This window comes from Symphalangus syndactylus, chromosome X (assembly GCF_028878055.3).
Source record: "Symphalangus syndactylus isolate Jambi chromosome X, NHGRI_mSymSyn1-v2.1_pri, whole genome shotgun sequence".
NCBI lineage: Eukaryota > Metazoa > Chordata > Mammalia > Primates > Hylobatidae > Symphalangus > Symphalangus syndactylus.
This window is the reverse complement of record NC_072447.2, coordinates 59,556,868-59,628,956: the sequence shown is the minus strand read 5'-3', so window position 1 is coordinate 59,628,956 and position 72,089 is coordinate 59,556,868. Positions and strand designations below refer to the sequence as shown.

The 72,089-nt window shown below is 42.2% G+C and overlaps 1 long non-coding RNA gene across 3 annotated transcripts; it reads left to right on the top strand.

Moving 5' to 3' along the window:
* The first annotated feature begins 27,225 nt into the window (after positions 1-27,225).
* Positions 27,226-62,621, top strand: LOC129475535 (uncharacterized). 3 transcript variants are annotated; one of them, XR_010119574.1, is made up of 4 exons: positions 27,226-27,438; positions 29,289-29,386; positions 58,620-58,709; positions 62,552-62,621. It is a non-coding gene; the product is annotated as an uncharacterized lncRNA (long non-coding RNA). The 3 variants fall into 3 exon arrangements; XR_010119573.1 differs by lacking the exons at positions 58,620-58,709; positions 62,552-62,621 and adding an exon at positions 31,282-33,118 and having other exon boundaries at positions 27,232-27,438; XR_008654819.2 differs by lacking the exons at positions 58,620-58,709; positions 62,552-62,621 and adding an exon at positions 30,532-33,118 and having other exon boundaries at positions 27,232-27,438.
* The last annotated feature ends 9,468 nt before the right edge of the window (positions 62,622-72,089 follow it).

Genomic DNA, 72,089 nt, shown 5'->3' with positions numbered 1-72,089 from the left:
CAGGCTTCTTGGAATGTGCTGTGAATGGGAAGATACGCTTTAAGTGAAATATTCACCACAGAAATATTTACCAATAGAAAGTAGAGATGCTAATAAGAACTGGTATTTATGTAATACTATACAATTTATAAATTTCACATACATTATATATTCTCCAACTCTGGGAGGTAGAAAAGGTATATGTAATTATTATCCATAGTTCACAGATGGATGGATGGAGAGAAAGATAGTCAGTGATAGGATTTTACTTTTTCATTGTCTATGTAGACATTTAAATTTCAGTTTAGTGCGAATCCCAGCTGTATCCTTCCTAATTGCCAGAGAATTTTTCTCAATTGTTCTAATATAGGTGATAGCACATCTTATGTATGTAGTAACCAGGTTTTACCTCTATCAGGTGTGGCATCCAAACCAGGGACTTGGCAAATGCACACATCCCCAAATAGTTGTCAGTCTTAGAGTATTCAGACCATTTCCAGGTTAATATCTATTTTGGATGAGTGTTTTGATCATGGGAACAGTTGGAAAGGAGGCTGCTAGCCATTCAAATATGAACTTACCTTCACCAATTCATCCATTCCTCCACTTATCAAATACGTTTTGAGCATAGGGTATGCCAAACATTATCTGGGCCATAGGAAGATAAGAGTGAATTAGAAGTGGTCCTAGCCTGCAAGAAGCTAAACAAAATTTCCAAATCATAAAACCAGTTAAAAAGTACTTGTGGGAAGCCGGGCATGGTGGCTCACACCTGTAATCCCAGCACTTTGGGAGGCTGAGGCAGGCGGATCACCTGAGATCAGGAGTTCGAGACCAGCCTGGCCAACATGGTGAAACCCCATCTCTATCAAATACATAAAAAATTAGCTGGGTGTGGTGGCACGTGCCTGTAATCCCAGCTGCTCGGGAGGCTGAGGCAGGAGAATCACTTGAACCTAGGAGGCGGAGGTGGCAGTGAGCCGAGATTGAGCCACTGCACTCCAGTCTGGGCAACAGAGCAAGACTCCATTTCAAAACAAACAAACAAACAAACAAAACAACAACAACAACAACAACAAATTAGCCTGGAATGATGGCTGGTGCCTGTAATCCCAGCTACTCGGGAGGCTGAGGCAGGAGAATTGCTTGAACCCAGGAGGCAGAGGTTGCAGTGAGCCAAGATCATGCCATTGCACTCCAGCCTTTGTTTGGAAACTGATTCATAGAAGAAATTAAGAGGCCGGGCACGATGGCTAATGCCTGTAGTCCCAGCATTTTGGGAGGCCAAAGCAGGTGGATCACTTCAGCCCAGGAGTTTGAGACCAGCCTGGGCAACATGGCAAAACCACATCTCTACAAAAATACAAAAATTAGCCAGGCGTGGTGATGTCCGCCTGTAGGCCCAGCTACTTGGGAAGCTGAGGTGGGAGTATTGCTTGAGCTCGGGAGGTAGAGGTTGCAGTGAGCCGCGATTGTGCCACTGCACTCCAGCCTGGGTGACAGAGTGAGACCCTGTCTCAAGAGAAAAAAGAAGCTAACAATCAGTCTGAATGCTTTGAGTTCTCTCATAATTTGGGTGATCCCTGAATCTTTTCTATTCACAATAAACTTCCCATCTGTTTTCTTGAAGCATGTGATATTTGTCTTGATTACACAGATGAAAACATTTTGCCTAGTAGCCTGGTCTGGGTCCATCTGCCCATCTCTCACATTTGGCTGTGAGCTATGAAGGGCTAGGGCTTCACAGTCAACTATGCTCCCCTCCCTACCCTTGCACAAAAGATGCTTACAATAAATGCTCACTTTATTGAATTAAACAGAGGATGTTTTAAAATTAGAAATGTGTGTGCTTTCCTATTTCAAGAACTGCTTGGAATTGCCTTAAGATGTTTCTCCTCTACTGGGCAGCAATAAGCAGAAAGCCCTAGGAAGGGTTCTTTTCCATCCTCCAAAGGGGAAATGTTGTTTTAAAGGGTGCCTCCCCATGTTTCAAGCCTCTCTTGGGCCTACCCCAAAATGTCTTTGTGCTAAGTTAATGAAGAACAGGTGACTTATTTAACCCACATTTTCCTAAACTATTTCCTCATATTTTCTCTTGTATGTAAATATTTTCTCTTGAATCCAAATAGAGAATTTTCACTGAAATGATGAACCTACTGTAAAGTTTTTTTTAGCAAGATCTCTGTGCAGGTCTTGTTTGATTAGTTATGAGCATTAAACACACACACACACACACACACACTAGCAACTACTGCAAAAATGTCCATATGCATCATTCCATCGCACTACTCAAATATATAGAAGAAAATTAGTTAAATAAAAACACACGACAGTGAATGTGTCTGCTGGGAGTACTTCCTTGTGTTTTACATTATCACACCTAAACATTAAGTCAGCCCCTTAACTTGATTTTAATGTATTTAAGCAATAACCATCAAGGCACAGGGCACTTTCTGGGAATTAATGAGCAGCAAGAAGAGTTGATGGCCTAAAGTTGAACCAAGGACTGTTAACCCCAGCTGGCTATTAATTCCCCGGGAAATGCCCGGCACTGAGGTTGGTATTACTATTTATAAGCCCTTTATACATGAAGAAAGGAATTACATATATCCCCCCTGCCGTGCCTTCATTTCGGAGAGTGCTGTGGGAAAGCAGGGAGCTGAATCACGCTGTTGTTGCTGCATCAAGCCTTTTCTGCTAAATTAAAAGTAATTACCAAAATGAAGGCTTTGGTCTACAACCAGACATATGTAAGAGCCTCTACACTACTCTTCTCTTCCTCATTCCCACCATTGGCAAATTAAAGGAAAGTAGTAATGGCATCACCTTCCTGGGACATTTTTAATGAGGTCTAGCACACATGCGGTAAAGCACATGAATCTTAAGCATACAGCTTGATATAATTTTTAGGTACATACCAGATCAAGGTTTAGAACATTCCCAGTACCCCCAAAGCCTTCCTCATTTCCTCTCCCAGGTGGTACTCTAACAAAGGTGATCACAATTCTGCCCTGAGTTTCACAGAATACTTTTGCCTTTTCTGAATGTTGTATAAATTGATTCATACAGTGTGTAGTCTTTGTGTGTGTGTGTGTGTGTGTGTGTGTGTGTGTGTGTGTGTGTGTTTTCCGAGATGGAGTTTCGCTCTTGTTGCCCAGGCTGGAGTGCAATAGCATGATCTCAGCTCACCACAACCTCCACCTCCCAGGTTCAAGCAATTCTCCTGCCTCAGCCTCCGGAGTAGCTGGGATTACAAGCATGCACCACCGCCGGGCTAATTTTTTGTATTTTTACTAGAGACGGGGTTTCTCCATGTTGGTCAGGCTGGTCTCAAATTCCCGATTTCAGGTGATCCGCCTGCCTCGACCTCCCAAAGTGCTGGGATTACGGGCGTGAGCCACCGCACCCTCCCTCCTATGAGAAGCTTTTATACCTTAAATCCTGAATGTCTAGAATCTATTTGTCCCGAGAAGGTAAACACATATTTATGGGCCCTGGCACACTAAAATCCAACAGCACCGTATGTTTAGAACATGATCAATTCCACCTGTGGTAAGGCAACTGCTTTTGAAGGCTGTTCTGAGGACAGGCTAATCAGAATTGTGTACAAACAAACATTTACACAAGTGTAGTTGAGGCATCTTCCCTAACTCTTTTTCCCACTACCCTATCATGAAAGGAATTCTTATCAAGTACCTACTATATTAGATTATTAGTCCTAACAACACTCCATAAATGTAGGCATTGTTTTCTCCAGTTTACCAAGGAGGGAAACTAGAATGCTAGTGAATTTGCCCAAGGTCACGATAGTAAGTGCCAAGGTTGGGACTCATTACCTGTCTGACTCCAGAATTCAAGTGCTTTCATCACGTCCACAGCCAGGCAAGATGGGGGAGCCACAGGTAGTCAGTGACTGGGGAGAAGAGAAGGAGCAAAGCAGGATATTCACTCAGTCTCCAGTGTGAAGCCTTTTGCTCAGGGTTACACTTGAGCCTTTAGCCCGTGGATTATTGGAGTGACTTTTTGTACAGCAACTTTGCTTTAGTCTGCATTTGCTGTGTGGGGTATGTCTAAACACCTGAGCACTCTCTCAAACACCCTTGTAATATTGACACCTAACATCAGGGTACTACTGATACCCTCATTTTGCAGATGAGGAAATTGAGGTACAAAGGGGTTAAGTAGCTTGCTTGACGTCATACAACCGGAAGGGAGGGGGTCTGAATCTGAATTTGAACCTGAGGATTCAAATCCCAGGTGGGTGTAGTCTACAACTTGTAAATACTGGTGAGCCCTTCTGTAAGCAAATTTGCATTTGTTCTGTATTTTGGTTCATTCATCCAATTCAGATGCAAATTACTGAAAGACGGAATGTGTCTTCTGTTCCATATTATTGCTTTAAAACTTACTCTGGGTTATATATTTAGTGTGTGCTCAGTAAATATCAGCTGACTCATATATCAACATATTCATAAAATCCTCCAGTTTTCATTTGGGAGGATGGGGCACATTATGGATAATAGATAAAAGTGATGCTACTTCCTCAAATAAAAGACCGAATGATGCTAAGCAAAGATTTAGTTTTAATGATTAAATCACATTTGTTCGTTGTTATTTTGATTATCTATTACTGTTTAATGAATCACTCAAACTTAATAGCAGAAAGCAACAATGATTTCATTATGCTTACGGATTCTGTAGGTCAGTAATTAAGGCAGGGGGCAGCAGGTGTGGCTTATCTCTCTTCCACAATGTCTGAGGACTCAGCTGTGAAGATTCAGAAGGCTGGGAGTGGCTTAATTGGCTAAGCCTGGAATCATTTACAGGCTTCCTCACTCACATGTCAGGTATCTAGTCTGGGATGTCTTGGAGACTGAGATCAGCTGGGACTGATGATTGGAACACCTATACATGACTTCTTTATTTGATTTGGGCTTCCTCACAGCACGGTATCTCAAAATAGTCTGACATCTCATGTGGTGGCTCAGAGCTCCAAGAGATAATGTTCTAAGCAAGCAAAGTAGAAGCTGCATCACCTTTTCTGATCTAGCCTTGGAAGTCACATAGCGCTACTTCTGCTGGACTCTATTGGTTAAACCAGCTAAGAGTCTGCTAAGATTCAAAGGGAGGGGACATAGACCCCTGCTTGTCCATGGGTGTGTCAAAGAATTTGCTTTAAAACCACCACAGTTATATTTTCACTAATGACCCTTATTGAATTACATAAAATATGTCACTAATGGCCTCTATTAAATTACATGAAATCTGCACTGTCCCAGAAAGGCAAGACCGTGTTGGCTTCAATACCGCAACGATGGAAATTGAACCTGTTGAGTTGGGCCTGTTAACTGTAATACTCTGGTGTCCAACAAATTTTATTCTGCACTTATCAGACATCTTGGATCTCCAGGGAATTCCCCCAAATTAAACACTTCCATTAATGCAGGTGAGATGCCTTTTCTTTTTTTCCCCACTTAAGTGAGGAAACCTTCCACTGCCAGCTTCCCCTACTCTTCACCCCTTCTTCTTCATCCCTTCCTGTGCAGTGCCATAACTTGAGATTTTCTACCCACTTCTTCCCTGACAAAGCTGAAGTAGAACATTTCTTGTTTCCTGTGTGAAAAATTAGTAAGTCTTATTCAATGCATTTCTTACTGGCTAGAAAGCTGTGCTCCAGCTGAGGACATAAATGTGGAGACATTTCCTGGGGCAGAGTAATCAATAATGCAGATAACCTTGTGGTGAATATGACTCCAGTTATCTACTAAACAGTTGAGAAGAGTATTTGCATTTGCTCTCTAGTAGATTCGTCATTTTGTGGTGATTAGTCATTCTGTATGTTTAGTTGTTCTAATTTAGAGTCATAGTGATCCAGAATATCAGAAGGCCCTGGGAGTTCATATGTTGGTTCAATCCATGCAATTTACAGATGAAGATACTGAGGCCAGGGAGTTCACCACGGAGCTTTCTTCAAATAGCTGGAGAGGGACAGAATACAGAACAGAGCCCAGGTCTCCTTACTGCCAGTCCAGGCTCTTTTCACCACACCACCTGCATCCTCACCATCCATTTGTAGCCCTGTGCAGTCCCCTTCACACCTACTTAAGAGTGCTACCCACGGAGGCATTTAGGACCAGAAGGGCTAAGAGATGCATCTCTTTTAGCTTTCACCATTTCCCTTTCCTTCACTAGATTGAGGGTAGGACTTTCAGAAGGAAGATTAAATGGCTCATACGAGCTGGAAGGGCTTTTGACTTTGGATGATATTTTTCTGGGGTTTTAACAGAGTATGTAGTGCATTCTTGCATGGAGGCACATCTAGAACTGGGGATTACTTTCTGCTTAGGAGATGTCCCTACTTTGAAAGGGCTAAGAGGTACCAGGGCAAGCTTCAGAAGGCAGGAAAAAGAAAGCTCACAGCTTTAGGTTTGCCTGAAACTCAAAGGTAAAAGGTGAAGATATAGCAACCTCATGTACTCAGATTTTCCCAAAGCAGTCTTGATTGTTATTCTTTTGGGTAATTGTTTAACCATGTGTCAGATGGTGGGTCTTCTCAGCAAACTAATAGAAGGAATCTTCTGCCACCCAATAAAGGGCATTTGTGAGAAATCTACAGCAAAGATCATTCTTAATGGCAAAATACTAAACATTTTTCCCCTAAGATCAAGAACAAGGAAAAGATATCTGCTCTCATCGTTTTGATTCAACACTGTTTAATAACTCCTAGCCAGTGAAATAAAGCAAGAAAAAGAAACGTAAAAATGTAAAAAGTGGAAAGAAAAATTAAAACTTTACAGACAAAATGACTGTACATAGAAAATCCTAAATAATCTACAAAAAAAAAAAATCCTGGTAAAATAAGTGAGTTCAGCAAGGCTGTATGGTACAAGGTCAATATACAAAAATAAACTGGACTTCTCTATTCAGGCATACATCATTTTATTGTACTTTGCTTTATTTTGCTTTGCAGATATTGCATTTTTTTCCAAATTGAAGGTTTGTGGCAACCTTGTATCGAGCAAGTCTATGAGTATCATTTTTCCAACAACATGTGCTTGTCTTGGTAGCATTTTTTAGCAATAAAGTATTTTCAATTAAGGTATGAACATTTTTATACGTAATGCTATTGCACACTTAATAGATTACAGTATAGTGTAAACATAACTTTTATATGCACTGAGAAACCAAAAATTCCATGTGACTTGCTTTATTGTGATATTTGCTTTATTGCAGTGGTCTGGAACTGAACCTGCAATATTTCCGAGGTATGCCTGTGCTAACAAAAGACAATTGGAAAATGAAAAACAATATCACTAGAATAGCTTAAGATGCCATCATACACCTAGAAATAAATCTAAGCCTATGGATGCTTATGGTACCTCCTAATTTAGTATGCCATGAATTTCAACAATATCATTAATAAAATACCTACACCAACCCAGTGATTTCTGTCAATTCCACGCTTCCAATTGTACTTTCACTTTCGCTGTTTACCAAATGCCTTCAATTAACCACCCAATTTGCACCTATCTTGTACAAAGTAGAATAAAATGTATTCTGCAATAACATATTTTATTTTACCAAACATTTTAAAACTACATTTTGTTACTTAAAATAATTATTTTAAAATTGTGTGCTTTAGCATTTGGGGAAATAGTTTATTAAGTTCTCAAGTAGCAAAAACATGGGGCATTATAAACAATGACTTCTGGCTGGGTGCAGTGGCTCATGCTTGTAATCCCATCACTTTAGGAGGCCCAGGCAGGAGGATCACTTGAACCCAGGAGTTCAAGACCAGCCTGGGCAACACAGTGAGATCTTGTCTCTAAAAAATATATTAAAAAAAATTAGGCTGGGTGCAGTGGCTCACGCCTGTAATCCCAGAACTTTGGGAGGCTGAGGTGGGCAGATCACTTGAGCCCAGGAGTTTGAGACCAGCCTGGGCAACATGTTAAGACTCTGTCTCTACTAAAAATACAAAAATTAGCCAGGCCCAGTGGTGGTGCATGGCTGTAGTCCCAGCTACTCTGGAGGCCAAGGTGGGAGGATCACCTGAGCCCGGGAGGTGGAGGTTGCAGTGAGCCGAGATCATGCCACTGCACCCCAGCCTAGGCTACAGGGCAAGACCCTGTCTCAAAAAAAAAAAAAAAAAAGCCAGGTTTGGTGGTTCACACATGTAGTTCCAGCTACTCAGGAGGTTGAGGTGGGAGGATCACTTGAACCCAGGAGGTTGAGGCTACAGTGAACCATGATTGCACCACTGCACTCTTGCCTGGGCAACAGAGTGAGACCCTGAATCAATCCAACAAACAAACAAAAAACCCAATTCTACCAATTTCCATGGCTAAGTTGTTCAAGTGAAGCCAAAGAATAGATCAATGATTTTAAAACTGATTTTCTCTGTTCAAATAAATATGAAAGTAAAATAATATATTAGAGAGTTGAGCTGAAAGTAGGGGAGCTATAGGAAATTGCAAATTAGAAAATGTCCTGGAAGATAGTAGTAAAGCTCTCCTCAAAAGCTGGACAAACATGGTATAACAAGCAGTGTACTTTACCAAAGTCCAGAAAATATAAATCTTACAGAGATCTACGTGAAGTGAAAATTGCATTCCTAAAGAAAGTGAGAATCTCCTAACTTTTGTGTAGATCCAACACAGATCTAAGTCCAGTTTAGGACCATTTTAGATCATACTTTCAGAAAATCTAGAAAGATGTAGTAAACCTAATCACACCAGAATGTGGGGACACATGCACAGAGTAGATTCATGAGTTAAATTTTTGGCTTCGTTTTAGTCCTGAATTCAGAAGCCTCCCCTTCCTCTCCCCACTTACAGGGACAAAAGGAACTTGGGACAAAATCTGTACATCTTTAACAGGAGAGAGAGGACTTTTGCACCCTCCGGAGCTCCCAATCAATATAAAAAGCATGCAACAGCTATAGATTTGACCTGATTATAGCAATGTGTTCCAACCAAAATTTCCTTTGAAAGATACTCAGAATTTTACAAGGGAACAGATATTAGAAGTCCATCTAAATCATTGACAATTATATTGCAGTTAGGTAGGGGAATGTCCTTGTTTTTGGAAACATACCCTGAAGGAGTAAAGGACATGTGAACATTAACTTACTTTAAAATGGTTCAGAAAACATTGTATCTTTCATAGTCATTGTTGTAAATTACCTGTGAAAATCACCTTTTAGTGGTTTCTAAACCTGAACTGGGCCTTTACATATGAGATTTCAGATGATATGTCTTATATAGAGCCACCACTTATTACATCTTCCCATAGAACCCATTATTCTCACTGAAGCTCCAAAGTTTGTCTCTTCAATTAAGCAAAGTTGAGCAAACATTTTATCAGAAAGAATTTTGGAGTTGCCTGTCCGTATGGCCAAACAGCCTCAGGAAACGTGATTGCTTCCCTAAACTGAAAGGAATGAGAAGAATGGATGGAGAAGCGCGTTCTTGTTTAAAGAAGTGTTGTTAGAGGATAAATCCTTAATGTTACATGTGTTTGAAAGGTGGTAGATAGAAGGGGGGAGTGTCTAAGAAGGGATAGCAGTAAAGGCAAGAAGATGAGAACATGTGGAAATAATAATTTTAAAAATCGGCATTGCTGAAGCCAGATTGGAGAGTGAAAACTAATTTCTCCTTCCTTTTGTTATAGCAAATAAAGGAAGTGGCACTGAAAATAATTCTTGTAACATCAAAATGGCAAAACACAGGATGAAAAGAAGGAATATGTCCAAACCTGGTGAGAAAATGAGCTCAAAGACTGATACAATGTCTTAAAAAATAGCAGATGAAAATTACCCATAATTTATTTGAATTGGAATCTTACATGCAGTGTAGCTTAATTTCTTTCTCTTTGATGAAATCTGTTTATTCTTGCTGGTACTTTCTTTAGAAGATGTAATCATTTATCAAACTATAGTTTCACAGAGTGAAAAAGAACATAGGGACAGTTATGTTTCTCATTGCAAACTCTGTGGTCTTCTATGACCTGGCCTTAAATGTCATTTATCAGCATTTATACACTGTATTGGTCAAAGCAGTCCCAAGAGGATGCAGATTCAAGGGTAGGGGACACAGATCCTACCTCTCAAAGGGAGGTCTGTAAAAGAACTTGGGGCCATGTTTCAAATTGTCACACTGCATGATTGATTCTTGTACCTCAGCACTTCCTTTGAACCTACTGTGTCTGCAGTCATCACACATTTGGAGTTACTCAAAGGTGAGTTTGTTGTCACGTTTTCTGTAAACATTCTACACTCAGTCATTGTATTAGTTTCAAACATAGTAGCTTAAAACAACACAAATTTATTATTTTACAATTCTGGAGGTCAGAAGTCTGAAATGAATCATACAGGGCTAAAGTCAAGGCAATGGCAGAACTGCTTTCCTTCTGAAGGCTCCAGAGGAGAATCCATTTTCTTGTGTTTTCTGTTTTCTAGCGACCACCTACACTTCTTGATTCATGACTCCTTTCTCCATCTTCACAGTCAGTTTTCAATCTTAAATATCATGTCATCTTTAAATGTTTCTCTCTCTCTCTTTCTCTCTCTCTCTCTCTCTCCCATCTCTGCTTCTGTCATCACATCTCTCTGATTCTGAGCTTCTAGCCTTCCTCTTATAAGAACCCTTGTGATTACATTAGGCCCACTCAGGTGATCCAGGAAAATCTTCCCCATCTTAATATCCTCCATTTATTCACATGTACAAAGTCCCTTTGCCATGTCATGCCATGAAAGTATGGATTGTTATAGTTTGCGGACATCTTTGTGGACATCTTTGGGGGTTGTTATTGTGCCTACCACAGCCATGTTGTAGGAAGCCATGAATCAAATGGGTTTAGACTCTACGGTTACTGCGTACCACTTTGTAATGTGGATCTTAGGATTTCTTAGACAAAAAGAAACCCTTAAAGAAACCAGATGCAATATCTGTTTCTTTCAGCTTCTGAAATTGTTATTAAAAGTTGGAGATTATCATCCATTCCATGACTACTGGCTTAATTTTGTCCTTGGAGTGGCTTGGTGCAAATTCTAATCACCAGGCTTGTGAAAGATTCCTAATTAGAATTCCTAATTTCTCACAGCAAAATTCTATGACAATTATCTCTTCCAGTCCTCAGCCTAGTGCCTATCAAAGAGTAAATTTTCAAATAATGTGTGCTGAATGAATTGAATACCTGTATTACTGGTGAAAATATTGGATATGCATTCTCTCTTGATCAAGTGGTACCCTTGTGCTGCAAATAATAATCCATAACATGCTTTATTAAGGAAGTGTTTGCTTTCTGATCACAATCAACCGGTTAGTAAAATTATTAGACGGTGTTTGTTAATGCTGGCAAATGAATAAAAGAGATTTACAGACAACTGGCATTAATCTGCACTAATTTCCTTCTGAAGTAAGACTTTTTGCACTTTTGCATCACAGATAATAAAACTTGCTGCATAGAAAAGTATTTTTCCCAATAATGTGTTTATAAAAGAAGATGAGATATAAATAAGTCAGCTAATTACATATAGTAGTCCTCAATGGTGTCAGTAGGCTCTTAGAAATGGCAACTTTAAGCAAAAAGAGTTGTAAGGAACCAATTTTCCTGTAGGCTAATTGATCTAATTAGGCGTTAAGTTCCTATGGTGACAAAAACATCACCAAACTTCTAAATAAAGACCCCAAAACATTTCTACTATTAAACATTGAAATTAATGTGAGCCCTACATACATTTAAGAAACATAATAAAAATAAGTAAGACAATTATTTACCCAATTTGTGGCAAATGAGCAGCAATGGCAGTCATGGTGGTGGTGGGCTAAATCAAGGAATAAGTGTTTGCAAAGTGAACGTAATAAGGAGCACCTCACACCACCATGCAGTTCAGAATCAATCACAACTAGCGAGGGGCTCTCTGAGTGCCTTCATCCTGCAGCGTTTATTGTTGTGCATGTGTATGATTATCGTAGACTTTACAAATTTCTATTTTACGATCATTTGTATTCACTCATTAATTCATCTTCCAACCTCCTGATTCCAGTTCAGAGTGGTAGGTGGCCACAGCCTATCCCAGCAGCTCAGGTTGCCTGGCAGGAATCCACCCTGGACAGGATGCCATCCCACTGCAGGGCCCACTCATACACACACCCATACTCACGCAGACTGGGACCATGTAGACACGCCCATTCACCTAATATGCACAGCTTTGGGATATGGGAGTAAACCAGAGTACCTGAGGAAAACTCCCACACACGGGGAGAACATGCAGACTCCACACAGACAGTGGCCCGGTGGCCCTGGCCAGGAATTGATATTTTTTCTCATCAAAGTTATAATAAAATCATGTTGAACGAAACAATGTTGAATAAAATAACTTATTCAAGGACCTGCTATAGTTCTGATGTTTACCTTCAATTTCTCCTCACTGAAACCCTTGTTCAGGTCTGGTTAAAGTAAATACGTCTACTCTGATTTTGTCTGTATCTTCATCTTCTTTCCAATGAGTGACTATGGTGGCTAATTCCTGTCTCAACTCTCACTGAGCTAGATTGCATTACTAATTATTTTTTTCTTTGTTTCTTTTTCTTTTTTTTTTTTTGAGACAGAGTCTCGCTCTGTCACCCAGGCTGGAGTGCAGTGGTGCCATCTCAGCTCACTGCAACCTCTGTCTCCCAGGATCAAGAGATTCTCAATCCTCAGCCTCCTGAGTAGCTGGGATTACAGACGTATGCCACCACGCCCGGCTAATTTTTGTATTTTTAGTAGAGACAGGGTTTCACCATGTTGGCCAGGCTGGTCTTGAACTCCTGGCTTCATGTGATTCACCCACCTTGGCCTCCCAAAGTGCTGGGATGACAGGCGTGAGCCATCGTGCCTGGCCCATTTTTTTAATATCACAACTGATAGGTGAATTGCAGAAAATTTTTGTTTTCTATATGCCAGTACTCTGAGTTAAGAATTCACATCACAATGTCTACACCACTCATAGTTCTATTGCTATTTCCACTTGCTAATGGAAATATACACAAAAAATGAAAATAAAAAGAGTGTGCTTCCACGTTAATTTGCCCTTTGGAAAAAGTGTGTTCATTTTCTGCCCGCACAGAAGGGTTTTATAGATCAAATTTGTGTCTAGCAGAACACACACAAATGACTTTTAGGCTGAGCTCTTTCTAATAAATGACCCTCTCAAAGCTAAGAATTCTATAATTTAGGCACATGTTCCATGTCAAAGTCACCATCTTGTGTTGGTCTGTTAGTGGCTATAGAAGTTACTTTTCCTTGAACAATGGATTTTCAATTGGTCAGGCAACTGGTCATGACTGGTGGGACTCCACAAGGCTAAAGCAAGAATGAGAGGTTTCTCCTTGGAGAGAATCAAAAATGAGAGTCATTAACAGAGAGCCAAGAACCTACTAGAAAGCTAACATTCAGGAACCTAAGAAAAATCCAAAGGGTGTCATGAATGTCAGAGGAAGAAGCAGGGAGAAGTACAGAGCCAGGAACCCAAGAAAGAGAGATAGGAAGAAACAGAAATGAACGGAAATAGTAAACAGAGAGTATTAAGAAATAAAGACTTAAAACAGGAGCTATCATCCATGATTTGCTTTTACATGTGGCCAAGTGCCATACATGGTATGTGAGTCCATCCTTGCATTGCTGTAAAAGAATACCCGAGGCTGGGTAACTTACAAAAAAAAGAAGTCTAATTCGCTCATGGTTCTGCAGGCTGTATAAGCATGGTGCTGGCAATCTACTTCTGGTGAGGGCCTCAGGAAGCCTACAATCATAGTCGAAGGTGATGGGGAGCCAGCCAGCCAGCATGTCACATGGCAAGAGTGGGAGCAAGAGAGAGAGAAGGGGGAGGTCCCATGTTATTTTACAGGACCAGATCTCACATGAACTGACTGAGAGAGAATTCACTTATCACAAAAGGGATGGTGTTAAATCATTCGTGAGAGGTCCGCCCCCATGATCCAATCACCTCCCAACAGGCCTCACCTCCAGAATTGGGAATCACATTTCAACATGAGATTTGGAGGGGACAAACATCCAAACCATATCACATGGGGTGGGATTTAGAGTGTTGTTTAGTATTCAGATTACTCCCCATTTGCCCTTCCAGATCATTCTCTAGCCTTCTCTACTCTGATTCGAACTCCTTTAGATGGTATCACCCAGGTTCCCTTGCTGCCTGGCTTTTAGTTGGGTTTGGCCAATCTCGGGAAGCGATCTGAAAGTAGGAGGAGAGAGATGAGAATATTTATTTGTCCTGAATTCCACCCTGCCAAGTTGCAGATTGGCAGTGATTGAGTTCTGCTGGAGTCCTGGCTCCTGTCTTGGCAGGAGCTGTGGCTCTTTCCAACAGCTATAGATGCCACTGGGTTCCTACGATTTCCCCCTCTTACTTTCCCCTTCAAACCTAAGGATAACAGCAGCTTCCCACTTACAGGTTCCAAGGTGCTTCACCATCCATTGCTGGTTCTCATTTCCCTGCCTTCACCTTTGCAAATATTCTCTTTATTGAATTGTCTTCAGAATTCCATTTGGGTGTGCCTTCTGGTTCCTGTTGCCAGAACCCCAACTGATAGTCAATGAAATATATATATGTATATATTCTGAGACAGAGTTTCACTCTTGTTGCCCAGGCTGGAGTGCAATGGCGCGATCTTGGCTCACCGCAACCTCTGCCTTCCGGGTTCAAGTGATTCTCCTGCCTCAGCCTCCCAAGTAGCTGGGAATACAGGCATGCACCACCATGCCTGGCTAATTTTGTATTTTTAGTAGAGATGGGGTTTCTCCATGTTGGTCAGGCTGGTCTTGAACCCCCGACCTCAGGTGATCCACCCGCCCTCCTCCCAAAGTGCTGGGATTACAGGTGTGAGCCACCGCATCCAGCCATCAGTGAAATATTAATAGATATTTACTAGAATGGGCAAAAGTTCTAAACATTTTTGAATGGTGTTTCTATCTATTATGCAAGCATGCATTCTGCGCTATAAGTCACCATTTTGTGTAAGACTTGTGATTCAGGAAGAAAATGCTTTGTTACTACCTTTTATTGGCTTATAACCTGCCAAGATGACAAGACTGGACACACAAAATACTGTAACACCGTAAAGGAATTGCTGTAATGAAGGTAAATGCAATGAGAGAGTGAAAGAATTTCCCAAGTTCACTTGGGGTTTTCAGGAATATTCTCTATTGGTAGCATGAAGAAGGAACCACTGCTACATTGATTATTCATTTATCATCCCTTGACTTTGTAAAGACAGAGCTCTCCTTTCCTCCGGCAGACATCTAAGCAAAGACCCACCTTGCTTATTAGTGTTTGTTATATTTTTATATATAAAGAATCAAGCCTGTCTTGGGTCAGGTTCCCCAGAGCAGAGGCTGAGATGAGGATTTCGACAGAAGCTATTTATGAATAAAGCACGTTCAGGAGAAACCAGTAAGGGAGTGGGGCAAGCAAGACAAGTGATGCCCCAGCCTTAGGCTGATCCCACACTTAGTTTGGAAGTATAAATTACACCTCAGAGTTTGTTTCCCTTGTGGCAAGGGAGAATGAGCTTTCACACTTCTTTACCTGTTAGTTATTGCTTATGGGCTGCCCAGGATCAGAATTGGAGGTGGCGGAGGGAGACATGGGGAGGGACATAAGCCTGCCAGCTCTCAGCAGGTCCAGTGAAGTGGGTCCAGTAGCCCAAGGGTAGTTCTCTGAAGAAAGCTGCAGGTGTGAGCAGTTAGGAGACAAGCATGCAGAAGTTGGGGGATGGGTGCACAGAACCTATAAAGGAGAGTAGTGGAGGGGGTCTGGCCAGAGCACCAGCAGCAGCTGCTACAGAGCCCTTTCAGAAGCACATCTGCAATTGGTTAACACACAGTTAAACCAAATTCCAGGGGAAAACAAGCAAAATCTTCCTCCTATGCATATTTTTAGGTTCTGGAGGCTTTGGAAGTGATTGTGAATGACACCTTGCTTCTAAGGTGACAAGTGGTATCCTAGGATGCTGGATTTTCATTGCTGAAAGTTAGCCGATCCTGGGTAATCTGGAAAGGTGGGTCACCACCCTTTCTATATCTGAAGGGTCACTCCATGAAGAATTATCAGGTTTTCTCATGAAAGATCCAAGAGAAGTAGAGCCAGTTGTGAGTGCAGAAAGGTCACAAATTTTCCCTGATGTGGTACTTGGTAGCTTCCATAGCTGTGTTGAGAGCACAAGTCCTTAACGGGGAAGAAATGGAGTCTCAACAAGGGATGCAGGGCCTGTAGAAAAGGATGAGAGGGCTCCAGCTTTGGATTTTCTTTTAAGTACATTGATGGTTTTTATAACCCAGGGCAGCAGGAGCACATTTTTTTTTTTCTCGAACTTTTGTTTTAAGCTCCAGGGTACATGTGCAGGATGTGCAGGTTTGTTACACAGGTAAACGTGTGCTATGGTGTTTTACTGCATAGATCGACCCATCACCTAGGCATTAAGCCCAGCATCCAATAGCTATCCTTCTTGATGCTCTCCCTACCCCTGTGCCCCCACCCCGGACAGGCCCCAGTGTGTGTTGTTCCCCCCATGTGTCCATGTGTTCTCATTGTTCAACTCCCACTTATAGATGAAAACATGCAGTGTTTGGTTTTCTGTTCCTGCATTAGTTTGCTGAGGATAATGGCTTCCAGCTCCATCCATGTCCCTGCAAAGGACAGATCTCGTTCCTTTGTATGGCTGCATAGTAGTCTGTGGTGTATATGTATCACATTTTCTTTATCCAGTCTATCGCTGATGGGCATTTGAGTTGATTCCATGTCTTTGCTATTGTGAATAGTGCTGCAATGAACATATGCATGCATATATCTTTATAATAGAATGATTTGTATTCCTTTGGGTATATTCCCAGTAATGGGATTGCTTGGTCAAATGGTATTTCTGTCTCTAGGTCTTTCAGAAATCACCACACTCTCTTCCACACTGGTTGAACTAATTTACACTCCCACCAACAGTGTAAAAGCATCAGGAGCGCCTTTTAAAGATGTGCTTCTGAGGAAGACCTCAGGATTCCAAGGGATGGGAGACAGTGCAAAGATTCTCTAGAGAGACTTGCAGTAGTGGGACTGGCTTGGGGTGGAGGACTATCCATGGACCTTTCCTGGAGATTCTTTCTCCTAGATGAAATTCTCAGAGTAGTGCATATTTGCTTCGTATTCTTTAGTGCAGAGCACAGGGGAAGATGTTTGACATTCATTTGAATATTTTTAAAGTGTCATTGTGAATTCTATTGATGTGGTAATAAATTTCCATTTAGCAATATTCTTGTTTAGCTTTATTTCAAATTTAATGTGAATGATGATGAGTAATAACACTTCAAATTATATTAATTTTCTATATGAGAAAATATGCCATTTTCATGACTTTTTTTGTTTTTGAAAAAGGGAATCAAAAAGTGATTCATGACTACAGCTTATAACTTATGTATGGGTTGAAAATTTTTCTAAAGAATGTTGTCATGATGATTTCATCCTGGGTAAGCTGAAAATGTTTCAGAGTGAGGATTTTGAGTTATTGAATTAGAGATAAGTTTGTATGCAGGTGTCAATTGTAATTGTAAGAATCTTTTGTATTTAATGATTCACTGAGCTAGAATCAAGGTTCTTAATCCTAACTACACATAAGAAATATTTGGGGAGCTTTAGAATAATTCCAATGTTTGAACTTTACTCAAGAACAATAAAACCTGACTTTCTGGGGGCGGAGTCTCTGCAGCATGGCCTTTACGGGCAGGCAACCTGTGCAGTTGTACCAGGCAGCACTTAGAAGAGCCCTATGTTGGGTTTAAAGTTCTGCCGTCTTTAAATTCTTAGTAATTTTTGAACAAGCAGCCCCATATTTTTATTTTTCCCTGGGCCCACAAATTATGTAGCAAGCCATGGGTCTGGACGTTAGTACATTTTTTAAATCTTCCCAGATGATTTCAATCTAAGAAGCACTGAATTAAGTGCACTCATAAAGAAGCCTTGGATAAGCTTGCCAGTAAAGAGCAGACACCCTCTGCTGATGAGTGAACCTGGAGCCTCTAAAAAGACTAGCTGTTACCCTGCCCAGAGCTGCTGGGCTCCGCCTTCCCAGAAGATCTTCTGACGCCGCCCACTCGCCCTGTCTCAATGGAGACAAGCAGTGTGAGCCTTGCTGAGGGAAGTGTCTGCCACCACAACTGCAACATCCAGCCCTAGGACCCTGGGTTAGAGAAACAGGGATGGGCACTGCCTCTTTCCTGGTCCACTGTTCTTCAAATAAACAGGCTTAGGGGTTGATTTACTTTGTGTGCCCCGCATAGGTGAGAAAGGGGAAGCCACTTTTAGGTTTTCCTTTCAGCTGGGTGTCCAGTGAGGACTTGAAACTGTGAGACGCCAAGGCAATGAGTCATTCGTCTGGAACCAAAGTGAGCCATCTACTAGTAGAAGTCTCTGACCCCTAGAAACTAAAAGGAGTGGATGAGACTTGCAGGACAGAGGCTAGAGAGAAAAGTAGATAGAAAACTCAGTCCAAGATGACTTTTCTTATTGTTCTCTCTTTCTGGAGATGGCTTTGGCTGAATCTGGATTTCTTTGAGTCAAAGAGTCAAAGACTCCCATCCTCATCTCTGTCATTGGAACACTTGAGTTATTACACAAAAACAAGGGGAAGAGCTCAAATTATGCAAAAGGAAGGTCTTGAGTAGACAAGTCCTATGATTCAGAAATTGTCAGGTGAATCTGTTAATATATTCACAAATAAAAATTGAGACGATGACAAAAAGCACACAAAATGCTCATCATGAATCTTTTTGGTTACATTGTACACTATCTCTCATTAGTAACAATTCTTTGCTTCAATAAGATAAAATCAGTCAAAATATGAATTGGCTTTCGTATCGAGATTGTTCTTTCTTTCTTTTTTTGTAGAGACGAAGTCTTGCCATGTTTCCCAGGCTGGTCTCAAACTCCTGGCCTCAAGCCATGCTCCCACCTCGGCCTCCCAATGTGCTGGGATTACAGGCATGAGTCACCATGCCTGGCCTTCCTATCAATAAATAGGCAAATACTTAGAACATTCTTCAGTCCTATTCGTGTAATATGTGAAATTATAATGTGTGCGTCAATCACTCAACAAATATTTATCGACCACCTACAACATTCCAGACACTATCCTAGGTGCTGAGGCCATAGCCTAAGCAAAATAGCCAAAAATCTCTGCTCTCAGGAAATGTATATTCTAGTGGGGAGAGGTGGATAATAGAAATGAAAAAGATACAAAGAATGTTTGATAGGAATAGATGCTTCAGAGAAATATAAAGCAGTAAATGGAGCTGTTGGAGCTTGGAGGTTGGTGGGGGTTGGGGGTTGCAGTTCAGGCAATATCTAAATAATAACTCTGGCCTTGGATTCCGGGGAAGTTTTGTTCTCATTTTTGGCTGGGATTGGCTACCACTACCTCAGGGGGCCAGAGAAAGTTTGGTGCCCTGTGACTCAATTGCTAGGTGGCATCTCCAGAGATGGAGTCAGATGCCTTATTTATACCATGGAGTAGGTTTAGTGGTTGATGGACTTCATGTGTATTACAAAGAAGAGCAATCCTTTACTGAGGATATCATAACAAAAATATCATGAGTAGACCACTAACATTTTGAATTGTTGACTTTTCTTCACGGACCCATTTATTATTTACTATTTATTTATTTACTGAGGTGGACCCTCACTCTATCGCCCAGGCTGGAGTGCAGGGGCACGATCTAAGCTCACTGCAACCTCTGCCTCCTGGGTTCAAGCTATTCTCCTGCCTCAGCCTCCCGAGTAGCTGGGATTGCAGACGTGCAACACCATGTCCGGCTAATTTTTGTATTTTCGGTAGAGATGGGGTTTCATCATGTTGCCCAGGCTGGTCTTGAACTCCTGATCTTGAGTGATCTGCCCGCCTCAGCCTCCCAAAGTGCTGGGATTACAGATGTGAGCCACCAAACCCAGCAACGGGCCCATTAAAAAAAAAAATTGAATGTAAACTTTATTTTCATTCTATTGTAACACTATGATTCAATTTGTCGGCTATAGCTGGAATACTTCTGCACGTATTCATGAGAGAATAAATCCAGTGAAGCTCCTGTTTCAAACATTTTCAAAAGTTTTTAGAGTCTAGATATCAAGATCTAACAATAGACATATGGAGAAGTACTCCAGCTCTCTTTTCTTCAGAGAATTGACACTTTCCTATTTACTTCTCCTGGCACTTCTGACTGAAGAACCACTCTATTCATCTTCAAGTGATGCAGTCTTCTCTCAAAAGTATTTGCTTCTCTTTTATGGATAATAAACACAGGGGGCAGATTTCTGATGTTGGTGGGTTTACGTTGGGGTCTGTCCCAGGCATACATTTGAAAATGAATTCCCACTAACAGTGGCAGCTCCAGCATGTGTATTAAGGAAGGGCATAGGGGCTGCCTCTGATTAGAATTTGGAAGTAGAAGCTGGGATGGAGAGTCATGCTGGTTACAACTTGCTCAAAGTTGCATTTGTATACCAAATGCATTATATTTATCCAGCTTGTGTATTGTAGGTGGATGGCTGGAGACAGAGTGAGAGTTGGTGGAGGTTTTTAGAGAGGATGAAATCTCCTTCCTGCCCCCCTGCACCACCCCTTAGGACCATAATTGATGACTAGACTGGGAGGAGTAAAGTGAATAAAGCTCCCAGATGACTTTTTACTCCTCTGTTACAGTCCATGTTACAATCAGAGTCAGGTGGGACTTTATGTAGACTTCTATATAAAGCTCTGAGAGTAAATGTGTCTCGGGCTCTCCTTTTCTTCCTCTTCTTCGTTTCTCCTCTACCCACATGCTGTGGTTTGAATGTTCATGCCTTTCAAAATTCATGTTGAAACTTAATCTTCAATGCAACAGTATTAACAGGTGATCAGGCCATGAGGGCTCTGCTCTCATGGATGGAATGGCACTTACAGTAAAAGGGCTAGAGGGAACTAGTGAGGTCCTTTTGCCCTTCTGCCTTCTGCCATGTGAGGACACAGCAAGAATGCCCTGTATAAGGAAAGGCCCTCACCAGGCACCAAATCTGCCAGCACCTTGATCTTGGACTTCCCAGCCTCCAAAACTGTTAGAAATAAATGTCTATTTTTACACATTACCCAGTTTCAGGTATTTTGTGATAGCAGGGTGAATGGACTGAGACACTATCATACCCAATCCTGCATCTAATTCATGCTAACCTCTGCTTCTCTGAGTTCATGCTAAACTCTGCTTCTCTGTTAACTTGGCAGATATTTATGGAGGATACTCTATGAGCTCAGCGTTCTTCTAAACCAGGGGGGTCCCCAACCCCTGGGCTGCGGACTGGTACCAGTCCTTGGAGGCTGCACAGCAGGAGGTGAGCTTTGGGCAAGTGGGCATTACCACCTGAGCTCGCCTCATGTCAGATCAGCAGTTGCATTAGATTCCCATAGGAGCGTGAACCCTGTTGTGAACTGTGCATAGGAGGGATCTAGGTTGTGTGCCCCTTATGATAATCTAACTAATGCCTGATGATCTGAGGTGGAACAGCTTCATTGCGAAATCATTCCCTTACCACTACCCCCCAGTCCGTGGAAAAATTGTCTTCCACAAAACCCGTCCCTGGTGCCAAAAAGGTTGGGGACCACTGTACCAGACAATAGGGGAATACAACCATGTACTGATAAGCAGTCAAGTTGAGAACTAGTTTGAGTTCAGGCTGGGAAATCTTCCAGACTCATTTATATTTTAATTTGGGACTATTGAAGACCAAAAGCTCTCAAGGCTTAAAGGGAGGAAGCTATTACGAGCCAAGAACTAGAGGTGAAATTGAATCAATGGAGCATGATTGAGTATAGAGGGGCACAATATGTGCAGAGGACCCCATCCTACATTTTTTAAAGTCATACCACCTAGGTATCACATAATCTCAAAAAAAGAGAAAAATCTCCAAGATTCTTTTAACATGTTAAGATTCTGTTACTCGGCCAAGCATGGTGCCTCATGCCTGTAAATCTCAGCACTTTGGGAGGCTGAGGAGGGTGGATCACTTGAGGTCAGGAGTTCGAGACCAGCCTGGCTGACATGGTGAAACCCCCATCTCTCCCAAAAATACAAAAATTAGCTGGGCGTGGTGGTGGACGCCTGTAATCCCAGCGACTCGCGAGGCTGAGGCAGGAGAATCACTTGAACCTCGGAGGAGAAGGTTGCAGTGAGCCAAGATGGTGCCACTGCACTCCAGCCTGGGTGACAGAGCAAGACTCTGTCTCAAAAAAAAAAAAAAAAAAAAAAAGATTCTGTTACTCTATGATTCTAAATTGTAGCAGAGTCATATTTTGGAGGAGCCATTTATTGAATTAGGTGAATTCTCAAGATTCTTTCTAATTCCTGGATGATTCTACCCTGCTGTTGTCCTTCATGTAGAAAAATGTCTCTGCCTATCATTTTATTTTATTTTTTTGAGATTGACTCTCACCCTGTTGCCCAGGCTGGAGTGCAGTGGCATGATCTTGGCTCACTGCAACCTCCTCCTTCCAGATTCAAGTGATTCTCCTGCCTCAGCCTTGCGAGTTAACTGGGATTACAGGTGCACCCCACCACACCCAGCCAATTTTGTATTTTTAGTAGAGACAGGGTTTCACCATGTTGGCCAGGCTGGTCTCGAACTCCTGACCTCAAGTGATCCACCTGCCTCGGCTTCCCAAAGTGCTGGGATTACAGGCATGAGCCACCACACCCAGCCCTGCCTATCATTCTTAAACAGTTTACACTTGAACATTTACTCTGGGTTGGGTACAGAAAATGATGGGCTGGCATCACTAAAAGTTTGTGATGAATTCCTGGTGTATTGGTTTCTAGGGCTACAAAGTCCCACAAACTGGATGGTTGAAGACAACCGATATTTATTGTTTTCCAGTTCTGGAGGCCAGAAGTCCAAAATCGAAGTGTTGGCAGGTCCATGCCCCCTCCAGTTCCTCTAGGGGAGGACAATTTCTTGTCTCTTCCAGCTTCTGGTACTCTCAGCTGTTCCTTGCTTGCAGCAGCATAATTCCAATCTCTGCCTTCATTTTTAAATGACCATTTCCGTGTGTGTGTGTGTGTGTGTGTGTGTGTGTCATTTTCTTGTAAGGATACCAGTCATATTGGATTAAGGGCTCACTCTATTCCAGTATGACCTAATCTTAATTTACACCCAAATTATATCTGCAGTGACCCTCTTTCCAAATAAGGTCACATTCACAGGTCACAGGTGTAGAACTTCGACATATCTTTTTGGGGGACACAATTCCAGCCACCATATCTGGTGACCAGGAATACATTTGTTCATGTCTAGGAATAGGGCTTTGATTGATAGCCATGAAGCAAAACAAAGCAAAATGGTCCACGGGGGAGAGAAAACCATTATCTTACTAACCGGATGTGCTTATCAGTTGTGCTAACCAGTCATACACGTATTCACCCTACCATACTGTCTTTACTCTTTGTTTCTTGAGACAGAATCTCACTCTATCACCCAGGCTGGAGTGCAGTGGCTCAATCTCCGCTCACTGAAAACTCCGCCTCCCGGGTTTATGCGATTCTCTTGCCTCAGCCTCGCCTGGCGTTTTGTATTTTTTTGTAGATATGGGATTTCGCCATGTTGCCCAGGCTGATCTCAAACTCCTGAGCTCAAGTGATCCACCCCCCTCGGCCTCCCAAACTGCTGGAAGTACAGGCGTGAGCTGCTGTGCTTGGCCACAGTCTTTACTCTGTTCCTTTTTATCTTTTTCTTCCTCCCCCTCCTCCCCCTCTTTCTCTCTCTCTCTCTTCTTTCCTGCTTTTTCTTTCATTCTCTCTTTCTTCTTTTCTTTCATCATCTTCTTCTTTTTTCTTTTTTTAACCATGAGATGTTACGGTTAAATAGTTGATGTTGGGAATTTATGCGGAGATCTGGATCAGAAAAAAGTACTTTCCTGTGAGTAAGGTAGTGAGGTATTCTTCAGTTTATTACATACTCCAAAAACATGAGAGAGCTTACCAAAGGTTTTGTAACTGAAGAATCTATTACAAGTAATCAGGTTTATATTTAGCTTTGAATTATGCATATACACACCCACATATACACACACATATTTTTAAGTAACTTAGATCATCAACATTTCAATCTGAGCATTATATGGGTAGTATTTTCTCTATCTTCATTGTCTTGTGAGATAACTAGTGAGGTATTTCCCTAACACAAGGAGATCAATTAAAGTAATTGACATTCTGCAAATTTGAATCAATGATGCTGCTCAATCCAATCAACCAAAGTAAAGAAGGCTAATTCATGCTTTTCTTAGAGCCAGAAGAAAAAACTGGCAAAACTGTTGTCTCATTGTGTTCCTTTTCCCCTTAAATCAATTCTCAGTTATCACAGGAAAGAGAAGACAGAAGACTGTGCATTATATTCAGGCTCACAACTCAAAGAGTAAACGAACAAAAAATTATTAAAATAATTATCAAGAGAAAATTTCTCAAGAGGGAAAAACACACATTATAAAACCTTTCGCTGGAGTGAGGATCAGAATGGGAGATGCCAATTGGATTAAACTGTTAGAACAAAACTCATGTTTTGTTTTAATCCCACTGTCTTGAATGTAGACTAGTCATGGAGCTCCCTTTCCACAGGTCTACATGGGATGTTCAGATCTGTCCTCATCAATGTCACAGACATTTCAAGAGAACTTTTGAAACCAAATGGAGGGTGACATAGAATTCCTTGGGGATAATGGGAGTGTCCAGCGCACTTTCTTATTCAAAGATCAGTGAAAAAAACTCAATAGCACGGGAACTAAAAGGGAAATGTGAAGCATAATGGTGTTTGGTCAGTGGAGCAAAGGATTTGTAGTGGTGAAAAAAAAATAGATAAATTATTTTAGTTGTACTTTTTACATATCTCGTAGCACAATTCAGGCTTAGAAAGGATTTCAATTGTGATTTTGTTGGCTTAGTTTTGACCTGAACAAAATGGATTTGCTGTTTTTATTTCTTTCTTTATTCAAATGGCACACTCTTTTGTTTTGAGAAATCTGGTTGTTATCTCTTAGTTAGAACCATGCCTAATGAAGTACTCTTTCCAATTTTGGATGTTTAATCATGCTGGATTCTTACCAAAGACCTCAAAAGAGACTAAACTTGAAGGACAAAGATGATTGTCAAGGGGGCTATGGATTAGGGTCTGATTTTTTGGTGGGAGTTCAATGAACATAATTTAGACTAAGGTAGATTCAGTAAGGCAGAAAGGAAGAAATGAAGCATGTTTCTGGGGAATAAACGGCAAAGCAAACACACAGAAACTCACTCAAGAAGATGCCAGTGAGCAACTCAGAACCAATATCTGATATATAATTTAAGACCCAAAGGTCACTTAATATCAACTCTATTGCTACACTCATATACCCAAGGAATCTGGCTAGCAATTGTTTTAGAGCTTGCCTTAGCTGTTTTTATTTCATGCAAGTGTTTCTCTGGAGGCACAAAAAATGTTAAGAGTAAAACTGGATTTATCGAAGGCATTTGCTTGGATTAATTAGGTAATAAAAGCATTTTCAAATTGCTAATTTACTAAGCAGTGTCACTGGAATGCTGAATTACTTTACTTTTATTATGATGATCAAGAGAGATAAATGCAGGCCTAGCCACAAAACCAAAGCAAAGAGAGGCAGGAGTCATTCTTTGCATAATTACTGGCATTTGTCATCCTTCCCTTGAAAAGGGGATCATCAGTTTTTCTAAGGACTGTTTTCTTTGCTTCAGAGTCTTTTCTTCAGAACTGTTTATCATCCACATTGTCCTCATTTACCCAGCAACACATACTGTACTAACGTACTTTCCATTAGTGAATTTAATGAATTTAATTTTGGTTCAAAATGTTAATTAAAGTGTGCCTTTCATTCTTATAAGGACGAAACTTAAAAAACACTTGGTTCTCAAGTGTTAGGTGAAATTACTCAAAGCAGAGTTGAAAAACAGGGTTAATCAATGTGAAATGTAGTATCATGAGCCTGGGATAGATATTGATAATGAATTATAATTAATTTTCCATCTCTTTTAAGAAAACAAAGGCTCAAAAATCACGGCTTCCATAACTTTGCCTATACTTAGGAGAAATTTTGGAAGAAAAACGTGTAAGAAGAAACAGAAAGGAAGTTTGCCTCAAAGAGAGAAACACTTAAAGAAAAAGCTACTAGACCAGATATTCCATCATCAGAAAATGAATGAGAATTTTATTATCTCTTGGCTTTAAAAAAAATTCTGTCCTTTGCCAGATCTAAAAATGCTGCCAACCTGGAAGAAAAAGAATCCATTTTTCTAAACAACCCCATTTAGTAATTTCCACGAAATTGACATTTTAGAACTATGACAAAAAGCCAAACTAAAACTCAGGGGTTCCTAATCCCTAAATTCTGAGTCCTTTTTAAGAAATACCTAAAATACACTTTAAAACCAACCAATTAATATAATTACCGTGGGTTTAAATAACACATACACACTGGATTTGTTTCTGTAAAACATAGCTGTTCTGTTATTTATATTTTGCTATTTTTTCAATTAGAAATATGGCTTTATATATTGTACATATATGTAAAGTAACTTTTTAAAAAGAGTGAATCTGTTGTCTTCTGCCATCATTACATTAAAAAAAAAAAACCAACCACCCTACAACCAATTAACTTGGAAATCTTATATTCAAGCTTCTGAATATTACTGCGGTTGTAGCAAGGAAAGCAGCACATCCAGGTAATTAATGTAACAGAAACAGGGCACAGGCAGCAACTTGCATCCCCTGGCAATTCACATGGTAATTTTTTCGCTTCCACTCTCAGGCTCACTCCACCTTGCTTCACCAACCCCCCTCCCCCTAAGACACGAGGCACCCTCTGGGCCATGGAAGGTGCCATGCGGGGAGACGCCGGAAGAGCGGGGGCAGAGTGCACGGTGCCCACACCCTTAGTCGCGGGCGGCCGCCGCGGGCCCCAGGAGCGGGGAACCGGTTGGGAGAGCTGGGTTGGGGGCGGACCCCAGGGCCGCACCCCTGGTCCCCCCATCCCCTTTCTACCGCCACAGACCCAAGAACCCGAAATCTGCGGCACGAGGCGCGGCGCCCGCAGCCCCCGGCTGGGCCCCGGCGGGGATGGGCGGGCAGGGGGCGGAGCGCAGCGCAGCGCGGGGCGGCGGGAAAGGGGCGGAGAGGATAGCTTGGGCTCTGGCGGGCCGCGGGACTGGCAGAACCTGCGGGCTAGGTGGGTGGCTCGCCAGCCGGGACGAAGGGAAATGAGGACCACCGCTCCGGGGCGCGAGTAGGCGCGTGGAGTCCGGGGGCTCAGCCGCCGCGCCTCTTCCTCCTGCAGCTGGAGACTGCAACAGCGGCGGGTGCACCGGCAGCAGCGACGACCCTGCGCGCAGGTGGGCACCCCCGAGCGCGGCGCTCTGCCCGCTCCCCCGGCCACCGCGGGCCGGACGCCCGCTCTTCCAGGCCACTGCGCTTGGGGGCAAGGACTGGGTAGGTCCAGGGGCAGAAGGAAGGTGCACGGCCCCGTGGTGGGCGCGCTTCTGCGCGCGCGCTGTGGTAGGTGGGAAAGAGGTGCGGAAAAGCTGCCTCTCCCTTAGGGTTCACTCCCTCGGTTCCACTGTCCCCACCCCACCCCTTCTGAGGAGCTGGGCACCGGTGGGGCTTTGGGGAACTGCGATCTCCTACCCGCCCTGCAGTATCGGTGGTGTGTGCAGGTTGCCCTTCTCTTCACAGTCCACACCCAGCAACCATCAGGACGCCCCCTGCTCCCGGCCCGAAGACTGTAGGGACCATGGGAGGAGAGAGTGGTGGCTGGACCGGTCGGGGCGTGTGCGCGGAAGGCTGGAGTTGCTTGAGTATTGTCTGCCGGGGCCGGCGCTTGCGTCAGGGTGCTCCCTCGCGCTTTCGGGGATAGGGAACGGGTTTGCTGAACTTACTCTGAGGGCTGATTCTGCACATGCCCTTGGCGCCTTGTGCATGTTTGGACGAGGGTTTAATGGAGGCACGTGGGAGCAGTATCGATCTCTGGCGGGTCCCCAAAGACCCTCTTGAGATAGTCCAGCGCGTGTTCGGGGTTGAGAGGGAAAGGAGAGTGTTCCGTGTGAATGTGCGTCCTAGGGAGGAGGAGGAGAGTGTCTCAAGGAGACTTGATTTTCTTGTATTTGCTGCAATTCCGTAAACCAAATCATGCTTCCGAGGCGTTAAAGTAAATTACTGGTAAGTGGGGCGGATCTCTGCTGGGGATAAAGAAGCTCCCGGGTTTGCGGGGTAGCGGGCCTGGCTGGCGTGCACGCTCGGTGGCTTTTGGCGCTGTCTCGCCTAGGTAGTGGGGGTGGAGGTGGTGGTGCTTGTGTCTTTGGCTTAAGGTGCTGGAGCGGGGCTTACTTGTTCCAGGTAGACTGTGGGACTTGGAGGAGGTAAAAAAGCTTCGCGGCGCGGTTATTCGCAATTAACTCCAGAAATCTCAGTGTGTGTCTGTCGGTCGGTCTCTCTCTGTCTCTGTCTCTCTCTCTCCTCTGTGTGTGTGTGTCTCTCTCTCTCTCACACACACACACACACACACACACTCGCACGTCTCATGACTGCTTGGACTTGCTGATAGTTGTTCATGAATTTTTATTCCTGTTTGTTCATTTCGTGACTTTTTTTTTTGGAAAAAGGACCTACCTGTATTAAAATCCGTGGGGTTTCAGAAAGACCCTTCCGCAGTCATTCATATTCAAATCAAGGATAGGGCATTTTGATGAAAATACCCCACCAAACTGCTATTTGGATTGGACAAAACTGTAGTTCAGGTTAGAATTACTGTTATTTTAAATAGACATATTACAACCTTGTGGTAAAGTAACCTTAGCCTGAATCGCCCCTGATCTTTCTTTGTGTCAATTTACAGAATTCTGAATTACAGATGAACAAAGCGGTGAAATTTTCTTCTAATTTTAAACGACAGGTCTTGAAATGGCTGTAAGTTGAGTTCTGCGACTCCATCTCTTTAATGATCGGTTCAGAGTGGTGTATAGTTGATGATCTGAGACTTACATATGTTTCAATTCCTAATCAAATAATTTATCATACCACTGGGGAGAAGGACGCCTTAGGAATTTTCCTCACAGAGGAGAAAGAACATTTTTGTCTTTTGGAGCAAATGTTTTGCCACTTTTTCCCCAGATTTCCCCGTCAGATGCCTAGAAAAGATGCATTGTTGACAAATAATACATGATTTATTTCTCTTTTATGTCTACAGGTGGCAGTGTAGAAGCCAGACCGGGAGCTTCCAGAAGTGGTTTCTGAAAGAGTCAAATGTACATGAGTAAGCAAGCACAGGAATCTGAAAAACCACAGGTATGTAGGACAATTAATCCACCTATCCCGCTTTATAATTATTGCATTCCAGTAGTACTAACCCATTTGCTCTTAGTTCAATATTTTGACACTTATATAAACTTCTATGAAGTGAAATGTATTTTGAGGTAACCTCCGAGGAGAAACCGGGTCTAATCTATTTCTGACAATGTATTTAAATAAAAATTCTGCATGTCATTATATTACATGACTTTTTACTGTTCTAAAAGAGTTGTTTTTCCATTGTGACCATGTGGCTTTGCATTTAACCAGTTTGATATTTGCTTTTCAAAACACTTTTCCTGAAACTATATAAAACTGCCAATTGTTCTGAATAATTTCATTTGAGATAATGTTAACAGAGTCACCTGCATGAACCAATAACAGTATCAGCTTAAAAAAATTTTTTTTTTCGGCCGGGCGCGGTGGCTCACGCCTGTAATCCTAGCACTTTGGGAGGCCGAGTGGATCACGAGGTCAGGAGATCGAGACATCCTGGCTAACACGGTGAAACCCCGTCTCTACTAAAAATACAAAAAATCAGCCGGGCGTGGTGGCAGGCGCCTGTAGTCCCAGCTACTTGGGAGGCTGAGGCAGGAGAATGGAGTGAATCCGGGAGGCGGAGCTTGCAGTGAGCCAAGATCTTGCCACTACACTCCAGCCTGGGCAACAGAGCGAGACTCCGTCTCAAAAAAAAAAAAAATTTTTTTTTTGTGACAGGGTTTGGCTTTGTCACCCAGGTGGAGGGCAGTGGCAGGATCTCAGCTCACTACAACCTCCATCTCCTGGGCTCAAGTGATCCTCCCACCTCAGCCTCCTGAGTAGCTGGGACTACAGGTGTGCACTAGCATGCTGGGGTTGTTTTTGTATTTTTTGTAGAGACAGGGTTTCGCCATATTGTCCAGGCTGGTCTTTAACTCCTGGGCTCAAGCAATCTGCCTGCCCTGGCCTCCCACAGTGTTAGGACTACAGGCGTGAGCCACTACACCCAGCCAAGTATCAGCTTTTAATAAAACTGCATCTCACTGTTGAATTGACGTAACACCGATCAGAGTACAGATGCATTAGGAGGCTTCTTTTAAACCAAACCCTTCTGCTATTAACCTTCTGATGATTTTTCTCCTACTACCTTGCTGTTTTTACAGGCCCACTAATTTGCCTGCTTGACTAAAATAAGGATGAGTTTTGTGCTGATGAGAGACATGTTTGTAATGTTATTCGTTGTGACACAGTTCAAAAGAATTTGCCTTTGATTCTCACTAAAATGTAAAGTTTTGCATATTAAGATCCTTTTTCAACAACTGAGCAACTCTTTATAATGAAGGGCAGAAGACACCAAAGGGAAGAAAATGTTTACCTTTGTGGGCTTTTACTTTCTTTCCTGGGAATGGTAGGCCATAGCTATGGGTATTTTTATTTATTTTTTTTTTTTTGAGAAGAAGTCTCGCTCTGTCGCCCAGGCTGTATTGTAGTGGCATGATCTCGGCTCACTGCAACCTTTGCCTCCCGGGTTCAAGCGATTCCCCTCCCTCAGCCTCCTGAGTGGCTGAGATTACAGGCACCCACCACCAGGCCCGGCTAATTTTTGTATTTTTAGTAGAGACGGGGTTTCACCATGTTGGTGAGGCTGGTCTCCAACTCCTGACCTCAGGTGATCCTCCCGCCTCGGCCTCCCAAAGTGCTGGGATTACAGGCATGAGCCACCGCCTGCCACCGCTATTGGTACTTTCGCATGGATGCTAAAGTTATTGTGTTGGCTGTGTTAAGGGTCAGGCATCAAAATGGCCGCTCAAGAGAATGAAGCTTTCTCTTTGTGCGGATGCAAGGGGTGGGATGGGGTGCACAATTCTCACAATGCTGGAATGTGGTGTTACCTCGACATTCTGCCTTTACAGCTGAGGAGGGATTTGTTTCGCCCCTGCTAATGAAGGTGTTAAATAAACTTGGATGCTGTTATTGAAGCTTAAAAAATAAATGGAAGCTGGGTACGATGGCTCAAGCCTGGAATCCCAGCACTTTGGGAGACCGAGATGGGAGGATTGCTTGAGCTCAGGAGTTCAAGACCAGCCTAGACAACATGGGAACATCCTGCCTCTACAAAAAAAATTACAAAAAGTAGCCAGGCGTGGTCATGTGCACCTGTAGCTGTGTGTACCTGTAGTCCCACCCAGTCGGGAGGCTGAGGTGGGAGCCTCCCTTGAGCCTGGAAGGTCAAGGCTGTGGTGAGCCACAATCATGCCACTGCACTCCAGCCTGGGTGTGACAGTGAGATCCCTTCTTAAGAAAAAAGAAGAAATTGAACACTTACCAGTAGAAAGCAAACAGGGAGCTCAGACTCAGAAAGTGTAGATTGGTAGATTGCACTAAATACTGACACTTTAAAGACTCCGTGGATAAGGAGTGGCTTCAGGAAAGCTCTCGAACATTTAGGAACATGTAAGTTTGCACTGCGTGAGACTTAGATTCATTATCTGACTCAGGAAATTGGGATGTAACTAATTATCCGTCAACATATCTAACAGGAACGGAGTCTCATCTTCTCAGTCAAAAAGAAAAAGAACAAGGTTGATATTTTATTCCTTTTTTGAATTATAGTATATTTGTTGTAGAGCCATTAGGTGCTTTAGAGATATTTAACTTTTGACATATAACATACATAATAAAGTGTGTAAAAGATACTGGTCTAAAGTGTACTGCTCAACGAGAATCACTTGAACCCAGGAGGCTGAGGTTGCAGTGAGCCGAGATTGTGCCGCTGCACTCCAACCTGGGTGACAGAATGAGACCCTGTCTCCAAAAAGAAAAATAAATAAATAAATAAATAAATAAATAAATAAATAAATAGTGTACTACTCAGTGAAACTTTGCATGCGTGTATACCATGTGACCATCACCCGAGTCAAGATGTAGATTTCCAGCACTCCAGAAGATTTCCTCTTGCCCCTTCTGCTCAGAATTCATCTTACCTCCAACATGAAGGTCACCACATTGTGATTTTTAAAAAACTCCGTCCACTAGTTTTGGCTTATAAGGGAACTCTTGTGTGTGTCTTTCATTCACACATATAGACAGGCATTAGAATTTCACAGACATAGCATAAAGTCTATGAGATTCATCCACAAGGTTGTGCATATCAGTAGTTCTAATCTCTTGCTGAGAATCATTCCATTGTATGCATATACCACAGTTTGTTTCTCCATTTTCCTGTTAGCTCTTTGGATTGTTTTCAGTTTGGGGCTAATACGAATAAAGCAGCCATGAACATTCTTGCTTATGTCTTTTGGTGCACATGCCCAATCATTTCTCTGAACATATGCTCAGGAGTGGAATTGTAGGGTCATAGGTAGGCATATATTTAGCTTTAGTAGATATTGCCAAACAGTTTCCCAAAGGGGTTGTACCAACTTAAATTTCCCCAGTAGTGTATGAGTGTTCCAGTTAGTGGCTCTACATTTTAATGAACACTTGGTTTTATCTGTCTTTTAAATTTTAGCTACTTTGCTCGGTGTACAGTGGTATCTTTGTGGGTTTTTAAAAACGTATTTTATTGTAATTGTGGGAAAATATGTATATTTAGAATTTACCATCTTAATCTTTTTTTTTTTTTTGAGACAGAGAGTGCTGGAGTGCAGTGGTGCGATCTTGGCTCACTGCAGCCTCTGCCTCCTGGGTTCAAGCAATTCTCCTACCTTAGCCACCCAAGTAGCTGGAATTACAGGCGGACAACACCACGCCTGGCTAATTTTTTTGTATTTTTAGTAGAGATGGGGTCTCACTATGTTGGCCAGGCTGGTGCTGAACTCCTGACCTCAGGTGATCCACCTGCCTCAGCCCACCGAAGTGCTGGGATTATAGGCTTGAGCCACTGCACCCGGCCAACTATTTTTGAGTGTACAGTTAGTAGCATTAAGTACATTCAACTTGTTGTCTAACCCTCACCACCAGTCATCTCCAGAACTCTTCATTTTGCAAAACTGAAACTGTACCCATTAAACAGTAATTACCCAAGTCCCACATCCTTAGCCACTGGCAACCACCATTCTACCTTCTGTGTCTGTGGATTTGACTATGTACCTCATACAAGCTAGATCACATAGTGTTTGCCTTTTGTGACTGGCTTATTTAACTTAGATAATGTCCTCAAGTTTTAGCCATGTTATAGCATGTATTAGAATTTAGCAGTTTCAAGGATAAATAATATTCTATTGTATGTATATGCCACATTTTGTTAATCCATTCATCTGTCAATGGACACTTGGGTTTTCACCTTTTGGCTATTTGTGAATAATGCTGCTCTGAACCATTATTGTACAGATAACCACTTCAAGTCCTTACTTTCAGTTCTTTTGGGCATATACCCAGAAGTGGAATTGCTGGATCATATGGTAATTCTATTTTTATTTTTATTTAAAAAGCTTCTAAAGATAGGGCCAGCCGGGCACGTGGCTCACACCTGTAATCCCAGCACTTTGGGAGGCCAAGGAGGGCGGATCACCTGAGGTCAGGGGTTCGAGACCAGCCTGACCAACATGGTGAAACCCCATCTTTACTGAAAGTAGAAAAATTAGCTAGGTGTGGTGGTGGGCGCCTATAATCCCAGCTACTGGGGAGGCTGAGGCAGGAGAATCACTTGAACCTGGAGGCAGAGGTTGCAGTGAGCTGACATCCTGCCACTGCACTCCAGCCTGGGTGACAGAGCCAGACTCCGTCTCAAAATAAAATAAAATAAAATAAATAAATAAGTAAAGATAGGGTTCCACTCTGTTGCTCAGGCTGGCATGTAGTGGTATGATCATAGCTCACTGTAGCCTCAAACTCCTGGCCTCAAGTGATCCTCCTTCCTCAGCCTCCCAAGTAGCTGGGACTACAGGCATGTGACACCATGCCTAGCCAATTAATTTTTTTTTCTTGCTATATTGCCCAGGCTGATCTCAAATGCCCAGCCTCAAGTGATTCTTCTGCCTCAGTCTTCTGAGTAGCTGGGAATACAGGCACGAGCCATTTTACATTCCCACCAGCAGTGTATAAGGGTTTCAGTTTCTCCACATCCTCGACAACACTTTTTATTTTCTGTTTCTTTGATAGTAGCCATCCTGATGGATGTGAGGTGGTCCTTGTGGTTTTAATTTATATTTCCTGGTGAGTAATGATGTTGAGTACTATTTCATATACTTAATGGCACTGGGATATGTCCTTTTGTGAAGTGCCTTTTCAAATCTTTTGCTCATTTTTGAGTTGGGTTGTTTTTTGGTTGGTTGGTTTTTCTTGTAAAAGTTCTTTTATATCCTGCATATGAGTCCTTTGCCAGATACATATGTTACAAATATTTTCTCCCGGTCTGGTTTGCCTTTTCACTGTCTTAATGGAATCTTTTGATAACTTAGAAGTCTAGTGATCAATTTTTGCCTTTTAAAATAGCTATTGTTTTTTGTGTTCTGTTTATGAAATTTTTGCCTACTTTGGGGTTATTTTTTAAAAACTTTCTTTTTAGTAACTGAAAACATATGGAGACAATCTGTTTGGAAGATATAGTAAATTAACTATAAGCATATTTCAAATATGTGCCCTGAGTGTGGAAGTTGGTGATATAAACCTTTTCTGCAGCAGGTGGCAGAAAAGGGATTTGAAGCAAGTGTGTTTATATGGACATAGATGCTATTACTCAAGTGGCCTCCACTCAGGGCCCCTCTAGGTTGGGAAGAACCATAGGGAAGAGCTCCGTGATAACTCTTCTGTAGGCAAGAATGTGGCAAAATATATGGGTATCTATACTTTCTCAATTTGTAATCCATGCTTGCCAAATGATTCTCCCCCTCCCCTCTTCTATCCCCAAGGACAGTCACTGCTGTTCAGTGCTGCAGCTTTTCTTAGCCCCTCAAGATCCTGCTATTCATTAGCTCTTTCTCTTCATCTTTTTCTTGAAAGGTCTGCATTTTCTGTCACTTTGATGTCTTGAAATATCCCCCCCCCCACTGTCCCATGTTCTTCAGACCCTTCAGACCCCTCAACCCCCACATCTTTATCACCTGCTCCCACTACTATCCCTCAACTCAGGCTGCAGATATGTATTTGTTAATTGCCTCCTGGACATCTCCCTCTGGATGTCCCACAGGTGCCTTTCATATGAAACACGTGTTGTTCCTCTCCAGTCTGCTTTTCTGCTTTCCCACCCTAATTAATATATTTACCATTCCTCTAGGATTCTGAAGTAGAAGTCTTGGCACTGTCCCGGATTTGCCTGCACGACTTTTATCACCCTCACAGCTCATACTCAGGTGGTCATCAAAGCTGCTGAGTCTTTCTCCTTTCTCTGAAACATCTTTCATAGACCTCCCCTCTTCCCCATATTCACTACCTTGTTCTGGTTCTTTAATCCCCCTTTAGGATTGTAGTAATGACCTCTCATCTGATCTCCCTGATTCTACTCTTGCCTCTAATCCATCTTCCACTTGTCATCAGCTTTCTTTTCCTAAAACACAGATTTAATCATGCCGTTTTTTACTTAAAAACGATTTGTAGCTCTCCACTGCCTACAAGAGGCATTCAAATCCCTAAGCATGATTTACAATGTGAGACTCTTCATTATTTGCCTTCAATCTGTTTTCTCTGCTCTATCATCTGCCATTTCCTCCCCACACTCCATCTGTCCTAAACTATTTTCCATTCCTAGAACATTCCTTGAGTTCTTTCCTGCATCTATGCTTTTGCACATGCTGTTTCTTCTATTTCTGATGTTCATGCATGTCTACCTGGCAAGTTACTAGTTTTCCTTTAAAAGCCAGCTGAAAAGTGGCCTCTTTGAGCCTTCCTTTTCTTTAAGTAGATCTTGTTATTCATCTCTCATTTAGTGTGGTTGGAGGAAGTGATTCATAATTGCAGGCAGTAATGCATATTAATTATTATACCCCCAGCAACTACTGGGGCACTACTTGAAAACAAATGATATTTAATAAATGTTCATGGAATGAATGAACTCATGAAGAACCCATCTGTTCTCAGATTTTGTTGCTTAACAGCTCATCACAATATCAGTTTACTTAGTGGTTTTAAACAACCACCATTTATTTAGTTCTTGATTCTGTGGGTTGGCAATTTGGGCAGGACTCAGCTGGATGGTTCTTTCAATCTGGGCAGGTCTTCTGACCTTGGCCACCTTCACTTGTGTCTGTGATCTGCTGTGTGAGTTGGAGGCTGTCTCTTCTAGGATGGCCTCAGCTCCTCTCTGCTCGACTTTGTGGTCTTTAATCTGTAACCAGGCTAGCCTGAGCTTGTTCACACTATGGCTGGCAGGGTTCTAATTGAGAGTGCAGAGGCAACCAAGGCCTCTTGAGGCCTCGACTTGCAACTAGCACAAGATTATTTCCTCTGAATTTGTTAGCCAAGGCAAGTCACTTTAAAGCCAGCCCTGAATCAGGAGGTGAGGAACTAGGTTCTATCTCTTGATGGAAGGAGCTATTTATATAATCACATTGCAAGGAACATGGATAGAGAGAAGAGAATAATTGAAGCCTTTTTGCAAGCAATCTACTGCACTTATTTGGGAGCAGGAATGGAGATTAGAGCAGGCTGGGCCAAAGAGGTTTATTCCACTTAGATCAGCAGCAGGGGGCGCAGTTCTGGCCCTCACTCATGGGTTTAATTGCACCTAACATGAGCCCAAGATGGTTCTGTGGTTCCTAGCATCCTCCTTTGGCCCTCCTCTCAAATCCTCAGCCCCTCTCCCCGCTTTTTTTTTTTTTTTTAATCTGAAGCATATCTAAGACAGCCCCAGTTTCCTTTTGGCATTGGTAATTTGGGCTGGCCTAGTGGAAATACCACTGGTGGTGCTATGGGATGAGGAAGGAGCTCTTCAGTATTGGAAAAGGGAACAACACCTTTCCTCTTCACCCTGGAAGCTGCTGTGTATAGCCTTGGAAATTGGGGGCTTTCTCATTGTGAAGCACCCTCAAGTATTTGTCATTGATTTGTCTCTATCCTCCGATTTAAAAGGCATTTTCTAGGAGAGGAGAGTGTCAGGAAACAAAAAGAGATCTGATCGATTGGGACTGTTCATCTATGTTCTTCCTCACCATGTGTGAAAATTTAAGATAGTCTCCTACTGAGAAACAGTAGTCCTTTACCCAATTGTAAGGTCTGTGTGCTTTCCCAGCTGTTACAAACTCTTCAGAGTGGAAACATGAATTTAAATGTCTCCGATACACCACCCATTAAAGGAACCTTTTTTGAGGACTAGACTACATTAGGAAAAAGTATAGTTACAGTATACAACGCAGGAACTCAGTTGAAATATCCTAAAACATGTATGAAGAGATCCTAGTTTTCGAGAGGTAGTATAATAACCATGAATAAATTCTAGCTTTTCCAGAACTTGGCTTCAGTGTACATCTGAATGTTTTAGTAGAGTTGTTAGAAGCAGTTAAAAAAAAAAGCAGATGTAAATTTCACCCCATTCATGCCCATTTCTACTAATCCTAGAGATAGAGCCGTACTGTGAAGTGACCAAAAGGCATAAAAGAATAGGAGGCACTTACAGGGTCTTAAGACCCCTCATGACCGCTCAGTGAACTCTCATTGCCTCTTGCCAGTCCTAGATTGGCTGCTGACACAGTTGGAGGCATGAAAAATCCACAACCTGAGTAATCCTCTGCTGAAATAACAGCTGTGCCATTTGCGGGTGAAAATAGAATTTTTTTCCTGCCCCTCTGGAATTTTAATTTATGTTAAAAATTATATTTTCCAAATTTTTTCTTATGGCATGCTCATGCTTTTCATTTTATTCAACAGAAGATTGAGTTTTTATCTCACCATGCCTTGTGTGTAGATAATTTCCTTATTGGATTCTGTGTAGTGTTTGTTGTTTACTTAATGACAATATAAACTCAGAGAGTAGTCATAGTTAAATATTTTTAGAAGACCACAACAATTTGAGTTACGAAATCAATATTTTTATCTATTAAAAATGTATCAAATCAAGGTATTTTAACAGACTAAAATAAGATACTAATTTTTGTTTTTCCAAAAGAGTTAGCTTTGGCCGGGCGCAGTGGCCCAAGCCTATAATTCCAGCACTTTGGGAGGCTGAGGTGGGCAGATTACGGGGTCAGGAGTTCAAGACCAGCCTGGCCAACATGGTGAAACCCCGTCTCTACTAAAAATACAAAAATTAGCCGGGTGTAGTAGCGGGCTCCTGTGGTCTCAGCTACTCAGGAGGCTGAGGCAGGAGAATTGCTTGAACCTGGGAGGTGGAGGTTGCAGTGAGCTGAGATCATGCCACTGCACTCTAGCCTGGGGACAGAGCAAGACTCCGTCTCGGGGAAGGAAAAAAAAAAGAGTTAGCTTGATGTCATAAGCAACCATAAAACATTTTATATACTATATTGACAACATGATGCATAATGTGAATTCTAAGTTACATTTACTGACGTATAAATACATGGTCTAGGTTGGGTACGGTGGCTCACACCTGTAATCCCAGCACTTTGGGAGGCCGACCAAGACAGGCGGATCATGAGATCAGGAGATCAAGACCATCCTGGCTAACATGGTGAAACCACATCTCTACTAAAAAATACAAAAAATTATCTGGGCGTGGTGGCAGGCACCTGTAGTCCCAGCTACTCGGGAGGCTGAGGCAGGAGAATGGTGTGAACATGGGAGGCAGAGGTTGCAGTGAGCCAAGATCGTGCCACTGCACTCCAGCCTGGGCAACAGAGCGAGACTCCATCTCAAAAAAAAAAAAAAAAAATGGTCTATATGTACTATACTATGTCTCTGTTGTGGGGGGTGGGGTGGGAGAGAGAGAGAGAGAGAGTGAGAGAGAGAAAGCAAACAAACCCACACATCCTCCTGTGAAAGGTTAAAATACTAGCAAAAGCTATATGAAAAGCATAAGTAAATGTAGAGCTGATGTTTGTTAAAACAGCCATGTAAGACAATGATTAAGTTCAATGAGGAAGGGATTATTAGCTAACAAGTATATTTACATTGAAGGAAGGCTGTGACAGAGAAACAACTAATAAATTCAAGGTGGTAGTTTTACGAGCCTTAGGTGCTACACTGAGTGATGTTAATGGGCCTACTGTTGGCTTTTATTTTTATTTTTAAATTTTATATATTTTTATTTTTTATTTTTTTTTTTTTTGAGACAGAGTCTCACTCTGTCACACAGGCTGGAGTGCGGTGCTGGGATCTCGGCTCACTGCGACCTCTGCCTCCCAGGTTCCAGCGATTCTCCTGCCTCAGCCTCCCAAGTAGCTGGGACTACAGGCGTGTACCACCATGCCCAGCTAATTTCTTTTTGTGTTTTTCTTTTTAGTAGAGATAGGGTTTCGCCATGTTGGCCAGGCTGGTCTCAAACTCCTGACCTCAGGTGATCCACCTGCCTCGTTCTCCCAAAGTGTTGGGATTACAGGTGTGAGCCACCACGTCCGACCTACATTTTTTATATTTTTGAGCTGGAGTCTCACTGTGTTACCTGGGCTGGAGTGCGGTGGTGCTATCTCGGCTCGCTGCAACCTCCGCCTCCTGGATTCAAGTGATTCTGCTCCCTGCAGACACACTTGGCTAATTTTTGTATTTTTAGTAGAGATGGGGTTTTACCATGTTGGCCAGCCTGGTCTTGAACTCCTGACCTCAAATTATACGCTCACCTCAGCCTCCCAAAGAGCTGGGAATACAGGTGTGAGCACTGCGCCCAGCCTGTTGGCTTTTAAAAGAGATTTTAGAATGTGCACATTTAAGATGGACTAGATGGTAATCAATTACTCTCCAATCATTTGAATACTAATCCTTACATTGGAAAATATTTAGGATGAATTATATGTTTTATAAAAATATTCTGTTTTTGTTCCTGATTAATGATGTAATCAAAATTTTCTTACTGTCATGGCATTGTCAGTATGGTGGATTTCTGGATGTAGGCTTGGGCACAGAGGTCAGCATCTATGGTTGCAGAAGCATCTTTGCTTATCCGGTAGCCCAGCTGTGCATGCAGGTATTTGACCAGGAAAATATAATGGGGAAAGACGATAGAGTCTTAATGAATTTCCTAAAGAGGAAGGGGTGTGGCCGTCTCAGCTAATCCCAATGCTTCAGATTTGTACAGGATTGAAAGAACAGATGATATTTTTCCTTAGAACAGCTGAGGAAAGTAAAATGCCATGCGCACTGAGGGAGCACCTTGTGCCCTGTTGACAAACCATGCATAGGATCATCTGTTGTTCTTTCTTTACCTCCAGGGAGGGCAATGTAGGATCTCTTCCTTTAGTCACCAATATATATGATAATACTATGCATTTTCTTTTCTTTTTTTTGAGATGGAGTCTCGCTGTGTTACCTAGGCTGGAGTGCAGTGGTGTGATCTCAGCTCACCACAACCTTCACCTCCTGGGTTCAAGCGATTCTCCTGCCTCAGCCTCCCAAGTAGCTGGGACTACAGGCGCACGCCACCATGCCTGGCTAATTTTTGTATTTTTAGTAGAGACGGGGTTTCCCTATATTGACCAGGCTGGTCTCGAGCTCCTGACCTCGTGATCCGCCCGCCTTGGCTTCCCAAAGTGCTGGGATTACAGGTGTGAGCCATCGTGCCCGGCCAATACTATGCATTTTCTTATCCATGTTATGAGGAAGGCCTCGAGACTCAGACGTAATCTGATTGCTGGGGTTTAAGTGACAGTCGCTGCTGGCTTTTAAATGAAAATTTCAGAACGTACACATTTCAAATGCCACAACCTTTCTTGCTTCTTTGACATGTGGTCCTGCTCTGCCTGTGCTGGTGAACATCAGGTATAGTCATAGTGTGTGTGTGTGTGTGTGTGTGTGTGTGTGTGTGTGTGTGTAGCAAGGCGGGGGGGGCGGTTCTTCCCAGTGATTGTAACAGATTTTTCCTACCTATATGGTCATAGTGAATGAGTACCTAGTGTGCTGTAATTTTTATCACTATTGGTGATTTTCCATCACTATCAGTGATTTTCCATCACTATCAGTGAAAAAAAATATATTTATATATTCATAAAAATAACAATATTTCACCAAGAGCTTTGACCCCGAATTGGATGTGACCTTGACTTGCCTGATGCTGGAATCAGATGGCTGAACTAGAAGTCAGGAGGCTGCTGTTCTATCCCCAGTTAGCTTCTAAGTAGATATGATGTCTGGGCACATCCTTTTTATTGGTCTGGACTTAGGTATTGTCATCTTTAACATGAGAGTTGGACTTTTTTTTTTTTTTTTTTAAAGAGACGGAGTCTCACCTGTCGCCCAGGCTGGAGTGCAGTGGCGCCACCTGCTCACTGCAACCTCCACCCGCCAGGGTTCAAGCGATTCTCCTGTCTCAGCCCCCCGAGTAGCTGGGATTACAGGCGGCTGCCACCGCACCCAGCTAATTTTTTGTATTTTTAGTAGAGACAGAGTTTCACCATCTTGGCCAGGCTGGTCTTGAACTCCTGACCTAGTGATCCACCCGCCTCAGCCTCCCAAAGTGCTGGGATTACAGACGTGAGCCACTGCGCCCGGCTGAGAGTTGGACTATTGATCTCTGAAGTCTCATCACATTCCCACACTCATCTTTTTTTGTTTTTTTTGAGACGGAGTCTCACTTTGTCACCAGGGCTGGAGTGCAATGGTGTGATCTTGGCTCACTGCAACCTCCACCTTCCAGGTTCAAGTGATTCTCCTGCCTCAGCCTCCCAAATAGCTGGGATTACAGTTGCCCACCACTACACCCAGCTAATTTTTTGTATTTTTAGTAGAGATGGGGTTTCACTATGTTGGCCAGGCTGGTCCCGAGCTCCTGACCTCGTGATTCACCCACCTCGGCCTCCCAAAGTGCTGGGATTACAGGCGTGAGCCACTGCACCAGGCCTTTTTTTTTCTCTTCAGGCAGTGTCTCACTCCATCGCCCAGGCTGGAATGCAGTAGCATGATCTCAGCTCACTACAACCTCTGCCTCCCTGGGTACAAGTGATTCTCCTGCCTCAGCCTCCCGAGTAGCTGGGGACTATGGGCACTCACCACCACGCCTGGCTAAATTTATATTTTTTAGTAGAGATAGGGTTTCACCATGTTGGCCAGGCTGGTCTCGAACTCTTGACCTCAGGTGATCTGCCCACTTCGGCCTCTGAAAGGGCTGGGATTACAGGTGTGAGCCACCGTGCTGGCCTCAAGTTTTAATACTGTGGTTGGAGCTCCCCCACCCAGTTTCAGCAAAAACTACGTCATAAAACTATAATTGAGATTTTAAAATTTGATTGCATAAATGTGGAGTTGCATTATTTTTAAACTCTGAGTATAGTTTTTAATTTTTAATTTTTATGGGCACATAGGTACATATATTTATAGGTTACATGAGATATTTTGTTATAGGTATGTAATGTATAATAATCACGTCAGGGTAAATTAAATGGCAGATCCATCACCGCAAGCATTTATCATTTGTGTTATAGACAATTCCATTATACTCTTTTAGCTATTTTTAAATGTACAATTATTTGGGGCTGGGCACAGTGGAATATGCCTGTAATCCCAGCACTTTGGGCGGCTTAGGCAAGAGGATCCCTTGAGCCCAGTAGTTTGAGACCAGTCTGGGCAACATAGCAAAACCCTGTCTCCATAAAAAAATAATAAGAAAAATGAGCCGGACATGGTGGCTACACCTGTGGTCCCAGCTACTCGGGAGGTTGAGGTGGGAAAATCACTTGAGCCCGGGATGTCAAGACCGCAGTGAGCCTTGATCTGCGCCAGTGCACTCCAACCTGGGAGACAGAGCCAAACCCTGTCTCAAAACAACAAAAAAAAAACAAAAAAATACCAAAAATTAGGTTGGGTGCCGTGACTCAAGCCTGTAATCCCAGCAGTTTGGGAGGCCGAGGCGGGTGGATCACTTGAGGTACGGAGTTCAAGTCCACCCTGGCCAACATGGTGAAACCCTGTCTCTACTAAAAATACGAAAATTATTGGGAGGCTGAGGCGGGTGGATCACGAGGTCAGGAGATCGAGACCATCCTGGCTAACATGGTGAAACCCTGTCTCTACTAAAAAAAATACACAAAAAATTAGCCGGGCATGGTGGCGGGTGCCTGTAGTCCCAGCTACTAGGGAGGCTGAGGCAGGAGAATGGTGTGAACCCGGGAGGTGGGGCTTACAGTGAGCCGAGATCACGCCACTGCACTCCAGCCTGGGTGACTGAGCAAGACTCCATCTCAAAAAAAAAAAAAAAAGAAAAAGAAAAAATTAGCTGGGCATGGTGGTGGGCGCCTGTAATCCCAGCTACTCGGGAGGCTGAATCAGGAAATCTCTTGAATCCAGGAGGCAGAGGTTGCAGTGAGCCGAGATTGCCCCACTGCACTCCACCCTGTGTGACAGAGCGAGACTCCATCTCAAATAAAACAAAACAAAAAGATTATTTTTGACTGTAGTCACCCTGTTGTGCTGTCAAATAGTAGGTCTTATTAATTCTATTTTTTGTGCCCATTAATCATCCCCACATTCCTCCAACTCCCCACTATCCTTCCCAGTCTCTGGTAACCATCCTTCTACTCCCTATCTCCGTGAGTTCAATTATTTTAATTTTTAGCTCCCACATATTAGTCAGAAAATGCAATGGTTGTCTTTCTGTGCCTGGCTTATTTTACTTAACGTGACCTCCAGTTCCATCCATGTTGTTGCAAATGACAGGATCTCATTCTTTCTCATGGCTAAATAGTACTCCATTGGGTATATGTACCACATTTTCTTTATCTATTCATCTGAGCACTTAAGGTTACTTCCAGATCTTGGCTGTTGTGTGAATAGTGCTGCAATAAACATGGGAGTGCAGATATATCTCTTGGGTGTACTGGAGTTGCATCATTATGTTAATGAAATGAAATCAGTGGCCAGGTGGAAACCACGAGGTAATCATCCATCACAGTGTGGATGCTCTTCAACTTAACCTGATAAAGACATCATAAGTTGAAAATATCATTAAGTTGAAAATGCATTCAATACACCTAATCTGTCAAACATCATAGCTTAGCCTAGCCTACCTTAAACGTGCTCAGAACACTTAACATTAGCCTACAATTGGGCAAAATCGTCTTAACATGAAGCCTATTTTATAGCAAAGTGTTGAATATCTCGTGTGACATATCAAATACTGTAGTGAAAGTGAAAAAACAATGCCTATATGAGTACTCCAGGTATGGTTTCTCTTGAATATGTATCACTTTTGCACCATTGTAAAGTAGAAAAATCGTAAGTGGAACCATGGACCATCTGCGTATTCGCATTTATATTATTGTGCGGTTTTCTGTACTTGGTCAAGAGCAGAGTGACTACAACCCTGCTACAGTGTAACATTTTATTATTGCATTAGGGTGAGTCCCCTGTCACTGTTCTTAATCATAACCTTTCCAAGGAGAGGAGGCTAAGTTGTATTGGACTGTTTGCTGCTACTATATGACTTTCTCAGTTTTTGCCATATTTTTGTACTAAGCATTTGACATTCACAAGTCCAACTCTGATTTTCTTGTATATCCATCCTGCTTTGGGCTGGTGAGCTTGATTCTGAAGGTTGACGCTTTTATCAGTATTGGAAAACTCTTAGCCATCATCTCGTTTGATTCTGCCGTATTCTGTCTTCCCCCTCCTTCTGGTTCTCCAATTACAAGGACATGAGACCCTTTGATATTTCTTTTTTTTTTTTTTTTTTTTGAGACGGACTCTCACTCTGTCGCCCAGGCTGGAGTGCAGTGGCGAGATCTCGGCTCACTGTAACCTCTGCCTCCCGGATTCAAGCAATTCTCCTGTCTCAGCCTTCTGAGTAGCTGGGACTACAAGCGTCTGACACCACGCCCGGCTAATTTTTATATTTTTAGTAGAGATGGGGTTTCACCTTTTTGGTCAGGCTGGTCTCAAACTCCTGACCTCAGGTGATACACCCGCCTCGGCCTCCCAAAGTGCTGGGATTACAGGCGTGAGCCACCGTGCCCAGCCCCTTTGATATTTCTTAGGATCTGCTTCTTTTTTCCCCCTTTTTCTATTCGAGTTTTAATAATGGATATTTTTCATTAGCCTCTATATTCAGTTTACTAATCTTGTGTTTTGCTGTGTCCAGTCTGCCATTAAACCCATCCAGTGGATTAATTTCGGATAACTATTTTTTCTTAATTTCAGATTTTTTTTCCTAGGATGTCCATTTGATTTCTTTTTTAAAGCTAGTTTCTAGTTCTCTGTTGAAATTTCTGGTGAATTTCTCTTTTCATCCATTTCCTCTTTTTATTCTTACTTTTTAAATCAATTAATCATGTTATTTTAAAGGTCTCATCTAAATCCAATATCTGGATCATCTGTGAATCTGCATCTTTCTTATTTTTCTCTTGAATATTGGTTACATTTTCTTGCAGTTCTCAGCTCTCATACTTATTTAATTTTATGTTGGGCATTATAATGTCCAAAAGAACCTTACTAACTCTAGATTATATCTTCCTCCGGAGAAAATTTCCCCACTTTACTTTGTTAGGTAAATGCAGTGAAGGACTGAACACTTTCACTCCATTGAGAATTAAGCTAAGTTAAGGCCAGATTGCAGTGTTATGAAGACTCAATCCAGCTATGCTTATCTGTGATTCTCAGGCATGGCTCTCCTGGACTTTGATCAAAAACTTGGAAGACCTTCGTTTTCTTAGTCCTGCAAAACTGTGGAAGATTCAGTCCTGCCCGTTGGAGGTCTTGAGTTTAACCTCCTGCCCTCTGAATTTCAAATTCTTGCAACTGTTTGAGGGTAAAACTGGTTATACATTTGAGGGAACACTCCTACTCTCCTAAAATGCTGTCTCCAAGGCACTATGAAACTGTAGGAGATTTCACTCTGCCTTCTAGAAACTCTTAGCCTAATATCTCAGTCTGCTTCCTCAGAACTGAGTAAATGGGAATAGTTCCCATCTGTCACATCAGCTTTTGTGTATTCAACATAAAGCTTTGCTGGTTCTCTTCCTCCCAGCAGAAATCCCTTCTCTTCGCAAGTCTCATTAGGATGAGCCCAGAGTTCCCAATTCCCCGGAGGGAAGGAAATCAGATTATCAGCTCACCTCAGAAGCGTTCCCTTCCTCTAGCATTCTTGTTTTTGAGTCCCTTATAGTCTAATGGAAGCCTCAGAGTTTTTTCTCCATGAAACATGTAAGATGGGATCTGTGATTTCATAATATGCAACATTGGCATGTCCTCATCTATTCTCATGGAGTCTTCTGTTTAAACATTAAACATTTTTCGGCTTCATGATAAAAAGTAATTTTGGTAGTAAGCACCTGCTGACTCATTACAATATTTTCAAAGGAGGAAAATGGGAATACTTAGACAATATGGTTGTCTTCGAAATATTTTCATTGCATTTTTTAAGTTTTTCAAATTTTAATTTGTCTAGAAAACACTTTGTAGGTAGAAGATGGTAATGGAGGCAGTTTCAGTTGCCTTAAAGCTCCCTCAGATGGATTCCTTATTGGATCCATTTACTTCTCTTGTAGTAAAATGAGGCATGACTGTCATTACAAACCCTCCCATTTGAGAAGAGAATTTGCTCCAGAGAATTCTAGTACCACTAATAGGCAGTGTCCATATGGTTTGCACATGTAAAAACAAGAGAATGAGCTCCCCAAATTATTTAAATCTGAACCATTTCGTTGTTAAGGAGCAATTCCGTTAACTTTTGTTTGAAGCTGTGTAAGACTTGGCCAGTGTCGAAAGCCCCAGGGTTGATGGAGGCCCTGAGTTCTAGTGTTGGCTCTACTTCCACAAGCCATTTGCCAGTGAGGCCTCTGTTCGCTCATCCCGAGAATGAGAACATTGAAATGCTTGAATCCTAATGCTATCTCTGCCCTTTGGATTCCAATCAGTCATTTATCACTTGGAAATTAAGGTTATACATGCGTTTCAATAAACTGTATTGCCAGGATCAATTAAAGGAATGAAAGTATGCAAATTTCTTTTAACTCTTTAAAATTTTCTATTTCCAACCTAATGAAGAAGCAAGGAGCTGTGTGTAAAGAGCACGAAATGGCATGTAAACAAATAAAAAAGAAATAGTGATTTTTGAATCTGGAGTACCTGAATTCGAGTCATAGGCACTGTCTGCTTTGGTGCCTTGGGCAAATCATCAACTATAAGCCTCAGTTTCCTCAACTAGAAAGTGGATAGAATAGTACAGTAGCTTTACCTATCTCATGTGGGTGTTTGGGGGAGCCAATAAAACATTTCATGTGTGAAGGCTCTTTATAAATAGTAAAGGGCTGTAAAAACATCGATTATCGTTAGGACTAATGATGCAGCCCTTGTCAGCAGTAACCATCTGTTGTGGCTGTCACTCTCAAAAGCAAGTTGTGAAAATGACCCAAAGGTATTTAAATTACGTTCACCTTGAGTTTTGTTCCCATATCACATTTTTTGTTTGTTTTTGGTAGGTAAGCTGACACTATGGTTAGGGTTTGAGCTCTGTCCTCGGAGCCATTGAAATGTAGAGCTGGAAGGGACACTAGAATCACCAAATTCCCCTCTTTTAAGATGTAGCTTATGAAGTTTAACTGACTTACCTAAGTTAACAGAGCTGCTTCAAGGTAAAACCACAAAGAGTTTTGCTTAAACTCTGATTCGTATAATTAGGACTATAATTTTGATCAAGTACCAAAATAATGAAGGAGATTTCTTTTGCTTTCAAACTTTGGGATTCTCTATTTTCCTTCTCCCTATCCCCACTGATATCTTTCACTTCCCTCCTATTTCACAGCCCTCTCCTTCCATTTGGATGGTATAGTACCTCTACCCACTTCAGAGAAGAGGGTCCTCTGTCTGTCACCCAAAACCAATCCCCTACCTGTGCTCTTGATTCCCACCCATTTTTGCCTCCTCTGGGACCTAATCTAACAGTCATTCTGTCTATGACCTATTTTATCTTGCTCTCCCTTTCTGTTGGTTCTTCTTGGTCTACAAATGTGTCCAAACTTGTAAGACTGTTTACTTCATCCTACATACTGCTTCTTTTCAATACTTGACTATTGAAAAGGAAACTGGTAAGAAGAGTCACAGCTTTTTCAACTTCGATTAATTCCTTATATGGTAATGTACAAGTACAGGGACTGGTGCTTGGTAGTAGCTCAGGAAAGTTCCTTCCCTCCCTCCTGACTCTCCCCTTCCTCTCTGTCATCCCCTGCCTTCCTGTCCTCCACCTTCCTCTTGTTACTCTTCTTATTTCTTTCTGTTCCCTGCCTTCTCTTGTCCCCTTAACCCCCCAGTTTGTTGCAATTTGTTTCCTGGTCTCCCTTAGGGACACTGATCTGGCTTTTGCTCATCAACGACCTGTCTGTTTTTAACTTGCTGCCAGTTTCTGGGTACTTTTTCTTCTTCTTTTAGCCTATATGATCCTTTCTTCTCAGGATCTAGGCTGGATTCCTCTTCCCCTTCTAGTTTTTTAAGTGATGCTATATTCTCCAGTAGCATTCAGCATCAACCTGTAGTCAACTCCCTACTCAGCCGCCATCTGTGCTCACCAGCATGGTGGGCTGCTTCCTCACACCCTTGACACCATGTTGAATCTTAAGGCTTCAGCCCCTTGCTTCTCTTTTCTTCCATAAACATTCAGCCCAAAGGCACTCTTCAGAGAAGTCTTCACCAGCAACCTCAGTTACATCTCCACAGAACTTTAAAGGTCCCTCTAGTAGCCCTGATATCAGTGCTGGGATTTCATTTCATCTTCTCCATTTTGTTCCTGCCTCTAGTAGGTGAGTGCCTTGTGGCAGAGACTGTGTCTGATTTATTTCTATGGGACTTAACCCTCCGTCAGTGCTGAATAAATGAGAGAGAACAATCATTCATTTGAGTACACTTCTATAGATAAGTACGCTTTTGCTTTAAGAAACTGAATGTTGATTAGCCACAGGGAAGAGAAAAGTATAAGATCAGAAACGACTTCATGGTGTATGTTGTTATGGGAATCTATGGTATTAGCCAGTTTATTAAATATTAAATTATTTTATATGAAGTAGCACAGTGTGATAGGTAGAATAATGGCTCTCTGCTGTGGTTTGGATATGGTTTATCCCCAGCAAAACTTAAGCTGAAGTTTGATCCCCAGTGTTAGAGGTGGGGCCTAATTAATGGGAGGTGTTTGGGTCATAGGGGTGGATCCTTCATGAATGGGTTGGTGCTGTTTTCACATTAGCGAGTTGTTGCTCTCCCTAGACTGGATTAGTTCCCATGGAGAATGGATTAGCTCCTGAGTGAGTGGGTTGTTATAAAGCCAGGACGCCCCTCAGGTTTTCTCTCTTCACAAGTGTCTCTTTCCTTTTTGACCTTCTCTGCCATGTTATGATGTAGCATGAAAGCCATTGCCGGAAGCCAGGGCCATGCCCTTGAACTTTTTAGCCTGCAGAGCTGTGAGCTAAGAAAACCTCTTCTTTATAAATTGCCTGGTCTCAGGTTTTTTGTTTTTTTTTTATAGCGACACAAAATAGAGTAAGACAAAATGGGCTAAGACACCCTCCAAAGATGTCTATGTATCCTAATCCCTGGAACCTGTGAGCATGTCATATGGCAAAGATTAAGATTTGCAAATGGAATTAAGGCTGCTACTCAGATGACTTTAAAATAGGGAAATTATCCTGGATTGTCTGGGTGGGATCAGTGTAATCATGAGGGTCCTTGAAAGTGGTCTCTGCTGTAGGATTGCCTTATTAGCTGAGTCCATGGACTGCTGGGGGGTCTTAAATTGCCTTGAACATTGTCTTCGGTTAATGCTTCATTGATGTATTTCTTTTTTTTCTTTTTTCTTTTCTTTTTTTTTTTTAGACGGAGTTTTTCTCTTGTTGTCCAGGCTGGAGTGCAGTGGTGTGATCTAGGCTCACTGCAGCCTCGGCCTCCCTGCAACCTCCGTCTCCTGGGTTCAAGTGAATCTTGTGCCTCAGCCTCCTGAGTAGCTGGGATTACAGGTGTGTGCCACCATGCCTGGCTAATTTTTGTATTTTTGGTAGAGATGGGGTTTTGCCATGTTGGCCAGGCTGGTCTCAAACTCCTGACCTCACGTGGTCCACCTGCCACGGCCTCCCAAAATGCTGAGATTACAGGCTTGAGCCACCTTTTGTGGGGCGAGGAAACAGGCATGGAGTGGTTAAATTACACCAGGTCATGCTGCTTCTGATGACCCTGAGGTTTTATTGCATGTAAAGAGTTGGGGACCAGGAGTTGGGGACCAACCTGGCTAACATGGTGAAACCCCATCTCTAAAAAAAATACAAAATTAGCCGGGCGTGGTGGCACATGCCTGTAATCCCAGCTACTCTGGAGGCTGAGGCAGGAGAATGGCTTGAACCCAGGAGGCAGAGGTTGTGGTGAGCCGAGATCGCACCATTGTGCTCCAGCCTGGGCAACAAGAGCAAAACTCTGTCTCAAAAAAAAAAAAAAAAAAGAAGTCTTGCCTTGAATTTTGAAAGTCGCAGAGGAATTTGTATATTATTGAAGCAATGTGACACTGTAACACTTAGGGAAGAAGACAAAAATGAACCATAATTCTAACAAAATCTTGATTATATTTTGGTATATATTTCCTTTCAGTCTTTTTTTTCCCCAGTGCATATGTGTGTTGCAGTTTACCGCAGGTGTAATCATAACCATATTATATGTTTTTCATTTTACATTATGTATTTTTCCATGTTAACTGTCTTTGTCATTATTATCTGTTATAGACAATAGGCTATTTCTAAGTTTCTCTTGTTAAAAGTAATGCTGAAAGAACAGTTTCTATCTGGGATGTGCCATTGGTGGAGACCAGGAAAACAAGAGGGCCTGTTCTAACTATGAAACTCAGTTAAAACTTCTGCTTGGAGGTAGTCAGTGTCATATCTGCACACATTTTATTGGTCAAAGTGTGTCATAGGGCCAATGAAGTGGGGACGTACACTTCTCCCCCGTGACAATGAGCAGGGATGCTTCATCCTATTATAAGGAGGGAGGGAAGAATAGTTGGGAATAATAATCCTATCTACTACCTATCTACTACCTGGAGGGAGATGAGATGATAAGATAGAACATAAAAATAGAAAGAAGCAAAAATAGCAGGTACAGACAGGCTGATTTCTGTTGAATCCAGATTCTGACCTTAGGCAGGGACTCTGTCTTTAGTTGCCTCCACTGAAATGGAAGGATTAAAAGAAATGATGTATGGAAAGCATGGTGCACATTGCCTTACAAAATAAATAGGCTGCCAGCAAATGCTAGTTCCCTTTAAAGATGTAATTTTACCATGGTACTAAATTTGCTATTTTGGTCCTGCTGTTTGGATGGAACGTGACTTTTCTTGAGTTTTAACACGAATATACACAATGCTGTGGATCATTAAAGTAAATATAGGCTGAATTTGTGGATTATTCTTCTTAAGTCCTTTAAAAAGTACATCATTACTGGGGAGATAATTTAAAATTCCTGGCCTCACATCCCAAAGTGGTGGTGTAGGGGAGGGAATCAACTTTTTAACAGGTATCCCTGGTGATTGTCACATATTCTTTGCTATGGAAAGGGCAGTCTAAGGACCATAAGCATCCAAGTTACTTGGGACCTTGTTAGAAATGCAGTATCTTGGGCCCCATCTCAGAGCTACTGAATCAAATTCTACATTTTAACAACATCTCCAGGACATTAGATGTACATTAAACTTTGAACAACAATGATGTAGGTAGTCCTTAGGAAACTTTTGGAGAAATGGATGTTTTAAAAGAAAGGAAATGGACATGTTTTCTTTTTGAATTATTATTTCCCTTTTAATTTGACCATAATGAATAAATCAATAATATTTACAGTTTTAAAAACTATTTTCTGGCTGGGTGTGGTGGCTCATGCCTATAATCCTAGCACTTTGGGAGGCCAAGGCAGGCAGATCGCTTGAGCTCAGGAGTTCGAGACCAGCCTTGGTAATGTGGCGAAAGCCGATCTGTACACAAAATACAAATGGTAGCCAAGCGTGGTGGCACACGCCTGTAGTCACAGCTACTCGGGGGCTGAGGGAGGCATATGGCTTGAACCTGGGAAGTCGAGGCTGCAGTGAGCCGAGATTGCGCCACTGCACTCCAGCCTGGGCGACAGAGCAAGACTCTGTCTGAAGAAAACAAAGAATTTTCTTTAGTGTATACAGTATTTAAAAAACAGGCATAGTTAGAATAGTAATAATTTAGAAGTGTGGTGTTTCTTCTTTGAACTTCTAAGAAAACGTTATTTTACCTACAAGATTTAATTTTGATACAAAAACTGTTGGTCCATGACATTTTATTTGGTTTATTTGAATTCGAGAAGTCTTACTTTGATCTTAGGAGATCAAACTCCAACAGTATTATAAGTAATCTAAGATGCAACATTTAGAGTCTGCTATGAGTTGAATGTCCCCTCCAAGAATGTGACAGTATTGAGAGGTGGGGTCTTTAAGAGGTGATTGAGTCATGGGGATTCTGCCTTCATGAATGGATTAATCCATTCATGGATTAATGGGTTCCTGGGTTAATGGATCAGTGGCTTAATGGATTAATGAGTTATCAGGGGAGTGGGACTTGTGGCTTTATAAGAAGAGGAAGAATGACTTGAGCTAAAATGCCCATCATCATATGATGCCCTATGCTGCCTTGGGACTCTGCAGAGAGTCCCCATCAGAGAGAAGACCCTCACCAGACGCAGACTCTTGACGTTGGATTTCTCAGCTTCCATAACTGTAAGAAATAAATTCCTTTTCTTTATAAATTAAGCAGTTTCAGATATTCTATTATAAGCAATAGAAAGCAGACTAAGATAGAATCTTTGAAACAAAATGGTAATTCTTGAACTATTAATAAATACTCTTTTTGCTACATGTCCCTATTACTTGATAGTAATCGTGTTCTTGAGTTTCCTTATGTATAGATTGTGTGTCAGAGGACCTAACTCACTGGAAGCGTGGTGTGGGCACTAAAATTATTACTATTTTTTTGAGACGGAGTCTCACTCTATTGCCCAGGCTGTAGTGCAATGGTGCCATCTCAGCTCACTGCAGCCTCCACCTCCCGGGTTCAAGCGATTCTCCTGCCTCAGCCTCCAGAGTAGCTGGGATTACAGGCGTGCACCACCACGCCCAGCTAATTTTTGTATTTTTAGTAGAGATGAGGTTTTACCATGTTGGCCAGGCTGGTCTCGAACTCCTGACCTCGTGATCTGCCCACCTCGGCCTCCCAAAGTGTTGGGATTACAGGTGTGAGCCACCACGCCCGGCCTGAAAATTCTTTCCAAATTCTCAGATGCCTAGTCAACTTAACATAAGATGTTTGCCTGGGTTTAGGGCAAACTATGGCCCGTGGGGCCAAATCTGTGCCTGCGTTTATAAATAAAATTTTATTGAAACACAGCCACGTCCATTTATTTACCTAATTGTCTATGGCTACTTTCATGATGTCAATGTCAGAGTGACAGAGATCACTATACGGCCTGCACAGCTTAAACCTTTACTATCTGGCCCTTGTGGAATAACTTTAGTGCCCTGGTATCAATAATAAAGGGTAACTTTTTGTATTTGTGTGAAATTGAGAAAAGTATCTGAAGAATCTTGATTTTTTTTTTTTAAAGAGAAAAAACAGTCAATCTAACATTTAATAGATTGTTATCTTCTTCCAGATTACATCAATCTTCCAGATTGCCTTAGGGCCCTAATCACAGGTTAAATTAATTTTGCCCCTTCAACCAATCCTTTTCAAAGTACTGAAGATAATACTGTCATCAGATGCTGACATTACTACACAAATGCAGTATTTCATCAGTGAATTGTGTGATTTTATATATCATGTTGATGCATGCCACTTCCCTCATACAGCCCAGTGTGTATTTTTCACTGGAACCTTCCAACCTTAGGCTCTTCTTTCCCTGGGGTGCCGTCCTGTGGTGGGCTGTGAGCCCTTCATGGGCAAACTGCATGGTTTGGTCATCGAGGACCGTGAATCTGCTATGGAGTGACTCATGGCAAACCCTGCCAAGAGTAAGCTGTCCCATCGTATACCTAAGAGGTCATGAATTATTAGACCGGAACAACCTGCTGGTGGATACGACGTGGAAAAAATTCCTCATTCTACTGATTATCAACCTCCCCCGTGCCTTCTCTATATATGGGCTTCAGAGGAAACTTTTAAAAAAGAATAAAGAAATGACTCATTAGGGCTTTTTGGGGATAGTCTTAATTATATTTTAGCTAATGCAGTATTTTTCATACTTTGCTGTATATGGTTATATATATGCTTTAAAATAATAGGTACACATACATATCTCTGTATGTATCCATGTGCACACATGGATGTGTATAATTAATCTTGATTCTGGTAAGCCTCATTATTGAAGGAGTTTAAGAGAAGAGGCTATGATTGTATCTTTACCGGCCCTTTCTGTGCCTAAATGTGATGAGGTTTTTTGGGGTAGATGTTAATCCATCGCTTACTTACAAATTCGTCAACAAACAGGAGAACCTTATGCAAAGAGTCACATTCATTGTCTTAATTTCTGCTTATTTCTAGGTAAAATATGTTGATAAAGCACAGCAGCCCACCAATATTCCATTGATTCAAATAGCTATGATGCTAACAGCTAAATTCTTACCTACAGACTAAAACATTCTCAAAATCTGAATAAAGATTATCCCATTATTTGCCGCTTTTGTTGGGAAATAAAATATATACATACATACTAAATAATCAGTAGTTCAGCTATACATGCAGGGAATTCATGTCTTTAGCTCTAAAACACAGTAATAATGAGCAAACTTATGAACCAGTTTATTCTGCTGTAGCCTTCACTAGTCTGCCTGGATGAGGATAAAGGGAGATGTGTTACTCCTAAGAATTGACAGATCTGGGATAGATTCAGCAGAAATAGCACTTTAGAGATATTTGAAACTATGGTATTCAGCTAATTGTTCTCATAGTTTTAAGATATATTCATTCCTGAATGTTGCCAAGGATTCTAGTGCTATAAGCAGCTTATAACAGAGATTTCTGTGGTTGCTATGTGCAAAAAACTAGAATAAACGAATGGGAAATAAAATCAGGGAGGGAAAATATTGCTATAGTAGTAACTTATTTTTTACAGGACAAATTTGGAAAATAAAGTAAGAATCCCTGGAATTTGGGTAGAAATATATTTTGCACAAAGCAGACAATACAGAACAACAAAAATCATAATTCTACTTGCTACTTTTTATTAAGAATGCTTTCTTTTATGATTTAAAACATTACATTTTGAGTAACCTTCTAATGCACTGTTTAGTTTGGATAGAATGTTGAGAAATTGCAGAGTGCTGAGGGAAAGCAATGTCATGTCATTTCTTTTTCTTTTTCTTTTTTTTTTTTTTTGAGGCAGAGTCTTGCTCTGTTGCCCAGGCTGGAGTGCAGTGGGGTGATCCCCGATCACTGCAGCCTCCGCCTCCCAGGTTCAAGCGATTTTCCTGCCTCAGCCTCCCCAGTAGCTGGGATTACAGGTGCCCGCCACCACTCGGCTAATTTTTGTATTTTTAGTAGAGACGGGATTTCACCATGTTGGCCAGGCTGGTCTTGAACTCCTGACCTCAGGTGATCTGCCTGCCTCTGCCTCCCAGAGTGCTAGGATTACAGGCATGAGCCACAGCACTCAGCCTCATGTCATTTCTTAACATGACAATTCTCAATTATGCTCAAACATGAAATATGGTTCTCTAGAGAAGTTGATTGTATGTCTTTAATTCACTTATATCAAATAACTCCCTTAATCATTAAATTCTTTAAATACAGCCTAATCTTTTGTGTTGCTCTTCACCCAACTTTTCTTTCTCTTTTCAGCAGGATAGGAAAAGTACCATATAATTATTAAAGCCATCTTTTGATTACAAAGTACTGACAAATATGTTTCTTTACCATCTTTTCTTCTAATTTGGTAGTGTCAGTCCTAAGTGCACATTAGAATCATCTGGAGAAGTTTTTACAAAATGTAGATGACTGTGTTCCTCAAATTCTCATTCAATTGATCCGAGGTGGGGTATAGGCATTTCTGTGTGTGTGTGTGTGTGTGTGTGTGTGTGTGTGTGTGTGTGTGTGTGTTTAAACTACCTATATGATTGTAATGTGCAACTATTCTTTTAGACTCTTACTTAAAGTGTAGTCCTTGGACTAGCAACATCAGCATGACCTGGGAGCTTGTTAGAAATGCAGAATCTGAGGCCCCACTCCAGGTCCACTGAATTAGAATCTGCAGTTTAACAAGATACCTATGTGTGAGTCAGATGTGCATTAAAGTTTGAGAAGCACTGTTCTGTGGCAGGGGCAGGCAAACAAAGACCTTTGGGTAGGCCAAATCTGGCCAGGATGCTTGCTTCTGTCAATAAAGTTTTATTAGGAAACATCCACATTCATTTATTTGTGTATTGTCTGTGATTGCTTTTGTCTTTCAAGGGCAGAATTGAATAGTTGCAACAGAGACCATATGGCTAACAAAACCAAAAATATTTACTGTCTGACCTTTTGTAGAAAAAGTTTGCCAGCTGCTGCTGTAGGATATCTAGCCACCCTGTGGGTGAACAAAAATTGGAAAATTGGAAACTTGATTGCAATAAAAATAATCAATATTCAGTTTGATTGCTGAAATTCTCAACCTTAGATTTAAAGCCATACTTAAGGGAAATTGAATGTGAGTGACTGGGAGAAGTTCCTGATGGTCAGTTTTTATTAACCAAATGGCTGGGAATGCCTTTGCTTAGAACTTTTTGTGTCAGTTCAAGACTGTGGACTTATTCATAAAAGTGGGAAGGTGCCCACCTTCTGGTTACAGTCGTGATAATTACAAAGCGATTCCCACTTAATTTCTCTTATATGATAAGACACTTTAGATGTGTCTTCACTGAGCCTCATGAGTTAAGTAGAACTCTCATTCTGCAGTAGAGAAAAGTAGACTTAGCTAAAGCACTTTCTGAACACTGCATTTCTAGAAAGTGGTGGAGCAAAATTGAAACCCAAATTTTCTGATTTTAAAACCCATGGTTTTAGCTGTCTTGGTCAGAAGACTGTCTGTTAGTTCTCTGTTTTTTAAAAAAATATGGTATTTAATAAAGGCATTTCATCAAAGTGATTGTTCCACATTAATTATCCTTACGTCTTAAAAGATGCAATTACCATATGGATTCCCCTGTTTTGTAGCTGCTTCTTGGGAATTTAAAAAATTTTCTGAGGCTGGGCGCGGTGGCTCATGCCTGTAATCCCAGCACTTTGGGAGGCCGAGGCAGGTGGATCACGAGGTCAGGAGATCGGAGACCATCCTGGCTAACATGGTGAAACCTCGTCTCTACTAAAAATACAAAATTAGCCGGGCGTGGTGGCGGGCGCCTGTAGTCCCAGCTACTCGGGAGGCTGAGGCAGGAGAATGGCGTGAACCTGGGAGGCGGAGCTTGCAGTGAGCCGAGATTGCGCCACTGCACTCCACCCTGGGAGACAGAGCAAGACTCTGTCTCAAAAAGAAAAAAAATTCTAATGCATGTATGCACATGTATGAAATATAAGTGTGATGTAAACAATGTATACCTGAAAGAAATGTTGTAAATGAGCCCTGTCTAACCTAACCACTGGAGTCAACAAATACAACATGACAGGGCCCCAGAAGCCCCCTGCTTCTCCTTCCAATCATTATCTACTTCTCCCAAAGGTATCCTGACCTAATGAAAAATCACTTCCTTGTTTTGTTTTTAAATTTTGCTACCTAAATATTTCTCTCTAAATTGTATAGTTTTGCTTGTTGTTGAGCTTTCTATAAATAGATTGTGTCTGGCTTTATTTGCTCAGTATATCCAGTAATATATTTCACATATTTTATTAGCTTTATTTCAGGTACTTGTTCTATGTTGATGTTAACAAAATGGCATGTCTTTCAACATTTTATTTCTAACAATTGCTGATAAATAAAAATTTTATTTTTGTACATTAATATATTCAGCAATCTTGATAAACCCTTTAAAATTGTAGTAATAGTGGTAATAGTAATTCCTTTGATTTTTCTATGAACACAACCTTCTCATCTGTAAATATCATTTTTTTCTTCCTTGTTTCTTTTTCTTGCCTTACTGCAATGGCCAGGACCTCTAGTACAATGTTGAGTAGAAGAGATGATGGTAGGCATCCTGTGTGATTCCCCTTTCTAAAAGGGAATGCTTTTGATGTATGGAATTTATTACAGGCTTTTGATATGTATCTCTTTTCAGAGTGGGAACTTCCCTTCTGTTTGCTTATGTCACTTCTTCCACATCTGTTGAGATGAGAATATGAGTATCCTCCTTCAATATGTTAATATGGTAAGTTACATTGACTGACTTTTAATGTAGTCAGAAATTTAAAGTGTGGAATCCTGGTTTAAATCCAGTTTGAAGCTGGACACGCTGGCTCACGTCTATAATCCCAGCACTTTGGGAGGTTGAGGTGGGTGGATCACTTGAGGCCAGGAGTTTGAGACCAGCCTGGCCAACATGGTGAAACCCCGTCTCTACTAAAAATATGAAAATTATCTGGGCATGGTAGTGCAGGCCTGTAATCCTAGCTACTCGGGAGGCTGAGGCAGAAGAATCGTTTGAACCCGGGAGGTGGAGGTTGCAGTGAGCTGGGGTCATGCCACTGCACTCCAGCCTGAGCGACACAGTGAGACTCCATCTCAAAAAAAAAAAAAAAATGAAATAAAATAACTCCAGTTTGATCAGGGTGTATTATCCTTTTAAAATGTGAATTTGATGTGCTACTATTTTCTTGAAGATTTTTGCATAAGCGATCATGAATGAGATTGGCCTATAGTTTTCAGTTCTTGTTCAGTTCTAGTTGTGTTTTTGTATTGAACACATTCTAAACTCTAAGCTAGGAAAGGTGCCCTTTGCTCCTGTTCTTTGGCAGTGTTTGTATAATTTATTCTCAAGTCTTTGTGTGGAGTGTTATTGTTTCCTTAGAACTTGTTGGTGAAGCCATCTGGACATACAGTTTATTTTTTTACTATAGGAAGATTCTAAATTACTAATTCAGTTTCTTTTTTTTTTTTGAGACAGAGTCTCACTCAGTCGCCCAGGCTGGAGTGCAGTGGTGAGATCTCAGCTCACTACAACCTCCACCTCCCGGGTTCAAGTGATTCTCCTCCACCTCCCGGGTTCAAGTGATTCTTCTGCCTCAGCCTCCCAAGCAGCTGGGATTACAGGCACCCACCACCATGCCCACCTGATTTTTTTAGGTGAGACAGGGTTTCACCATATTGGCCAGACAGGGTTTCACCATATTGGTCATATTGGCCATATTGGCCAGTTCCATATTGGAACTCCTGACCTCAAGTGATCTGCCTGCCTCGGCCTCCCAAAGTGCTGGAATTACAGGCATGAGCCACTGGGCTTGGCCTACTGATTGAGTTTCTTTTTTTTTCTGAGACAGAGTCTCGCTCTGTCGCCCAGGCTGGAGTGCAGTGGCGCAATCTCAGCTCACTGCAACCTCCACCTCCTGCGTTCAAGCAATTCTCCTGCCTCAGCCTCCTGAGTAGCTAGGATTACAGGCGTGGACCACCACGCCCAGCTAATTTTTGTATTTTTAGTAGAGATGGGGTTTCACCATGTTGGCCAGGCTGGTCTCGAACTCCTGACCTCGTGATCCGCCTGCCTCGGCCTCCCAAAGTGCTGGGATTACACGCGTGAGCCACTGCACATGGCCTTATTCAGTTTCTTATAGGACTATTCAGATTTTACATTTTTTGTGACAGTTAAATTGTACATTCTTGAGAATTTCCCCAATTTGTCTAAAATTTAAAACTTTTTGATATAAAGTTGATTGAAATATGCTTTTTAATTATCTTTACAATGTGCAGTTATGTATCTTTCTCTCTGTTTCATTCATCAGTCTTCATCAAAGATTTGGCATATTAATCCTCTCAAATGGCCTACTTTATGCCTTTGTTGATCATCTTTATTTTATCCTCATTTTTTTTTTTTTTTTGAGACGGAGTCTCGCTTTGTCACCCAGGCTGGAGTGCAGTGGTGCGATCTCGGCTCACTGCAAGCTCCGCCTCCCGGGTTCACGCGATTCTCCTGCCTCAGGCTCTCCGAGTAGCTGGGACTACAGGCGCCCGCCACCACACCCGGCTAATTTTTTGTATTTTTAGTAGAGACGGGGTTTCACCGTGGTCTCGATCTCCTGACCTTGTGATCCGCCCGCCTTGGCCTCCCAAAGTGCTGGGATTACAAGCGTGAGCCACCGCGCCCGGCCTATCCTCATTTTCTATTTCATTTCTGCTCTTATTATTTCCTTCTTTTTATTTTCTTTAGGTTTATTTTGCTCTTCTTAATGTCTTGAGATAGGAACTGAGCTTTTAAAGCTTTAGCTATTATCATTTTCTAAAATACATATTTCCTGTTCTAGGTAGCTTTGCTTCCATCCCAGAAGTTGGATTTGCATTTAAAATATTTTGAAATTTGGCCAGGTGTGGTGGCTCACACCTGTAATCCCAGCACTTTGGGAGGCTGAGGCCAGAGGATCACTTGAGTCCAGGAGTTCCAGACCAGGCTGGGCAATAAAGTGAGACTCTGTCTCTAAACACACACACACACACACACACACACACACACACACACACCAGTACAAAAATTAGCCAGGCTTGGTAGCACACATCTGTAGGCCCAGCTACAGAGGCTGAGGTGGGAGGATCACTTAAGCCCAGGAGGTTGAGGTTGCAGTGAGCCGTGATTGCACCACTGCACCCCAGCCTAGGTGACAGAGCAATACCCTTTCTCTATAATAAATAAATAAAATTTATATTAATTTAATTTGTCATACCCCTAGTTTAATACCTGTTCTGGACAAGGTGGACTTTCTGTGTCTTGCCTCATCATCTAAACTACTTTACATTCATGGACCATTAGAGCATCCTAGGAACTACATAGGCCATAGCTTTTCTTTTTCTTCTTTTTTTTTTTTTTTTTATAGAGACAGGGTCTCACTCTGTCGCCCAGGCCAGAGTGCAGTGGCACAATCATAGGTCACTTCCGCCTTGAACTCCCAGACTCAAGTGATTGTCCCACCTCACAGCCTCCCAAATAGCTGGGGACTGCAGGAGTGCACCACCACGTCCAGCTAATTTTTGTACTTTTTGTGGAGACCGGGGTTTCACTTTGTTGCCCAGGCTGGTCTCGAACTCCTAGGCTCAAACGATCTACCAGCCTCAGTTACATGCGTGAGCCACTGCGGCTGGCCAGCCATAGCTTTTCCAAAGCAGTTCATGTTCCTCCTGGGTAAGAATTATGTGGGAGGAGTTATTAAAAATGGTCTGGTCCAGTCACCTCATTTTTCATACAAGGAAACACAGGGCAAGAATAGTTAAATATGTTGAATTTAAACTTGTGAGTTAATTTGTTGGGATAGTTAAATTTGGTATGATTAAATGCATAAATGCCTATCAATACATTTATCTATGCCACAGTATTGTAACTAGCTTGGAAATGATGGCTTGCACCATAAGAAGTTGATCTGAGTCCTGTGAAATGGCATGCATGGTGATCTTTGCTTAGGCATATTTTATTTTATTTATTTTTTTGAGGCAGAGCCTTTCTCTGTCACCCAGCGTGAAGTGCAGTGGTGCGATTTCGGCTCACTGCAACCTTCACCTCCCAGGTTCAAGAGATTCCTGTGCCTCAGCCTCCTGAGTAGCTGGGATTGCAGGCTTGCGCCACCATGCCTGACTAATTTTTTTGTATTTTTGGTAGAGATGGGGCTTTGCCATGTTGGCCAGGCTTATCTCGAACTCCTGGCCTCAAGCAATCCACCCGCTTCAGCAACCCACATTGTTGAGATTACAGGCATGAGCCGCCGTGTCCGGCTGCTTAGGCATATTAACTGAGCTTTACCTTGTTCCCCATCAGCTTTCAAATTCTTAGTAAGCTGTCCATTTGGATATGAAAGAGGAGGTGTGTCTTTTGCTGTGAAATTTAACCTTGTTGTGCTGCTGGGAAATAGAAAACATGAAACAAAGTGAGGTGAGGTAGTGAGATGATCAATCGGTAGCCCTACTTGTGAAGAATCATTCTTAGAAATGCTGCAGCTCTTTCAGGCTCTCTTATGAGTTGGCCAGCCCCAGAGACCCAAACCACCTACTCTGTTAACATCCCTTTCTGGTATTTAGGCTATGGATGGAATGTCTTGAGAATGAAGTCGAGTCCTTGCTAGAATGACCTGAAAAACTTCACGAGTAGGTAAAGTTGTCATCTCTTATTAGTCTTTTAGGGCTTTATGAATTTCTTTTTACTTACTCCAATTCTTTTCCGTTTTAACTTTATTAGAAACATACTTAAGTTTGTTATTGTCTTAATTTACTGTTTGTTATACTTCCCTCTTTATTTTCACCTTTAGGATGCCCTACAGTATTATGCTTTTTAATGAAGGTAGGGAGGTGGTTGAAAGCATCTGGTGACAAGTCCCCTTTTTAATCTTTGGGAAATTAGTTTATTTCTAGGAGCCTTGGGTTCTTTAATTCTGAAATACGTGATTGGACTGGATAATTTTTCAAGTTGAGTCGTTAATTCTTTAACAAAATTCTACAAATCTGAAACATGAAAGTGGTGATACTGCATACTTCTTTGGATAGCTGAATATTTCTCAGTGTGGCCATCCAGGCCCAAGATACACATTTGGGAGTCATCAGTGCATAAATATAGCATTCAAAATCATGAGCTCAAATGATGTTAGGAGTATAGCCAAGAAGAGCAGTGGTGTGAGCACTGACTGACCCCTGGGATACCCTACTGTTGATAGTAAATGAGCATAGAAAGAACAAATAAAAGAGACTGAGCAGCTGTGCCCAGGAAAGTAGGAGGAGAACCAAATGTCTTGGAGTCAAGTATAAAAATGTTTTAAGAATTGAAGTGTGCAGTTACGTTGAATGTAGCTGATAGTTTGGGTACTATAAGGTCTGAAACTTTGCCATTGGCTGTAGGAAGGTAGAGGTCTTGGGAGATCTTAACCTGTTTTGGTGAAGGGATGGTGGGAAGGTGACATGGTTTAGATCTGTGTCCCTACCCAAATCTAATGTTGAATTGTAATCCCCAATGTCGGAGGTGGGGCCTGGTGGGAAGTGATTGGATATTGGGGGTGGATCCTTCATGAACGGTCTAGCAACATCCCTTTGGTGCTGTTCTCAAGATAGAGTTCTCATGAGGTTTGGTGGTTTAAAAGTGTATAGCACCTTAATAGTAGAATGATTTATATTCCTTTGGGTATACACCTAGCAATGGGATTGCTGGGTCAAATGGTATTTCTGGTTCTAGATTCTTGAGGAATTGCCACACTGTCTTCCACAATGGTTGAACTAATTTACATTCCCACCAGCAGTGTAAAACCATCCCTATTTCTCCACAGCCTCACCAGCATCTGTTGTTTCTTGACTTTTTGTATTTTGTTTTGTTTTGTTTTGTTTTGAGACGGAGTCTCATTCTGTCACTCAGGCTGGAGTGCAGTGGTGCGATCTCAGCTCACTGCAACCTCCACCTCTCAGGTTCAAGCAATTCTCCAGCCTCAGCCTCCCAAGTAGCTAGGATTATAGGTGCCCGCCACCATGCTAATTTTTTAATTTTTAGTAGAGACACGGTTTCACCATGTTGGCCAGGCTGGTCTCCAACTCCTGACTTCAGGTGATCCACCCACCTTGGCCCCCCAAAGTGCTGGGATTACAGGTGTGAGCCACCATGCCCGGCCCTTGACTTTTTAATAATTGTCATTCTGACTGGCGTGAGATGGTATCTCATTGTGGTTTTGATTTGCATTTCTCTAATGATCAGTGATGCTGAGGTTTTTTTCATATGTTTGTTGGCCGCATAAATGTCTTCTTTTGAGAAGTGTCTGTTTATATACTTTGCCTACTTTTTGATGGGGTTGTTTTTTTCTTGTAAATTTGTTTAAGTTCTTTGTACATTCCAGATATTATACCTTTGTCAGATGGGTACATTGCAAACATTTTCTCCCATTCTGTAGGTTGCTTGTTCACTCTGGTGATAGTTTCTTTTTGCTGTGCAGAAGCTCTTTAGTTTAATGAGATCCCGTTTGTCAGTTTTAGCTTTTGTTGCAATTGCTTTTGGCATTTTCGTCATGAAATCTTTGCCCATGCCTATGTCCTGAATGGTACTGCCTAGGTTTCCTTCTAAGGTTTTTATGGTTTTGGGTTTTACATTTAAGTCTTTAATCCATCTTGAGTTAATTTTTGTATAAGGTGTAAGGAATGGGTCCAATTTCAGTTTTCTGCATATGGCTAGCCAGTTTTTCCATTACTGGGTATATACCCAAAGGAATATAAATCATTCTACTATAAAGATACATGCACATGTATGTTTATTGCAGCACTATTTACAATAGCAAAGACATGGAACCAATCCAAATGCCCATCAACGATAGACTGGATAAAGAAAATGTGGTACATATACACCATGGAATACTATGCAGCCATAAAAAGGAATGAGATCATGTCCTTTGCAGGTACATGGATGAAGCTGGAAGGCATCATCCTCAGCAAACTAACACAGGAATAGAAAACCAAATGCCGCCTGTTCTCACTTATAAGTGGGAGGTGAACAGTGAAAACTCATGGACGCAGAGAGGGGAAAAACACACACCAGGGCCTACTGGGAGTGGGGAGGGGAGGGAGAGCATCAGGACAACAAGCTAATGCATGCGGGGCATAAAACCTAGATGATGAGTTGATAGGTGCAACAAACCACCATGGCATGCATATACCTATGTAATAAACCTGCATGTTCTGCAGATGTGCCCTGGAACTTAAAGTAAAATAAAAATTAAAAAAAAAGTATATAGCACCTCCTCCCTCCTTTCTGCTCTGGCCATATAAGTTGTGCCTGCTTCTCCTTCGCCTTCTGCCATTATTGTAAGTTTCCTGAGGGCTCCACAGAAGCTAAGCAGTTGCCAGCATCATGCTTCTTGTACAGCCTGCAGAACCGTGAGTCAATTAAATCTCTTTTCTTTATAAATTATCCAGTCTCATGTATTTATTTATAGCAATGCAAGAATGGACTAATACAGAAGGGGATACTTTTTATTGGAGTGAGTTCAAGAGAATGTGGGGTAGGGGAATTAGAGTGAATATAGCAACTCTCTGAAAGGAAATTCACTGTTGACAGGGACAGAGAAATAGGAGTGTAACTGGAAGGGGACATGAGGTGAAGCTTTTAGTGTTTTTTTTTTTTTTTTGGAGACAGGGTCTTGCTCTGTTGCCTATGCTGGAGTGCAGTGGCACACAAACATGGCTCACTGCAGTCTTGGACTCCTGGGCCCAAGCGATCCTCCCACCTCAGCCCTGCAGGTAGCTGGGACTACAAGCATGTGCCAACATGCCCAGCTAATTTTTTTTTTTTTTTTTGTAGAGTTGGGGTCTCCCTGTGTTGGCCAGGCTGGTCTCAAATTCCTGGGCTTAAGTGATCTGCCTGCCTCAGCCTCCCAAAGTGCTGGGATTACAGGCATGAGCCAACGCACCCAGCCAGTTTTTGCTTTTTAAGGTAAGTAATTGTAATGATTATATGCTAAGAATTATTTAGAAGAGAGAGAAATATTTATGAGACAGGAGACAGAGAAGCCAGTTGTAGAACTGGTATGTTTCAGGAGGCAAGAAGGATCCTAGTACATGAGTGGGTTGGCCTTAGCTAGGAGTACAGTATATTCACAGGAGAAAAGGTAGAGTATGTGGGCACATTGGAAGTCATTAGCACTAATGTCAAGGCTGTTCAACTCTCTGACTTGTGGGCATATGGTAGGACTCTTCTTCCTGGCTTCTGATGGCTTGCCAGGATCATGTAACTGGTTGTGGCTGGTGAATTGTGTTAAATGACAAGTGGCATTTCTGTGCTATAGCATTTAATTATCAGTGTAAACATCTTCAAAGGTTATTTTCCTTTATGCCATGGTGACTGGTGATGTTCCAGAATCTGGCTGCGTATCAATCAACCTGCATCCCTGAGTAAGGGCAGTGTAGAGCAGATCCCTCAGCTGACCATGATGAACATTTACTGTCTTTTGTCGTTAAGCTCCTGAGGGTTGTAGTGGTTGTTGTTAGAGCATAAGCTGGCCTGTCTTGAGTGATAAAGGCACAGATGTAGCTAGGAGGACAGATGTGATCCGTGGGCGGGGGCAGGGGGGGCACTTGTGGAAAGTCTGTTCTGATTGTGCCTGGTATTTCAGTGAAACAGGAAGATAAGCCGAGTGTGAGGATAACGAGGAGGCATCAGAGATATGAGGAGAGCCATATGTATGAAATAGTCATTGGGGACAATTGAGCCAGTAAAATGTATCATGATCATCAGAAAGCACTCAGGGCCCATTTGAGTTTGGTGGCCATGAATATAAAGTGAGTAGTTGGTGTGGGGGTATGTTTTTATCCTATCACTATGGACTGAGTGGGTGCAGACATGGTGTTAGCAAAGAACTGGATTTAAACAGGGATTGGGTCTTGCCAGGCAAGGATGACAAAGTGAGGGAGTGGAAAGGGAGTTGAAGATACATATAAGGGAGTGATTATTTAACATCTTCTTTTTGGACTTTAATCAGCCTCAATCGTATTCTTAGGGTAGTTAGTATTGGGGACTGAGAGATGTAGTAAATGTCAAACTTGTGTCACGTAGTGGCTGGTTTAAAGTTTTCCAAGCACTTTTGCATGTGGAAGAATGTGAGAAAGGGCAGGTGGTAAGTGGGTTTGGCCACAAAACAGTGCAACTCTTCATTTTTTCGGGATAAGGGGAAGGCCTCTTCTACACCCATGTTTATCCTCTGTCCCTTGTGAAGTCCCTGGCATGGTGCCTCTTCTGTTTCTTTTTTCCCCTCTTTTCCTTTTTTCCCCCTGTCTTCTCTTTAAAGTATCCCTGCTGGCCACATGTGGTTTAAGCTTGACCATAGTATTCTTTGTCCATTTTTCTTTGTTCCTTTTTCCTTTGTCTAATTGTGGGGTTTGGCCGTCTCTTAGGCAGGTGGGGAGGGAAGAGATGGTGTGTGGGGTGGGTTACCACAATTCTGAATTAGGTCTCTGGGTTGGACCCATAAAGCCCACAGTCACCCACCATTATATAAGTGTAAGTTATCCCCGAGATAATCTACGAATTCTCTAAGTTGTAGTGAGGAAAGTGAAGCCTGAAGTTATGTCATTTACACAATAATGGAGAATTGGTATTACCTTCACTTTCCCTCCCTCCCCTCCCTGTTTTTTTCCCTCCTGTAGGGAATGTTGGCTATTAATAGTTGGGATTGTCCCTAATTCTTCTAGTCAGTTTTATGTGCACAGTGTGCCTCTTCCTGGCCACTTAGATCTAAATAATGTCCCAAAGGACACCCAATCAAAGCTTCCCTTCTCTCTTTGCAGCTTCAAGATACAGATGCTGATTCTAATTCTGGAACTGTTTATAGCAGTGTCTTGTATTAGTGTCGGGTCACTAGAAAGCTAGAGGGGCCAGGTCATTCCAAGAGTTGTTAAATGTGTTTCTTGTGTTCCTGTATTTAGACAGGGACGGGAGAGGGCTGGTTTGAGGAGGCCCTGCTGTCTGCTTTGGTGCTGAGTTTGAACCTCTGGTCTGAGGATCCCAGGTGCTCTGTTCACATCACCATGTGGCACACCCAGCCTGATTTGAGAGGGGGAAGAAGTTTACGGGGTTGGGTGGGGGGGTGTACATGACTGCGCAGTACCGGAAGGAAGCAGTTCATTCATGTCAGCCCTGCCACTTGTGCAGCAGGGCTGTTGTCAGGAGCCTGGTGCTGCTCAGGGGGTGGGAACAGGCTTTGGCTATCAGGAGCAGTTGTCTCTGGCCTCTAGGAGTCCTCACCCAGGGCTTCTGTCTTTCTTGATGGAAGATTTTTGATGCTTTTTTTTTTGAGACCAGGGTTTTGCCTTGTTCCCCAGGCTGTAGTGCAGTGGTACCATCATATGTCTCACTGTAGCCTCGATCTCCTGGGCTCAAGCGATCCTCACTTCTTGGCCTTCTGAGTAGCTAGGACCCCAGGCGCATGCCACCAAGCCTGACTAAATTTTATAAAAATTTTTTTGTAGAGACGGAGAGTCTCAATTTGTTGCCCTGGCTGGTCTTGAACCCCTGATCTCAAGCGATCTTCCTGCCTTGGCCTCCCAAAGAGTTGGGATTACAGGCGTGAGCCACCATGCCCAGCCTGATACTTTTTGTTAAGACAGGGACACACTCCTGAGAGGACAAGAGCTTCAACTTCCCCGAACAAGTACCATGTAAAGAGTCATTTAGTAGCAGCTCCTATGACTAGATTTGGAGAAGATGGGTGATGAAGTATGAGCAAGGAGGGGGCCTTTGGGTGAGGAGGGATGAGAAGGGCAGGGCCAGGCCTTGCACACTTCATAGTTAAGGCCTCTCTTTTGCTCAACAGCATGTGAATTTGGGAGACTTTGCCGATTATAGCTTGGGACACAAGATTATTGCTTGAACCATGACGTTGCAGTTCAGTCTGTTCTCTCTCCTTTATTTCTCAGACCCCTGCCAGAATGTGCATGGGTATGTACCTACTGCAGCCTTTCTTAGGCCAGTATGTGCACTGAAGGCTCGCCCTGGACAAAGCCTCACAGGGTTGCTTCTCCTTGGTTTTTCATCTCCTGTACCTTTAAGGTGGTACTCTGTGTCAGTGATAGTGGCATTACGTACAAATTAATTGAGATGGGGGCAGAAGTAAGAAAAATCATGGCATGCCTTATGGCGTCCAGAAACTAACCTTAACTCTGTGTGTGTGTGTGTTTTCAATAGATTACAGTTTGTGGAGGAGTATGCAAATCATACAGAAACTATGCAAATATATTTCCTATCTTGTTCATGTTTTCACATACCTCAGTAATGCCTCTGGTGAAATGCAAAAGGAGAATGTTCTGAATCATAGATCCCAAAAGCTAGGGAGTCATAAGCTATTGGGAAATTCAGTTATATAGTACTTGTTTTTTAATCTCCATAGCCAAGTTATAGAAATGTTCATCAGATTTCTGTTATAGGGGAAATAGTCTTCAGCATTCCAATTCTTTCCCTTACATTATAATTCTTACAGTGGAAAGTTGAAATCTTGAGCTTTAGAAATGTGCAGTTTCCTTTGAGTTTAGCTTTTCTGAACGGAAGGCTGTGTGAATAAGTTTGCCTTGCCACTTTGCTCTTTCAACTTAAGAGTTATTGTTTTTACAAATGTTGTCTCCTTAGAGAAACGTCTACGTTTCAGAGGAACGGATGATGGATTAGTGTTTAGAGTAATGAGAGAGTAAAGAGAGGTTTGGTAGAGGGGGAACCGGTGCGGGAACCATTCAAAAAGTGGCAGTAGCTAGTAATGCTTGTATACTCCCTCTACGCATGAATGATTCATTTTGCCGCTTTGTTATAATAGCCACAGTGTTCAGTCTCTAAGGCTGTCTTGTGATATATCCTTCTTTTGCTAAAAGGCTACATATCAGCAGCCTCATTTGATTTAGAAGCCGATTCAGCATACCACGCATACCATTTGAGAAGAATGCCAGGACCCTTCCTGCTATGAAAATGTCATGCATGCTTAAAATGACAAGGTTTGGCTCAAGCAATGGTTTCAAGTGCTTCTTAATTATCCTTTTTGAATCTTCAAAGCAATTTAATTTTAGGGTTTTCATTTTCAATTAAGATATAAGTCACCCAAATATTTGCTTTATTTTTAAATATCAAAATGTTGACTTGGCGATTTACAGTATCCAAAATGTAGCATGAAGGTGGTACCTTTTAAACTGTGGCAAAAAACATATCATAAAATTTCCCACCTTAAGCATTTTTAAGTGTATAGTATAGTAGTGTTAATATATTCACATTGTTGTGCAACAGATCTTTGGAACTTTTTCATCTTGCAAAACCGAAAGTATATTGAACAGCTCCCCATTTTCCTCTGCCCTGCAGCCCCTGGCAACCACCATTCTACTTTCTGTTAAGAGTTTGAATACTTTAGATACCCCATATCAAGGGGATCATGCAGCAGTTGTCTTTCTGTGTCTGGCTTATTTCATGTAACATTAACGTCCAACAGGTTCATCCATGTTATAGCAGATGACAAGATTTCCTTATTTTTAAGGCCGAGTAGTATTCCATTATGTATATATACCACATTTCGTTTACCCATTCATCTGTGAAGGTAGTTTGTCTTTTTGTAAAGAGCGGTCTCATGAAAGCTTTTTCTTGGGAGGTAAAACAACCAAACCACAGAGAACATAGAGAAATTAAATCTGAGACCTGTATGCTAAGAAATGGAATTTTTGTTTGTGATATTTAATATCAGACTTTCATACTTGCAAAACATGGAATTTCCTCCACTGAAATTCTAGTACGAGCAATTTAGGTTCGCAGTCCTTCAAAATCCAAAACCCTCCTCCTCATATACCCCATCTGGCTCTCTCTTAGTATTACAGTCTCTGAGACTGTCCCTTAGGGGTACAGACTAAAGCACGTGCTCAAGTGCTCACTGGAGAGCTTGATAAACTTGGCATTTTCTCCGAAAGTTGTCTGTGCTTCCATAGAATGTCTAGAGGGAAGAGATAAGGGGAAAAGGGGGTGGGGCGAGAAAGGAGCTGTCGGAGCCATGAAAGGATGGATGACCTATGAGATCATTAAGGTTAGTTAATGGGTTTTCCCATTGGACTTTGTGGGTTTTTTTCTTACAGATCAGCTTCTATATGGATTCCAGCTCCACTCAGAGTTGAAGCAGCAGTTCTGGCTAAAGCAAAACCACACCAGCAATATGCTCTGTGGTCTGGCTTTAGCCTAAGAAGTGCTGCCAGAGAACCAGAAGACAAAGATTTGACTTGAAAGAACACGTGGTTGGGGTAGAATCTGATAGGGATAATCTCAAATGCGTAGTGTTACTTTCACTTTTTCTCAAATTTGTTTTTTCCTGAGAGCAAAATGATGAGAGTGGCTGGGGTCCTTGTCCTCAAAGATGCTGCAGTGTTAGTGATTGCCTGTCTTTGGCAGGTACAAGCTGTGAGAATGAGCCTTTTTCTCCTCCCCGTCCCTTAGGATTCCTGGATAAGAGTGAGAAGCAACCGAGGGTGGGAGCTTCTCTGTAACTTTTCCTGTAGTTGGCTAGGGCCCCTCTGTGAGCTGGGATGTGGTGTAGAGTGTGTGGTCTCCACTACAGCACTAAAAATGCCTCTATCTTGCCTGGAGTTAAGGGGAGTCAGAGAATGCTTTGGCTTTCTCTGCTTCTTTCATGTCCTTCGGAAAGCAAGACAGTGTGTAGCTGACTGGATGGAGAGGAGAAAAGCTTCAGGAAAAGCTTTTTTTTTTCTTTTTTCCCCCAGAAAAGCTTCAGAAAAAGCTGACAGACAAGTCTGAAGTGCCTGGGGAAATACTTGCATGCTGTAGAATGTTAGAATGTGGCTTCCTTGCGGCCCCAGGCCCCAGACCCTCGGACACACTTGAGTTGAGTATGGGATGCAGAGGGGAGGACCAGGTGCACCATTTTACAGCAGTGACAGCTGGTCCTGTCCTTTGCACTACAGAATGCTGGGGAGGAGTTGCACGCTTAAGCCCTGCCAGGGCTTAAGAACTGTCAGGGCAGTCAGATGTTTCTCAGGTATGCGTCAGGTGAGGGCCTTGGCAAATCTTTTCCCCAAAGTGAGGGATCCCTTTGGAAGGCAGCTGGAAGCCAAGGACTCCTTGCTTTGT